At 51.5% G+C, this 69,634-nt stretch overlaps 4 protein-coding genes across 7 annotated transcripts in view; 2 read left to right on the forward strand and 2 right to left on the reverse strand.

The window, feature by feature from the left end:
* The first annotated feature begins 22,839 nt into the window (after positions 1-22,839).
* Fam240a (family with sequence similarity 240 member A) lies at positions 22,840-24,462 on the forward strand. Its single transcript, XM_052189771.1, has 2 exons — positions 22,840-22,988; positions 24,372-24,462. The coding sequence occupies exons 1-2, from the start codon at positions 22,846-22,848 to the stop codon at positions 24,460-24,462; spliced, it is 234 nt and encodes a 77-aa protein (XP_052045731.1). The 5' UTR covers positions 22,840-22,845.
* Positions 24,463-31,546: 7,084 nt separating this feature from the next.
* Positions 31,547-51,275, reverse strand: Als2cl (ALS2 C-terminal like). Of its 4 annotated transcripts, none has more exons than XM_052187106.1 (26): positions 51,183-51,275; positions 47,477-47,605; positions 46,478-46,676; positions 46,084-46,149; positions 45,592-45,736; positions 44,990-45,121; positions 44,183-44,302; positions 42,992-43,050; positions 42,786-42,852; positions 42,257-42,459; positions 41,600-41,665; positions 41,148-41,246; positions 40,900-41,058; positions 40,446-40,554; positions 39,254-39,331; positions 38,513-38,643; positions 37,325-37,498; positions 37,124-37,220; positions 36,785-36,942; positions 36,163-36,228; positions 35,602-35,775; positions 34,758-34,800; positions 33,655-33,716; positions 33,351-33,500; positions 33,027-33,123; positions 31,547-32,696 (listed from the first exon to the last, which is right to left on the reverse strand). In XM_052187106.1, the coding sequence occupies exons 2-26, from the start codon at positions 47,577-47,579 to the stop codon at positions 32,628-32,630; spliced, it is 2,826 nt and encodes a 941-aa protein (XP_052043066.1). In that variant the 5' UTR covers positions 47,580-47,605; positions 51,183-51,275; the 3' UTR covers positions 31,547-32,627. The 4 variants fall into 4 exon arrangements, with proteins under 4 accessions (XP_052043066.1, XP_052043067.1, XP_052043065.1 ...); XM_052187107.1 differs by having other exon boundaries at positions 47,477-47,602; positions 51,183-51,256; XM_052187105.1 differs by lacking the exon at positions 51,183-51,275 and adding an exon at positions 50,548-51,019.
* Positions 51,276-57,961: 6,686 nt separating this feature from the next.
* Positions 57,962-66,331, forward strand: Tmie (transmembrane inner ear). The gene is made up of 4 exons (XM_052189271.1): positions 57,962-58,301; positions 61,588-61,705; positions 64,812-64,961; positions 65,450-66,331. Exons 1-4 carry the CDS (start codon positions 58,206-58,208, stop codon positions 65,545-65,547), a joined length of 462 nt encoding a protein of 153 aa, XP_052045231.1. The 5' UTR covers positions 57,962-58,205; the 3' UTR covers positions 65,548-66,331.
* A 1,340-nt stretch (positions 66,332-67,671) lies between these two features.
* Positions 67,672-69,634, reverse strand: part of Prss50 (serine protease 50) — a 5,110-nt gene continuing 3,147 nt past the window's right edge. Inside the window, exons 3-6 of the mRNA XM_052189272.1 lie at positions 69,437-69,599; positions 68,725-69,008; positions 68,283-68,449; positions 67,672-67,908 (exon numbers count right to left, since the gene is read on the reverse strand). Coding sequence (XP_052045232.1) covers positions 67,672-67,908; positions 68,283-68,449; positions 68,725-69,008; positions 69,437-69,599 — 851 coding nt within the window. The remainder of the gene's footprint in view (positions 67,909-68,282; positions 68,450-68,724; positions 69,009-69,436; positions 69,600-69,634) is intronic.

Genomic DNA, 69,634 nt, shown 5'->3' on the forward strand with positions numbered 1-69,634 from the left:
CCCCGTGGAACAGTAGAAAGGACTGTTGTCAATCACAGGAAGGCCTGTGCGCTCAGCCTCGGGAAAGCCTTTCCTACTTTGGGCAGCTTTCCCCCAAAACAGCAGCTAAGTAAAGGCTGGGAATGCCATGGAGGCCCATGCAAACCCTTCAGTTGTCACAGAAGCGACGTTACCAGGTCTGGGGATATAGCTCAGTTGGTAGAGCACTAGGGTGGCATGCAGAAAACCTTCTTAGTGACACATACCCATAATCCCAGCACTCAAGTGGTAGAGGCAGGAAGATCAGAAGTTCAAGGGTATTCTTAGCTACAACACCAAATTCAAAGCCAGTCCAGGCTACCAGAGTCCCTGCCCAAGAAAACAACAACATTGCTAAGCAGGTAAGATCTACTGAAGAGACATATTGCCTCCTTTCTGCCCAGGTTTATCCCTGGTGGGTTTTGAACTTACCTATGAAGGATCTTAGCATAGCCAAGAGTCAGCTGCTGCATCTCGGCAGCAAATGAAAACATCCCCCTCTAATGAGGGGCCTTCCCAGTCCCACTACAAAAGCCAGAGATAGCCCTTCCTGGACTCTGCTGCATCCGCAGACTGGGCTGGACCTCTGTGGCCAGTATCACATGAGCTCAGCTTGCGTTCAGTCTAGAGACTCAGTTCTTGCTTACAAACGACTCAGTGTCATCGGTGAGTTGCTGGTTGAGCCGGGTTGCCACCTTCCCGGAATCCACTCTTGATGGTTAGCGTTCTGGGTGCAGGGCTGCCTCACTGGCTGTGTTTTGCTTGGCCTATTTGATGGAGAGTTTTTTGAGCCTGGTTGTCATGTCCCATGGGGCAGTCCTCTTTCCCTACTATTTATTTCTCTTTCCCTGCTGCCTTCACATCTAAAAACTGTTCTTTGTAGCCAAGAGCATCCGCTGTGCTGAATGCAAATGTTTCAAATCCAACTGGCCCCTGGCAGTCTCTTGAATTTTCCTTCATCGTTTTGGGACAACCCATGGTAACAAATTGTAGCTGAATAAACCCTCTATTTCTAGGAAGGAAGGGCAACGGCAGGGATGTGCCCGTTATAACAGGCACGTTGCCATCGGCCAGTGTCCCCTCTGGGACAGGAGCTCTGCTAGCAGCCAAAGCGGCTTTATTTCCAAATGGCTTTTTTGGTGGGCATGTCAAAAGACTGTGGCATCTGCTCCCACCCCTGTCTCCAAGGACTGTGTCAGCTACCTAGCCTTTTGCAGTCGGGCAGACTCCGAGAAGAGAGTCCTTGGAACCCTGAGGTCTCTATGGCCAAAGAATTGAGTACAAGTGACTAGAAACCAACAGGGCATCCATCACAAAACTCTGCACTGCCTCTGTGGCTCCCATCTGAAGACACAGGAGACAGAGGACACAGGAGCTGCAAGCCACGACACACTCCTCCACTGAAGCCGGCAGGTCAAGCACCAAGAGAGATTCAGCCACACCTTTTCTCCTTGGAGAAATGGCTGATGGCAGGGTGGGTCTAGGGCATGAACGAGGAAACTGGAGCATCTCCTGCGGAAATAAGAAACTGTTCAATGGAAATACATCAAAGGACCCAGAGAAGGGAGCCAGTGTGAGTGCCTCTTACAGGCCACACCCGGGACACGTTGAACCTCAGGACGAAAGGTGATGGTAATTATAACTCACCAAGCAAAGTAGTGCTCATAATAACTAGCTAGCTATTCAGAGAGAGAGAGAAAAAGAGAGAGGCAGAGGAGAGAGAGAGAGTATTGATAGAAGAAACTCTTTTGTACTATACGGTATCACCTAATAGGAGCTGGCTAGACAGCTCAGTCCCATGTAGAAATAAGTACACGAGTGTAGATCCCATGTATAAGAGCTGGCCTTGCTGACACCCACACACCCGTAATCCCAGTGCCTGCAGAGGCAGAGACAGGAAGGGCCTGCAGTCCGCTAGCCAGCTGGTCTTGACCACAGTGAGCTCAGGTTCAGCGAGAGAGCCTTCCTGAAAACACACAGTAGAGAGCAGGGTACGGTGGTACACGCCTTACACCCAGCACTCAGGAGGCAGAGGCTAATGGATCTCTGTGAATTTGAGGCCAGTCTGGTCTACAGAGGCAGTCCCAGGCCAGCCAAGGCTACACAGAGATATGCTGTCTCAAAAAAAAAAATCACCAAAACAAACAAACAAACAAAAAACAAGAGGTGGCAGGTTTAATAAGGCCCAATTGAAATACTTGCTTAGTCTCTCAAGATCACCCTGCCAAGTACTTAGTAGAGGCTGAAGTGGCAACTTTTCCATAGAAACTGTCAGGTGCTCACGTGTCATTTCATCAGAACCAGAACAAATGGCTGTCTTGTACCCCACTGTGATGCTTAGCTTCTGTTAACTTCATACAAACTAGAGTCACCTGAGAAGAGGGACCCTCAGTTGAGGAATTACCTCCATTATACTGACCTGTGAGCATCTGGGGGACATTCTCTTGCTTGCTGACTGATGTGTGGTGGCCCAGGCCACTGTAGATGATGCTGTCTCCTGAAGGTGACCCTGGATCATATAAGAAATCAACCTGAACAGGCCATGCAGAGCAGGCCAGTAAGGAGCTCCCTTCTGTGGTTTCTGCTTCAGTTCTTGCCTTCAGGTTCCTGCTTTGAGATTCTGCCCTGACTTCCCTCAGTGATGGCGACTGTCTGAAAGCATTAGATGAAAAAACCCAGAACCTCCCACCCCCAGTGCTAAGATATCAGAGCCAGAACAATGTGCCTCCATGGTACTGATAGCCAAAGTCCCCCACCAACCTGATTCTGACCGTGAGGATACAACAAGCGTGAGCGGTTTGAGAAGCACTCTAAAACCACTGGCCTGAAGCCTTTGAAATGTCAGTGTCATGAGTGAAAAAGGAAGGAAGGAGAAGGGACAGGAGGAGAGAGAGAGGGAAGGAAGGGAGAGGACTTCTCTTAAGTGTGAACTTATTTCAAATCAAAAATGATTGTCGAATGCCCGCCGATGAAGTGCAACGGGTCCGATGATGTAATCACAGGACAAGGGTTACGGAGGTAACCAGTAACTTTTGGCTTGGATTTGAGACCAGCTCCACAGGAGAAAATTCATGCCTGATACTGCAAACCTGATCAAAGTCCATGACTCAAGAGCTCATTGGCTCTGGGATGTACTGGTAGAAGACGTCCAATATCTCCAATACTGTTGTCTTGATAGATGGACATGCTATCAAACTGTCTTTTTAATATTTGTTTATACCCACAGCTCTGTGCTGCCCTCAACCTTGGCCAGAGGAAGTTCTTTCTGCAGTTGCCAGCAGTTAATGCAAAGACTCATATCTGGTTAAAGTGAGACCCTGTCTCCAAAATGTTCTTCTTTAGGAAAAAAGAAAAAGACACTAACTAGGCTCAGTGTAGGCACCCTGGAGGAGGGTTTGCAGCTTCCTAAAATCTTCAGCACATGCTTACAACTGTGACCCAGCGACTGGTGTCCTCAAGGGTTGACACACTCACAGAGACCTGACTTGAACGTCCCCTGTGGCTCTATTGGTAATAGCTCTGAACCAGAAACATCCAGAATGCATTTCCATGAGTGGATGGTTAAACCATGGTGAGCTCACCATGCAGTACAGTCAGCGCTGAGAAAGTCGGCTGCCCAAGGAATGATGCTGAGGGCCAACCTCAGAAGACCACATGCTGTGTGACTCCAGTTATGCAGCCTTCTTGAAATGGCAAAAGTGCAGACAAAGGAGAAGGCATGGTTGCCAGGCATGCTGGGAAGAGCACATGGAACCAGTAAGACCTGAAGAGGAAGCCGCTCTGTGTGTGACGCCAGTGTCACCGTTCTGGCCTTGACAAAGCACTCTTGTTAGTTATGTGTGGTGTTGGAGCTGGGGAAGCTGAGGAAGAGTATGTTCCGGCCTTCTGAGCCTTTCTTCCTTCGCCACTCACTTCCTGTGAATCTACTCCCAAAAGAAAAACTTCAGAAAACAAGTCCAGGACAGAGCCTGTGTGTGCTCCCAGCTCTCCCTGCCTGAGACCCCACTCCAAGGGATATCCTGTGTGGAGTCTGGCCTTGAGCTGTTGTCTTTCCTTATCTTGTCTGGTACCCTTCAAAGCTCTCCATGAAGTCTCAATCCCTTTCCTTGGGCATGCTATCATCAGGGACAGGTAGCATAAAAAGGTACAAGAGCAGAGACACAGAAATCTGTTATGGCTTCTAAAAGGAGGTCAATTTTAAGTACTGGACTCTATTAGGTTAAAGACCCCAGTCTGGAGCTGGAGAGTTGGCTCAATGGTTAAGAACACTGACTGCTCTTCCAGAGGTCATGAGTTCAATTCCCAGGAACCACATGGTGGCTCACAACCATCTGTAATGGGATCTGATGCCCTCTTCTGGTGTGTCTGAAGACAGCTACGAGCTATGGTGTATGGTATAAATGTGTGTATGTGTGTGTGTGTGTGTGTGTGTGTGTGTGTGTGTGTGTGTGTGTAATAAATAAATAATCCTTTAAAAGACAGTCTGTTACTATTGATAAAGTCTTGGGGAAGAAATGCATCTCCATTTCTTTGTCTATATCATGGGTTTGGTGATAGTTCTCAGATCGAAAGAGAACTGTATCTGGAGTCAATAAATTTTAGTTATTATCTACAACAATAGTAAAAAGCAGTGAACTATTATTATTATAGCTGTCTGATCTTTGCACAGATTTACTATGCCTATTTTCAAATGTCATTATTTTTTAAGTAGCATTCTTTTTTAAATTATTTTTTACAAGTATGAGAGTATTGTCTGGATGAGTGTCTGTGTACTACATATGTTCAGTGCCCATAGAGGCCAGAAGAGGTCATTGGATCCCCTGAAACTGGAGTTACACTTGCAGGTACTGGGAATCAAACCCAGAGCAGCCAGAAGAGCAGCCAGTGCTCTTTTCTGCCGAAACAGCTCTCACTAATCCCAAATTTTATTAAATTTATTTCTTTGTATGTGTGTGTACCTGTGTGGATGCACACATCACAGCATACATGTGGAGGCCAAAAGACAACTTGCAGGAGTCAGTTCTCGCTGTCTATCATGTGGGTCACAGGGACTGAACTCGGGCTGTCAGTCTTCAAGACAACGAGCCCCTTTCCACACTGAACTATCTCACTGGCTTCACTGTGTCCGTTGTACAGAGAAGCAGTGGACAGTCATTATTATAGCTGTAGAACTAATTAATGTGGTTTACCTATTGACAGGAGAAAAATAGAAAAGTACAGATAGGTTCTTTTCAGAGAGGTCTCTTTTAAGAGCAGAAATCTCACCAGAAAAAGGAGAGGGGATGGGGCTAGGGAGGAATCCAAACAGAAAGCAGAACTAAAGAATAGACGAATAGCTTATATTCCCAGAAAACAATATGTAAAAGAACACCTTAACTGCATTAAACCATGAAAGAAATTAATTTTCACACTACACATGAATTCCTAAGACTTCGTGTCTCCTGTCCTAAGCCTTGGGACTTGTCATTCTGAAGCCTAGCGATGGGCTTGACCACACGGACCCGTCTTCCTTTAGGATCTGCCAGTTTCTGTCACACGGTAGCTCTCACTGTGGCCTCTGTACAACGCTTCCATCCCAGAAGGCGTGTGGCGGCACAGCCAAATGCGGGGGGAGACAAGACGGCTCCAAACATGTGTATGTAATTTTTGTTATGGAATTTTGATTTTTTATATGGCATTTATTTTTATTTCAACTGTCTCTAGCCCAGGATGGTCCAAAATATGCTACATTGCTGAAGATTACCTTGCACTTCTGATCCCCCTGCCTCCACCTCCCAGGTCCTGAGATGACGGGATGTCCCACCAGGCCTTGGCTTGCATGCTGCTGGGAATGGCGCGCAGGCTTCCTGTGAGCTAGGCAAGGACTTTCTCCTGAGCTATAGCAACATCCCTGGGTTTTGTTGTTTGTTTGTTTCTATCAATGTCTCACTCTGTAGTCCAGGCTGGCCTCAAAATCTTAGCAGTCCTCCTGCCTCAGTAACTGGAGAGCTGGGATTACAGATACAAGTGCCCCCCCCCCAAAAGCCTGGCTCTGCTTGGTGGGGGGGGGGGAGGAGGGAAGGGAGATCTCAAGCAGTTCCCATCCTAAAATCTCCATATCAGCCAGAGACTTCTGAGTTCAAGGCAGTGGGGGAATGACGAAGAAAATCTGCTCCAGCTCCTAAGCGCTCCAGGCTGGACACCTTCTGTGTCCTAAGTGCTCCAGGCTGGACGTGTCCTGTGTCCTAAGTGCTCCAGGCTGGACACCTTCTGTGTCCTAAGCGCTCCAGGCTGGACGTGTCCTGTGTCCTAAGTGCTCCAGGCTGGACACCTTCTGTGTCCTAAGTGCTCCAGGCTGGACGTGTCCTGTGTCCTAAGTGCTCCAGGCTGGACGTGTCCTGTGTCCTAAGTGCTCCAGGCTGGACGTGTCCTGTGTCCTAAGTGCTCCAGGCTGGACGTGTCCTGCGTCCCAAGTGCTCCAGGCTGGACGTGTCCTGTGTCACCTCCTGTTTAGGTCTTTTCTAGAATGAATCCCACAAGCAGGAAAGTGGACTACATTTTTCTGTCCAGGACACTGCCAGGGAGGGGCTCCTGCTGCAGAGGGGTCAAGGCCTAGGCTGCAGCATAGCGCATGCTCCCTCTCTCTCTGAAGGCATCCTTGTCACTCAGGAAGGACTAGCGTCCCCACTAGCAAAGAGCTTGAGCCAAGTGGAGCAATTTGAAGTGAAGCTGAAAAAGTGACAAATACACATTTTTTTCAAAACAAAAGCCACAAACATGGGTGGAGGCGTGCTAAATCAGGCAAACAGTCTGCCCTGTCATTACCCGGGCCCCTCCTAGGCTGTGAGATTTGTAACTGCTCTTTCAAGTTCCCGGCCAGCAATATGAACAGAACTGTGTAAGAGCAGAAAGTGCCTTGCCCTAAGTATCTCTTACTTCTCCCAATGCAAACGGAAGCCCCAAAGCATGGAGAATAGACAGGTCCAGGCAAGCAACTCTGGGTACAGACACACACACATATACACACACACACATCACACACACATACACACACATCACACAGACATACACACACACACATACACATCACACATACACATACACACATACACACACACATACACACACACATCACACAGACACACACACACATACACATCACACATACACATACACACATACACACACACATCACACAGATACACACACATCACACAGACACACACACACATACACACACATGACACAGGCACACACACACATATACACACACATCACACAGACACACACACAGACACACACACATACACACACATCACACAGACACACACACACATACACACACATCACACAGACACACACACATATACACACATTACACATACACACACACATCACACAGACACACACACACAGACACACACACACATACACACACACACACATGCATCCCCACATCCACTCCACATACATATATTTAAAAAAAATATTTAAAGTAAACTGTACTGTGCTTTATTCTGATTGTGAAGACCTTTGTAGAACTTTCCATCTATGAAAGAAACTTTGAATATAAGATGAAGAGTGGGAGATTGAGGAAATGTTGATCTAAAACTCAATAAATCTGGGACAATCATAAATGCATCCTTCTTAAAGTAAACTCAGAATGGAGGCTGTGACACCCCACGCTGGTGGGTCAAGTGGCTTTTTTCCAATGTCTTATGAGCTCAGGGAAGGAACAACAATCACATTAGCTTTATAGACATGTGTTTAGACAGCTTGCTAACGGCTTCGTTGGATTTGAAGATTCTGATAGCCATCCAACGGCAGCCAGCATGAGCCTTTCCCAGGAATCTTCCACCTTATTTTTTTTTTTTGCTACTTATATTATGTTTTGTATGTAAGAATGTTTTGTTTGCATGTGCTATGTGCATCCTACGCATGCCTAGCATCTGTAGAAGTCAGAAGAGGACTTTGGTCCCCTAGATCTTAAATTATAGATGTTTGTGAGCCACCATGCAGTAGGACCCAGGTCCTCTTCAAGAACAATTACTACTTTTAACCAGTGAGCCACCTCTCCAAGTCCCAATTTTCCAACTGAAAAATGTTCAGTTTCACTGTGGATTTTCTTTCTTTCTTTTTTTTTTTTTAGACAACGAGAGTGCAGAGCAGTATGACGCTACACTTTTTTTTTTAAAGATTTATTTATTGTTATATGTAAGTACACTGTTGCTGTCTTCAGACACCCCCGAAGAGGGCATCAGATCTCATTATGGATGGTTGTGAGCCACCATGTGGTTGCTGGGATTTGAACTCAGGACCTTTGGAAAAGCAGTCAGTGCTCTTAACCGCTGAGCCATCTCTCTAGCCCCCACTGTGGATTTTCATAAAGGGAATAGGTGTTCCAAATCCCAGCTGGGCACAAAGGTACTCCCCAGAGGTCCTCCCCTGCTCCCCGGAAGTGCTCCCTGAAGTCCCTCCTGTGCAGGAGGCTGAGACAGGAGATCACTTGCACCCAGGAGTTATAGTCTAACCTGAACACCATAGCGACTCAGTTTCAAGAAAGGAAACAAACAGAAAAGCCAGGATTCGCATTTTATACCTGCCATCCTAGCACTTGGAAGACTGAGGCAGAAAGGTTGGCTTGAGGCTAGCCCAGCCTCTGGGGTGAGCTCCGGGGGAACCTGGCCTGCAGAGAGAGACCCTCTTTCAAAACAAGACCCAAGGGTGGTGAATGGAACGAGAATGGCTTCCATAAGTGCATAGATTCGAACGCCCTGCGACCAGGGAGTGAAACTATTTGGGAAGGATTAGGAGCTGTGGTCTTATTGAAAGAAGTGTGTCATTGGGTGTCATTTGCTTTGAGGTTTCAAAAGCTCATGCTGGTCTCAGTCAGTCAGTCAGTCTGTCTGTCTGTCTGTCTGTGACTTTCTCCAGCTGTCTACAGATCAGGACGTAAAGCTTTCAGCTAGTTCTGGTACCATGCCTGTGTGCTCCCTGCTATGGTGATCGTGGGCTAACCCTCTGAAGCTGTAAGCGAGCCCCCACTATCTCATGAGAGTTGCCTTGGTCATGGTGTCTCTCACAGCAGTAGAACAGTAACCAGAGCAGCAAGAGTACACACTAAGACTGTGTCTCAAAACACACGTCAACTTCAAATTCACACTCCACAAACATTTCACTACCATTTCATCCTATCCTTTTGTTTGTATGAGATGTTCATTATCATCAGAACAACAAATGGCTGGAGAGATGGGTTAGTCTAAGATCAAGAGCACGGGCTACTCTTCCAGAGGACCCGGGTTCAATCCCCAGCACCTTTATGGCAGCTCACAACTGTCTGTAGCCCCATTCCAGGGGATCTGACATCAATGCATGCTGCATGTAATAATTAAAAACAATCCAAGCTATGGCCAGCTTGGTACCAGCCGGAGGTCTCAGTCTGTTCCCAGCCTGGTACATAGCCCAGGACAGGGACCACATGTTTCCCCTAGACAACGCCTCTTCCACCAATGCTGGCTCTGCCTCTCCAGAGCTCTGAGAGAGCTCTCTTGGTCCCTGAGGGCAGTTGCGTGTGTGCTCATGACAGGCCACGCTCTGCCGTGGTTACCTTTGCCCTCGAGTTCAGTCCTTGCCCAATCTTCCCGTCCCAAAGCCTGGCCGGATTCCGCCTCAGCAATGTTCTTTCTCTCGGCCCACCTGAGTCCCTAAAAAATGGAAACACCAGGCAATCTTAGTTTTGAATCAACAGGTAACACAACCACTTGGCATGGAATCTATCATCCTAAACCCATCAACTAGTCTATGTTAGAAATCTTCCAGTGGCGGGTTCTAACACCAGATCCAACAGCCCCCATCTACATTTTGCCTGCTTCACTCCCCCCTCTCTGTCCAAAAAGGGGCATTCCTTTTCCCTGCGTTCCCTCTTCCTCTCTCAGACCCAGAAGGCCTGCCTCCTCCTTTTCCAATGATTGGCTTCATGTCATCTTTATTATATAATCAATTAATTAGGGAAAAGTTCTGCTACAAATGCACATGAAATAAAAAAACTAAATAAAGTATTTTTAAAAGTCTTCCTTGGGGCTGGAGAGATGGCTCAGTGGTTAAGGGCACTGACTGCTCTTCCGAAGGTCCTGAGTTCAAATCCCAGCAACCACATGGTGGCTCACAACCATCCATAACAAGATCTGACTCCCTTTTCTGGAGTGTCTGAAGACAGCTACAGTGTACTTAATACAATAAATAAATAAACCGGGCGGTGGTGGTTCACACCTGTAATCCCAGCACTCTGGGAGGCAGAGGAAGAGGCAGGCGGATTTCTGAGTTCAAGGCCAGCCTTAGCCTGGTCTACAGCGTGAGTTCCAGGACAGCCAGGGCTACACAGAGAAACCCTGTCTCGAAAAAACCAAATCAAAAACAAGAAAAAAAAACCACACACACACACACAAAACCAAAAACAAAAAAAACAAAAAAACAAAAAAAACAATAAATAAATCTTTAAAAAAAAGTCTTCCTTTAAGAAGAAGGGGGCTGGGTGGTGCCCAGCACTCTGGAAGGCAGAGGCAGGCAGATTTCTGAGTTCGAGGCCAGCCTGGTCTACAGAGTGAGTTCCAGGACAGCCAGGACTATATAGAGAAACCAAATCCAACCCCCCCCCCAAAAAAAAAAAGAAGGAGGAGGAGGAGGAGGAGGAGGAGGAGGAGGAGGAGGAGGAGGAGGAGGAGGAGGTTGTTTTGTTTTGTTTTGCTTTGATTTTTCGAGACAGGGTTCTCTGTTTTGGCACTCCATGATAATTGGTGCCACCGTGTACAGAGCCACATTGGGGTGTCATGCCACTTGGTAGGAACTCGACGTGGATAAAGGTGAACTTCTTCTCCCAGCCTTTGTTGAGCGGGGATTCGTGTGCTAGTCAGGATCCTGCTTCACCTAGGGTGGAGCCCTCAGAGAGATGGTGAAGTTCATTGTTCCTCCAGGTCTACGAATTCCAGAATTAAGCAGGTGACCAGCCCAGCTGCCTGAGCAGTGGAGCCAACACCCAAGACAGCCAGACCACTTCCCGGGAACTCATCCGAGTCTGTGGGGAGGGGCTTGCCCAAACTCTTAAATTGTCAGACATTGAACTTGGGCCTCGATCAGCAATTGGGTTGTCCTGGCCTCCATTCTTTTTGCTGCCCCCCATGTATCCCCAGCTTCTCTTCCAGGGACCCAGTCTGCAGAGCTGCGGGCAGCTACACCACCGCTGTCACACCTTCATAAGCATGTTTAGAAACACAGTCACCATTTGATGACAATCCAAGCTGTGTTTTTCCTCAGACAAGAATACCTAAGATATTCAACTCAAACACACAAGCAGTGTGCCTCTTGGAAAGGCATGAAGAAGGACTGGGGTAGGATGGCTCAGAGGTCACAAGTGTTCGCTGCTCCTGTGCAGAAGCTGAGTTCAGGTCCCAGCATCTATGCCAAGTTCAGTACACCAGGGGTTACGAGGTCCTTTTCTGGCCTCCGAGGCTCTGGCAGTATTCACTCACACAGACCCATACACATCAATAAAAATAAAAGCCACGAAGAACAATTTCGACCAAGAGGCCCTTCTTTCTTTGGCTCATTTGACTGGGAGACAACCATCGGTGGCCAGTCCTGCTCACAGTGGGGGACAATTACGCAGATCTTGAAGTGTCATCACCCACAGTCCACGGATTAAGGGCTTTCAAAGAACACCATGGCTCTGTAAGTCATCCTGTAAGGTGACCCCAAACCGTAGCTCAGCATGACAGCCTGAGCTCCTGTACCCCTAGATTGGAGGCAGCTTTGCCTGCCACTCTGAGGATTCCTGTTCACACATAATCCACACCATGTTCTGAACATCAGCTCCACATCCAGCCAAGTCATGGCCTCTGCAGGCCTGCCAGGGCTGAAGCTCGCTTGGTGGGCAGTGGGATCAGGGAATGGGGACTATTTTTCATCAGGAATAAGGCCACCTTGTCATCTCGGCGCTCTGCTGCTAATTGGTTACCTGTAACCTTGACAGGCCCAGGCGTTCTTGTAAGTCTCCCACTTGGTATATAAAGGGCAGAGACCCCGAGGGTTCAGAACCAGGCAGTGACCTCAGCCGCAGAGTCGAGCCGAGGGAGGAGGAGGAGGGCTGTGGCATTTGCTGGCTCTCTACCATATCAGGCGGCAGCAGACTCATCTCAGAGGTAAAAGATGCCAAATGTGAGGGAGCCTCGGATGGAGGTTAGTTTGACGCTTTGAGGAGGAAGGGAAGAGGGTAGACCCCTGTAAGCCTGGTGCTTTCAGCGGCTGGATCAAGTTTAGGTCTTCATAGCAAGCATATTTAGGTCTTCGTAGCTTCAGGATTGAGGGTAGCCTATAGTTTTGACAGGAAACTCAGGGCTGGAATTCACCTTTTCCTCTAAATCTCCCTTCTTGAATTGGCTTACCAGGGACCTAGTTGTATTGATTGTTTGATTCATTGGTTGATTGATTGATTGATTTTAACTTAAGCCAGGTATGGTGGCACATGCTTTTAATCTCAGCACTAGAGAGGCTGAGATAGGTGAGTCTCTTAGGAGTTTGAGACTATGGGCTGGAGAGAGAGCTGGCTGCTTTTCCCGTGGACCTGAATTCAATTCCCAGCACTCACATGGCAGCTCCCAACTGCCTATAACTCCAGCTCCAGGGGATCCAGCAGACACACATGTAGGCAAAACACTAATGTACAGAAAATAAAAATAAATTACTAAAGAAAAAATAGTTTGAGACTAGCCTGGTCTACGTGGTGAATTCCAGCCTAGCCATGACAGCATATTGAGACTGGTCACATACTGATGGAGAGACACCAAAATTCCAGACAACAAACGTCTCTTCACACTCACTTAGAGACACGTCTCGGGCTTCTCAACAGGCTGGTGTCAGAGCTGGCCCTCACTGTACGTCACCCTGAAGTAAGCGTCTTCAAAGGCAAAATGGGACGGTACCATGTGGGATGAGGTTAAAGACAGATAATGTGGGTCTTGAACAATCGAGGCCGTTGTACCAACTCCCGAGTGTCAGGAATGCTGCTGGCCCAAGGGACAAAGGGTAGATGCACTCGGTGCGGGTTCCATAGCAGTAAAAGGTCTTTGACACTTCCATGAGCAAATCTGGTACAGAGAACAAAAATGAAAATTTTAACTTAAAACATTTCCTGTTTTTTATTTTCTTTCATTTCACCTATTTTATTATTTTACTTTATTTTAGAGAAGCAGAGTCTCCCTGAGTACAGTTCTGCCTACCCTAGAACTTGTTGCAAGTCTCCTGCCTCAGCCTTTCCAGTACTGGGATTGCTCTAATTTTTTGTTTTTATATTAGCACACAGTAGGTTGTACTACTTATACTTGGTTTATAAGCTCATTTCTATGAATTTTACTCTACATATGTGTAGCGTATCTCAACCCCCCCCACATACACACATACACACATATACAAACATACATATATATATACACATACACACATACACATATACACACATGCACATACATACACACACAAACACACATACACGCATACATATACACACATACACATACATACACACACACACACACACACATGCACACACCACTCCCAATCAGGATACAAGATAACTTTATTACTCCATACTTCTAACCCTAGCACTCAGGAGGTAGGAGCAAGCAGATCTCTGTGAGTTAGAGGCCAGTCTGGTCTAGACCCTGGCAGCCAGGACTACATAAACCCTGTCTCGAAATAAAATTCCTAATATATTCCAGATAAAGTTTCTTTGTCAGGGGTCCAATTTGTAAATATTTTCTCTATTTCTAGCGCGCCTTTTCCTTCTCTTAATGTCCATTACACAGTGAAAGGTTTTCACTCTGGTGAGCAGTTTTTGTTTTTTCTTTTGAGGGTTGTATTTTTGGTGTCATGTCTCAGATCCCTGTCAAAACCCAAACTATGAGGGAAAAAAAAAAAACCCTTCCCTATATTTTGCCTTAAAAGTTATATTTAGATATATAATCTGCTTTGGGTTAATTTTTGGGCAGGATGGGGTCTATATTGAGGTCTGTTTTTCTTCTCATATTGATGTTTGATTTTTTTTTTAAAAAAAGATTTATTTTATTATTTATATGAGCACACTGTAGCTGTCTTCAGACACTCCAGAAGAAGGCATTGATCCCATTACAGATGGTTGTGAGCCACCATATGGTTGCTGGGAATTGAACTCAGGTCCTCTGGAAGAGCAGTCAGTGTTCTTAACCACTAATTGATCCCTCCAGTCCCAATGTCTGATTATTCTAATACTATTTATTGGGACATAATCCTTCCTTATCAGGTGGCCTGCTGCTGGACTCTGCTTCGTGCCCTGTCTTAGAACTTCAGTTTATCAGTACCACCTGGCTCCACGGTGTGGCTTTCAGTAGGACGGGTGCTCCTCCAGCCTTCCCTTCTCCCACACTCCTTGATTGCCTGGACTCCTTTACCTTTGGCAGATAAATCTCAGTGTCAGCTCGTCTGTATCCGTTTTTAAAACCTACTCTGGATTTTTATTTGACATCATAATACGTGTATAAATTAGATTGGGGAGACTGATATATTTACTGTACGAGTCACAAACCTTGTGTAGCTCTCATTCTACAGAAGGTTTCTGTCATTCCACCACTCATCAGCCTTAAGCAAACATGCATGTGTTCTATTAGATTAATAGTAAGTGTTTTATGTAGTGGCGCAGAATTATTGCAAATGCTATTGAGATTTAAACTTTAGTTTCAGATTGTTAATTGTTAGCATGGGTTGGTTTGGAGGCATAGATATGCCCTTCATCCTTGCTAAATTCATTGATTAGTTCTGGGAATTTATAAATTACATTTATTTGTCTGTTTGTTTGTTTATTATTTACTGGGACAGATGGTCATGTCATAGTGTACATTGTGACAACTTGTGAAAGTCAGTTCTGTTCCTCCACCACGTGGAACCATTGCGTTCAATTCATTAGGCTTGAAAGAGCCGTCTGGACCCCTGCCACCACCCCATCTGTTAAAGGCAAAGTCTCTTGTAGCTTAGGCTAGCTCTGAGCTTGTAGTTGAAGGTGGCCTTGAACTTCTGATCTTCTGGCTTCTGTCTCCCAAGTGCTGGAATTGCAGCATGAACCAAAGTACCCAGTCTTATTCCTTGCTGAGAACTGAACCTGGAGTTTCAAGCACGCTAGGCAAGCATTCTACCCACAGGCTACATCCCTGGCCCCTCCAGGGAAAATGTGAGTGGTTTATTCCATATGTACTCGAAAAGAGTCCCTGTCCTGCTTCGACCTAGTCAGGTGACACTCACTTTTTTTTTGTATCCATGATTTCCTCTGGATCGATTTCTTTGATTATCCAGAGCAGAGAAATGTCCCCACCACACCCAGGTGTGTCTGTTTTCTTGCCAAGCTCTGCCAGGGTTTATCGTGTGTCCTGAAGATCCAGCTGCTTTCAGCCCTCTGGCCTTTTCCACGCTCAGCACAGGGTCCGGATGTGGGTTCCTTTGGATTCAATCTCTAAAGATGGAGGGTTCATGGAGGTGTTTTTGTTTTGTCTTTGTCCAGATTGGGGGAGTTTAGCTTTTATTTGTTCAAATATAATTTCCTGGGCTTCGCTCTTTATCCCCTCTAATTCTTTAGTTCTAATTATCTGAATTCCCCTTTCCAGTCCCTAAGGCTAAAATCTGAGCCTGAGGTGGCCAGGTTTTGCTGGGGGAAAAAAAAAAAAAATGGCCAGAGGGTCAGCTCCTCCCTGCGAGGCTGCAGCGCCCTCTACTGGAGATCAGGTGTTTCGACGTCAAAGCATCGGGAGCGTTAGGCCTCGAGCTCTGTTTCTGGGTTTCAGCGGCTCTTGAGTCTAAACTGAGGACCACAGCAAACAAACGGAAAGTTTAGCAGCGCTCACTAATCTCGCAATTCTAGTCTTTCCCCAGAAGCCTCCTCCGGCTACGTGCAGTTCAGAATCTCACAGGGCAGTTCACGGTTTGTGTCCACTCCTTATTAGCATGTTTCTTTGGAGAACTGTGGGGTTTCTGTCCAGGTTTGTCAGGGACTGGAACCTGTCTATTTAGTACAAGTCATTATTATAAAGAGAAATCCAAGGAATGAAAAGATGGTGCAGACATCTTGTTGCTCAAGTATGAGGATTGGAATTCCAATTCCAACACCGATGGTAAAGACCAGGGTGATTCCATGCAGGCCCGTAACTGAGACAGGAGCTTGCTGGCTGGCTGTGTAGACAAAACATGAGCTCCAGGGACAGGGAGGGAACCTGCTCCAAAGGAACAAGACAGAGAGTGGCAAAGGGGGATCCTCTATTGTCAGGCCTTTGTGAGTATGGATGCATCTCACACTCACACACACACACACACACACACACACACCACACACACCACACAAACACACCACACAAGCACAGACACACACATCACACATACACAGACAGGTACCATACACACATACCACATACACATACTGCACCACACGGACACATACACAGACACACACACACACACCATACACATACACCCAGATACCACACATAGCATACACTCAGGTTACAGATATATACACACACAGACACACATACCACACACATACACAGACACATATACACACCCCACATACACAGTACACAGACACACACAGAGACAACACACACACATCACACACACTGTACACAGGCATGCGCACACATACCACACAGACACACACACAGAACATACATACATAGACACACACACACCACACACATACATAGACACACACACACCACACACGCAAACACACAGACACTACACACATACTTGTACACACCACACATACATACAGACACAATACACACAAATACACACATACACACACTAATACACAGTGCAAGAAGGAAGATGGGGAGGTTACAAGAACTTGCTGTAGGACCTGGGTTCAATTCCCAGCACCCACACTGGGTGACTCACAGCTGCCTGAAACCCCAGTTCCAGGATATCCAACCCACTCCCCTGGCCTTCTTGAACACTCTATGTATGTGGTGTGCATATATACACAGATAAACACTCACACACACAAAATAAAAATAAATCCTTAAAAAGATAATAGTAATAACAATAAGAATCTGGAAAGTGGCTAAACACTTTTAGAAATTTGAAAAGTAATCTTATTAAAAAGTTGCTCTTAGGGGCTGGAGAGAGGGCTCAGCGGTTAAGAGCACTGACTGCTCTTCCAAAGGTTCTGAGTTCAAATCCCAGCCACCACATGGTGGCTCACAGTCATCCGTAATGAGATCGGATGTCCTCTTCTGGGGTGTCTAAAGACAGCTAGAGTGTACTTACATATAATAAATAAATAAATCTTTAAAAAAAAAGTTGCTCTTAGGGCTGGAGAGATGGCTCAGCGGTTAAGAGCACTGACTGCTTTTCTGAAGGTCCTGAATTCAAATCCCAGCAACCACATGGTGGTTCACCACCATCTGTAATGAGATCTGACGCCCTCTGCTGGAGTGTCTGAAGACAGCTACAGTGTACTTACATATAACAATAAATAAATCTTTGGGCCGGTGGGAAGGGGGCTGGAGCAAGCTGAGTTCAATTCCCAACAACCACATGAAGGCTCACAACCATCTGAACAGCTACAGTGTACTCATATGCATAAAATAAATAAAAAATAAATCTTTTTGTTTTTTAAAAAGTTGCTCTTAGGAAATGCTGGCCATGCGGGAAGCTCCCTCTTGGTATGCATGGTGTACTGTGAAACAATGAGGCATTCTAGCCAAGAGTCATAAGAATGGCCAGTATAAGCCAAAACTCTTAAAAAAAAAAACCCTCTCAGATTCCTGCATTTGGTCTTAATGCTCTAGGTAACACGAGACGCTGTTGGCATGGCACCGGGCTCGCAGGCGACAAATGTTCCCTTCTTTCATTTGACTCCCGGAGCATGTGTCAGCTCCTCATTCAGAATAGATGCCTCACAGATGTGATCGGTTCAAGTTTTGTATAACTGAATTAATGCTATGGCTAAAGCATTGATTAATCCGGGGGAGTGGCGCCGTGGTGACTGGGAGCCGGAGAGCGAGCAGAATTAACGTCTACGGGCACAGTCTGGCCCGTAGTGTCCTCTGTCGACAGACAGGGGGATCATTTCTTTCTCTAGAACAGTCCCCAGTGCTCCCAAAGAGCCTTCCGATTATTAACGCCTCTACATCACCCTTCTGCAAAGAGAAGCAGTTGGTCTCTTTGTAAAGGCAAGGAAACTAAAACAAACACAGGAAATGCATGCCTGTGACAGAATGTTCTGGCCTTCGAGATGAGATGCTAACCCCGAGGCACCCCCTCCCATCCCCGTGGGTGAAGGCAGTAGGGCAGGAGTGAGTCTGTACACCAAAAGACATAAGAAACATGTCTCCACCTTGATACAGCCTTAACTTGAGTGTAAGGCTCAAAATTCATCCATTTTAGTATACAGGTTGATAAATGTAAACAATTGTATTAGGCTACCCAACCAGAATTATAAACAAGAATACAGCACATTTTTACAACACTACAAAGTAGCCCAGACCTTCTGCTGTAATTCTCAGCTCCAAGACCAACCAGTAGATGGTCTTGGAGCTGTGGCTGTGGCCGTGGCTGTGGTTCAGCAGAGACTCTGAGGAGACCACTTCCCTCCCAGGTTATTCGTGCCTGACAGCCAATATGCATGTCCCACCACCGGAAGCACACACAGGCCCTCAGACCAGATGTGGACTCACTTTGTCTGAACTCCCACCTCAACAGCTGACAGAGAGGTGTCTTTGTCTGTGATAAGAATCCCCTGCCCTCTCCACTGTAGCCTAAGTCAGTGCAGGGTGGAGACACTGTCTCATCCCAGCATCAGCTGTTCCAATGAAGCAAATGGGAGTATTAGATATTTTTAATTGTCTTTACTTTCTTGCTTTCATATTGTCCTGTTTTGTAAAGATTTGTTTGTTTATTATATGTAAGTACACTATAGCTGTCTTCAGACACTCCAGAAGAGGGCGTCAGATCTCATTACAGATGGCTGTGAGCCACCATGTGATTGCTGGGAATTGAAGTCAGGACCTTAGGAAGATCAGTCAGTGCTCTTAACCACTGAGCCATCTCTCCAGCCCAAAAGTGTGTTTCTAAAGTTGTCATGTTTTTTAATTTTACTTATTATGAATGTTTTTGCTTGTATGTTTGTTTACCACATGTGTGCCCAGTGCCTGTGAGGTCAGAAGAGAGCATCAGATCTTCTGGAACTGGAGCTGGAGAAGGTTGTGAATCACCCTGTGGGTGCTGGGAACTGAGCTGAGGACCTCCTTCGCAAGAGCAGCCGCCGCTCTGAGAGGTGGAGCCATTTCTCCAGCCCCTGATTTTCTTGAGGCTACAAAGTTAGCAACAGCAACAGCTCTAGTCCCTCTCCTAGTGACACTGAGAAGGAAAACAGATTAAGGGGTTGAGGAAGGTGAAAGTGAGGGGCACTAATAACAGTGATCTTCAGGGGCGTGGCACACACCTCAGCATGAAGACAACAGGCGGGAGTCAGCTCTCTCCTTCCACCACTGTGGGGCAAGGAATCCAGCTCAGGACTGGCGGCAGGAGCGTCAAACTCTGAGCCGCCCCACTGCCTGGGGCTTTCCTGTTTCTTCACACACACCTATGGAATACCTCTGGGTCTATGGAACCTTTCAAGGACAGAGGGACAAAATGGCTTCCCTGATGCGCCTCTGTTGGTATTGCTTAACCTAGAAACAATGGTTGCTCTGTCACCAAAGCATTACATGGCTGTGAGCAGACCAGGCCTAATGAGAATCAGTCACAGACCCAGGAAACCAGACAGCACTGTGTACAAACAAAGAAAATGGACTCTGTCCTGAGATGTCATTATATTCCTCCAGCTTTGATGATCCTCCACCAGAGAACAGGCAGAAAGTCTGAGGTCTGAGGCTCTAGTCCTAACCCTGGGAATGCTGAGTGGGTTCAGAAGTTCGAGACTAGCCAGGGCAATATAGTAAGATGCTTATAGCAATAAAATAAAATAAAATAAAATAAAATAAAATAAAATAAAATAAAATAAAAAACACCAACCAACCAACCAAACAAACAAACAAAAAGTCAGGGATTGCATTAGTCTGTAATCCCAATACTCAAGAGGTAGGAACGAGAGAATCAAAAGTTCAAAGTTTCCCTCGGCTATGTAGGGAGTTCCAGCTTAGCCCGAGCTATAGGCTCTTGTCTTTAAAAAAATATATATATATATTCAAAATTCAGAACTTTCTGAGTGCTGATGCATTGGCACAGTGGAAGATTCCACATCATGAAACTGTTTCATGCATGAAATTCTCTAAAAATGTCTAAAACTGCATCCTGCCATGTGCATGAGGCATGCACCCAGATGAATTTCATGTTTAAAACGGGGAAAACATTCCATTATGCATATGTAAATATTAAAAAAAAAACTTTAACCATTTCTAGTCTCAAGGGTTTTGGATAAGATATTCAGCTTGTAAATGTATTCAAAACTTTATAAGTTGCAATGTGCTTTAAATCTGTGGCCAAACTGAACTTAAAACAAATATTGAAGAAGTGGGCCCCATGCTTTTTTTTTTTAAGGCTAAGTCTCACTATGTAGCTCTGGTTAGCTTGGAGCTTGCTATATAGACCAGGCTAGCCTTAAACTCACAGAAGCCCATCTGTCTTTGCCTTTTGAGCACTAGACTTAAAGAAATGTACATACTATTATGTCTGTAATATACAAGAATATTTTAAAATGTTAAATTGAATTTTAAAATGTTTTAATATAAAATATTTAATTAAAGAATATTTTAAAGATTTTACTTTGTTTGTTTTGGCTTCTCAAGACAGGGTTTCTCTGTGTAGCCCTGGCTGCCCTGGAACTCACTCTGTAGACCAGACTGGCCTCGAACTCAGCAGTCTCCCTGCCTCTGCCTCCCAAGTGCTGGGATTAAAGGTGTGCAACAACCACCAGCTGGCAAGATTTTTTTTTAAGATTTATTTATTATTATATGTAAGTACACTGTAGCTGTCTTCAGACACACCAGAAGAGGGCTTATCTCACTGAGGATGGTTGTGAGCCACCATGTGGTTGCTGGGTATTGAACTCAGGACCTTTGGAAGAGCAGTCAGTGCTCTCAACCACTGAGCTGTCTCTCCAGACCGCAAGATTTTTTAAAAAACCGTTTTTAATTGGTGTCTGTGTGAATGTTTGTGTGTACATGAGTACAGATGTATCAGGTGTCAGTCGCCTGGAGGTGGAGTTACAGGCGGTTGTGAGTTATCCAGCATGCGTGGTGGGAACTGGACTGGGATCCTCTGGAAGAACAGTAACTGTCCTCGACAGCTGAGCCATGTTTCCAGCCTTCAGAGAACTGTTGTAACAAGCTGGGGACATCGGCTCAGTGAAGACAGAGGTCTGGAGAGAACATCTGTTTTCAAGCTCCTCTCGCTTACCCCACCCACTTTCATGGTCACTGAGTGTGAGAGAATCATGGGCCTGATCTTTAGAAGTCCTGGTGGGCCTTCATCAGTCCCCGCTGTGACATCAGCGCCCACCCTCGTCTCCATCTCTACTGCTGGGTTTGCTTTCCAGGTTCTCCCCTCTGGCTTTCCCCAGTGGTACCCAGGCCCAGGGCACAGCAGGGAAGCCTTCATTGATAAGACTTTTCTTCGCTGACCCCCGAGGCTGACCACTCTGGACCCCGTGAGAATCAGTGCACACACACTGCAGCATCCCCGCCTCTCCTCCTGTGGCCGAGGCTGATCCCAGGCTGCCTGCAGCAGTGTGGTCCTCCTCCCCTGGACCCACTGTCGCCCGTCCAGTCTACCCGCCCCCCAGCACGCCTTGCACAGAGATGGCCTGGGCACTCCTGATTTCGTCCACACACATATGAGCAGACCTTCTCACGGCCCTTAAAATAAGATCCAGATCCTCTCTGGCTGAGCCACGGCTTTCCCTCCAGATTGGCGTCTCCTGTGCATGCCTTTTTGGGGAACTCCAGCAAACAAAGCAGCTGCTGCCCCTTCTTAGTTCAGATGGGGTCTTTTTGTGCAGCCCTAACTGGGCTGGTACTGTCCATGTAGCCCGGACTGGCTTTAACCACACTCCCCATCTTAGCTCTGTCTTGTATGCTGGACTTACTGAGCTCTGGAAGTTGAACAGTTTGTGTGTGTGTGTGTGTGTGTGTGTGTGTTTTAAAACGTGACCTCAGCATTGCAGAGGCAGAACTGAGTGGATCTTTATGACTTTGAGGACAGCATAATCTACACAGCAAATTCCAGGCCACCCAGAGCCACACAGTGATACCACTGTCTCTTTCTCTTTTTTTAGAAGTGAAAATCAAGGCCATCTAGCAGGAATGGTGCCCATGTGTGCCCATAGAGACTGAAAACACCTTGGTGTTGGGTGTATCAAACCCTGAGACCATTCCTTGTCACACACCCCTTGAGCAGAAGGCTTAAACCTTTCAGAAGTATGGAACTTGTCAGGTTATCACTTGAGATGACACAGGTGGTTTCTGTCACCGCTCACTGAGTCACTGCCTAGCTCATGTGGGTGCCCCAAACCCACGGCGCACATGCGTGTGCTCACTGCTAAGGAGTGGTTCTCCTGCCCAGGTACAATCTGCTCTCCATGCTTGGACCTTCTGTCTTCAGTTCTTACCGTGTGTTGACAGGGATGCCCTCTCTGAGGAGGCTGGCTGCCTCCTGTTCTGTGGCTGGCCAGGGTCAAAAGAAAACTGCAGTCTATTCAAACGGATCCTGTATCCTGCAGAATCCAAAGATCATGCTCAGAAGGGCTTTAACGTCTCCTTTCTTTTCCAGGGGATGAACAATCAGTATGTCCGTCGAGAGGTCTTCTGTAGGAACACCTGTCATGAGCTCAAGAGGTTCTGGGAAAGGGAGATCGGCAAGCAGACGTGCTACAGAGAGTCGGAGGAGCACCGCCTAGGAAGGAGCGCACTGAGAAAGTACTCACACGTGTCTGTTCTAGCACGTTTCAAAAGGATTTATGTACTTTTATGTTTTCTGTGTTGTCTTGCCTGTATGTCTGTGTAGCATGTGCGTGCAGTGTCCTGGAGGCCAGGAGGAGGTGTTGGATTCTCTGGAACTGGAGTAATAGACTGCTGTTAGCTGCCGTGTACATGCCCACAAACACCCGTAACTAACTCCAGGGAATCCAACACCTCTGCTGTCTTTGAGTGCCTGTACTTACACACACACACACACACATGTCCTCGTGAGCAGGAATGATGTACACACACTATTTGAAATAATAAAAATAAGTCTTAAACTGTAAGATGGAGGTACTGGAGATGGCTCTGAGGGAAGTCTGGGTAACATGAAACTGATTAAAAGAAAAGAAGGAAGAAGGGGAAGGGAGGAAGAGGAGAAGGGAGGGAGGAAGAGGAGAAGGGAGGGAGGGAGGAAGAGGAGAAGGGAGGGAGGGAGGAAGAAAAGGGGAAAAAGCAGCAGCTATAAAACGGAGGGAGGAAAAGATGGCTCACTTGGTCAAACATTTGCCACACAAGCATAAAACCTGAGTTCGATCCTTAGCCCCAAACATTAAAATATTCACATACAGCAGTGCCCGCCCACAACCCATGTGTTTGGGAGACAGAGGCAGGAGGATGACTAAATCATTGGCCAGCTCCAGTTTAGTGAGAGATCCCTGTGTCAAAAAATAAAGTAGGGGGCTGGAGAGATGGCTCAGCGGTTGAGAGCACTGATTGCTCTTCCAGAGGTCCTGAGTTCAAATCCCAGCAACCACATGGTGGCTCACAACCATCCATAATGAGATCTGACACTGCCCTCTTCTGGTGTGTCTGAACACAGCTACAGTGTACTTAGATATAATAATAAATAAATCTTTTTTAAAAAAATTAAAAAAAAATAAAGTAGGGCTGGAAAGACAGCTTAGAAAGAGAGAGATCCTCTTCCGGAGAGTCCAGGTTCAATTCCCAGCACACACGTGTGGCTCACAACTCTCTGTAATTCCAGTTCCACGGGGATCCAAGTTTTTCTTCTGGTCTCTGAGACACCAGGCATGCACGTGGTACACAGATATGCATGCAGACAAAATATCCATATGTATTTTTTTAAATTTAAAAATAAGGTAAGCTACAACAAAGTTTGACACCGAACATTGATTTCTGGCTTCCGAGTGCGCCTCACCCGCATCCCCACCCCCACCCCATGCTTACATATATGTCTACACACGGAAAACCCCAATCAGAAAGTGACTCTGCTCCTTTTCACTCTGGTAAATAAACATGCATATACATTTGATTTGCAAGAATGGTTTCTGGGAGGACGCTCCCCACAGCCCCATCTGTGCGCATTTCTATTTCCAGACTCAGGGAAGAATGGAAGCAGAGGCTGGAGACCAAGCTGAGGCTGCGGAACAACCCGGACGAGGCTGAGAAGCAGACAAACGTCGGCTGAGAGCTCCCCGCATGCCTGACCGAAGCGCCGAGGTCACTCGGTTAGAAGCCAGCTAAGCCCAAGTCCCTCTGCTCGCACGTCCTTCCCCGAGGCCCCGCCCCGAGGCAGCAACTTCCTCTCTGCACGGAGGCCAGGCTAGGATTCCCAACGCCTCTGAATGTGAGCTTGTTTAGTATCAAGGCCTCAGACTCGGTGTTTGTTTTCACATCATTTCCCTCTCGTTTTAAAATCTTTTAAAGTCTGTGCATACCAGAAGGGATTCCGATCTTCCTGGTCTTGCTTTAAGCACCGCATAGTATTTCTGCCCCACCATTTCAACCAAGAAAAATAACTACGTGAAGTGAAATCTTCCCTCTGAAGAGCAGAGCAGAGAGCCTGTCTACAGAAACAGCAGCACCAGTAGTCCCCACATAAGACTTGCAAAGAACCCGCCTCTGTGTGAATTGAATTGGCCTTCAGAAGCCATGTCCATCAATAAATTATGGAGGTAATTTTAATAAACTCAGTCGTTTGCTAGTCCTTGAGCACCCTCTCCACCGCACATACTTAGCTGGATCTCTAGAGTTTGCGCTGGATAACTTCCATCTGTTAGCTCAACCAAGCAGATGTCAGGCCACACCAAGGGTATTTAGCACACAGATGCTGGACTTTGAAATAACACTGTCACTCCATCACTTAGGTCCAGAAGGATAATGGTCACCATGGTAACAGGGTCTGGGAACTTTTTTTTTCTTTTTTTTTCACAGAGAAAGAGAGCAGAGAGATTCATGATTGTTGTGCATGACACCTGTAAGTCTTTAAACAAGAGGGTAATTCAACGGGTAAACAGAAAAGTAATTCCCCTGTCATATATGCATGTATTATTATTATTATTATCATCATTATCATTTCCTATACTTTAAAAATATTTACTTTCATTTAAAATTATGTGTATGCATGTGTATATGCGGTGGTTGGTGCATGTGTTTCTGTGTGTGTGTGTGTGTGTGTGTGTGTGTGTATGTATCTAAGGGGTTGTGTGCATATGTGTCTGGCAGGGGCTGGCATGTGTATCTTTTGGGGTGTGTGTATGTATTTGTGTGGGATATGTGTGCGTGTGTGTAGGGGTGTACATGTGTGTCTATGTAAGGGTATGCATGTGTGTCTTTGGGAGTGTGTGCATGTGTGTCTGTGTGGGGCCTGTGATGCCTGTCAAGTCTTTGGGAGCTGGAGTGACAGGTGGATGTGACCATCCCTCTGTGGGTTCTGGGAACTAGTCTCAGGTCCTCAGCAAGGGCAATATTAACTTTTTTTAAATTTTTATTTATTTATTTATTTATTTATTTATTTATTTATTTATTTATTTATTTGGTTTTTTGAGACAGGGTCTCTCTGTGTAGCCCTGGCTGTCCTGGAACTCACTCTGTAGACCAGGCTGGCCTCGAACTCAGAAATCCGCCTGCCTCTGCCTCCCAATTGCTGGGATTAAAGGCGTGTGCCACCACCGCCTGGCCCGAACTCATTTTCCATGTTCTAATTTACAATGAATTAATTTAAAAGGTAGGCCCATCAGTGATGTGAACAGAGCTGAACATAACTGAATAGGTTAACAAGCTTCCAATAGTGGCAATTTGGGGAATTATAAGAGGACAACAAACTTATTCCTACACTTAATATCAAATTGTGGGCTACCTTATTATTTGTTCCTCTGTTTCTCCAAAAGGGATTTTCCAGAAGCCTGCCCACTCCCAGTCTCAACTCCCAGTGACCCGGTCACCACCTCGTTATCTCAGTAAACAATGTTTTACTCACCCAGTTACTCTGGCTAAAATCCACCCACCCCAATTTTCTCCCTCTCCCATACATCTGTCCCGTCTAAGCCACTCAAGGTCCTGTAGTCAGCTTTGGGCCAGCGACATGGCTTGGCCGGAGAAGGTCATGAGCTCCTGATGACCTGAGCTCAACCCTGGAACCCATAGAGGGAGAAAGAGCTGCTCCTGAAACTTGTCCTCTGACCACCACACATGTGCCACGGCGACACATCTGCCCAATATACTCAAATACGTACAACTCCCTACACACACACACACACACACACACACACACACGAGACCCACATACACGAATGATAATAAATGAGTTTCAAATGTCAGCTTCACTTCTTAAGACTTTAAGGTTTAGACTCTAAACTACTATCCCTTGATTCAAATGCTTCCAAAAGTTTAACACACTTAAATTTATCGTCTTCCTCGAGGCTAAGCGGTCCACACCTGTAATCCCAGGCAGTGGAGGCAAGATGGTCAGTCATTTAAGAACATGCTGACAGCTTGGGGTCAGCCTGGGATACATGAATTCTGTTTCCATTTTTTTTTATAAAAGTAATAAAAGTTCCTCAACTTTAGCCTAAATACTGCTAAAGTTATAAGAAAACTCAGTCCCCCATACTTGAAGTTTTACTCATGGGAAGGCAGATTGGTCCAGCCTTTATGAAAATTCCTTTAAAAAAACCCTAAAAAACAGAGACCCTGCAAACAACTCAATTATACTACTCCAGGATATACACCTGAAAAATTCTAAGTCACCACACCATAGAGATACCTGAACATGCAATTATTACAAGACTATTCCCCATATCCAAATCATGGAAGCAATCTAGTGTCCATTAGCCTATGCATGGATAAAGGACATATGTTATAGATACACAATGGAATTTTATGCAGCCACGAAGAACAAAATTATGCTGTTTGCAACAAAATGGTTGGGAAGCTGGAGAGATAGATGGCTGAGCAGCTAAGAGCACTTGCTGCTCCTGAAGAGGGCGCACTTCACACACATGCTGACTCACAACCATTTGTAACTTTAGTTCCAGGGGACCCAAGACCCTCTTCTGACATCTGTGGGCGCCAGACGTGCACATGGTACACAGACATCCAGGCAAAACACGCATAGACATCAACTTAAATAATACTTTTTTAAAAAACTTATGTTGTTTGCTAGAAATATGGATGCGACCAGAGACCATTACATTACTGGGGGTGAGGGGAGGGGCAGGGTACAGACTGAAAAAAAGAAATATATATGCTTTCTCTCACATGGACTTTAGTTTGTATATAAACTCCCATCTTTATATCTTTGTTCTGTTTTTCTGTCTCTTTCTGTGTGTCTCTACTTCTGTCTCTCTCTGTATCTCTGTCTCTATGTCTCTCCCTGCTTTTGTCTGTCTGTACTCTTTGTCTCTTTCTGTCTCTTCTTCTGTGTGTGTCTCTCTGTCTCTCTCTTTCTCTCTGACTGTCTCTCTGTCTGTCTCTCTGACTGTCTCTCTGTCTGTCTGTCTCTCTGTTTCTGTGTCTCTGTCTGTGTCTCTGTCTGTGTCTCTGTCTCTCTCTGTCTCTGTCTCTCTCTCTCTCTCTCTCTCTCTCTCTCTCTCTCTCTCTCTCTGTGTGTGTGTGTGTGTGTGGTGTGTACCTAACACATAAATGGCTCATTTAAGCTGTAAATACAGCCCTGGGGTGTAAATTAGCCTGTGTCAATCCTGGCCCATCAATGTGGTCTCCTCCTCACAGGGATCTGAACAGTTCTAGCTGTTGCTGCTGGAAACCTTGATACCCTGGAGACGAGCTGTAGATGCTTCCTTCTGTTTCCTGTGTGCAAAAGTAATTAAATTAACGCGCCTAGTGGATGTGAGAGCAAGCTTCTGGAGTCACTGAGCAATACAGTGGGGAAGGGACATGGAGGGAAGGTCGCAGCTACCTGGTTTTTGTATGGAACGAGAGAGACAAATTGAGAAGTCCTGGGATATGAGAGGCCCACGACATAGGGTTTTGAGGCTGAATATGGGTCACACAGCATCTGGAACAGCCCCTAGGGATGGGAACAGCGTTCACGCGATGAGACACAAGGCCGATCTGTTGGACAAATAAGTGGACGGTTTGCATACAACACAGCACTATGTTTTATGAGAGCCGCCTTCATAATATCCCCATTCAGACCAGGCTGAGGGGCTGAGCACCACCACGTGTTTCCTCTCTCTTAGCAGAGAACCAGCTCAGCACTGAGTTAGTCAGCACGGAGCAGGCTTCAGAAGTCCTTTTGTAAGGTCCCTTCCTAAGCAGGAATGCCTTCCTAACTCTCCAAATATTTCCATGGAATGGGGGAGATCATAGGGTGGGGCTTCTAGAGCCTTCCCACCGTGTGTCCGCTCCAGCAGCACCCACCTGAACCCAGAGTCACATGTGTCCAGCCACATTGGTAATTTTTTCTGGAAGCCATAGGCTGTCTTGAGGGCAGCTCTCAAATTCAGGCTGATTCACCAAGAGGTTGGAACGGCTGAGATGCTAAACGGGAGATGTGTTGTGGGGTAACTCACAGTCTCAACAGCATGGAAGCGCTAGCAGGAAGGATGAGGGGTGAGCTGTGGGGTAAGAACTGAAATCATAGAGAAGGAATTGTTCTAATGAGATGCAGTTAGGAAGCAGTGTCCAGTGGGACTTGAAATGGTAGAGATGTGCTTCCAGAGATAATCTGCATCTTTTGAAGTTACTGATCAAACAAACACCCTTGGAATAATCACCTGGAACAAGGGCAGTCTTACCCTTGGTGGCTCTCTTCTCTCCTTCCTTCCAACCCTGTCCTTAGATGACCATGAGAGGCCTGGATCATGGCAGTTTGTAGTCATGAAGACCTTGTCTTAGAAGGCAGGCTTGGGAGAGCAACAGGCCAAGGATCTGGGACAGAGGTAGCAGAACTGCTGTCTTCCCACCAGTGGTCCTCGCTCCCATGTAGACCTGAACTCAGGGCTACACACACCCAATACTTTCTCCGAACCGGGTTTCCAACCCCAGGCTGTTGCCCTGTGGCCTCAGAGCATACAGGTGCAGAGAGCACCCAGCTCCTAGAAATAAAGGAAATGTCCCTTGCTCATTTGTAGATGAGATCCTTTTGTGACAACAGATCAAGGGAAGATGCCACCACCTCAGTGAATAGATAGGACAAGACTCACCCATCCCCATCACTAGCAACTTCCTCCAGGGGCACCACAGACTTGACTAGCTCTGTCTCCACACCACCCAGTGAAACCGCAGTGTTGTTTCAAACCTGGGGGCTGAGGGAGGCAGCTGGCCTCACAGCCTTGTCACTCGGTTCCCCTTTGCTCAGACTGTGACTTCTCCCCTCGCTAAGAGAAGCTACACCCTTCTCCTCTCTAGGAGAAGCTATACCCTTCTCTCCTCTCTAGGAGAAGCTACACCTTTCTCTCCTCTCTAGGAAAAGCTACACCCTTCTCTCCTCTCTAGGAGAAGCTACACCTTTCTCTCCTCTCTAGGAGAAGCTACACCCTTGGCCTGCTTCTGCCCTGATTCCTTCCATTCAGCCCTGGAATGAGGGACCACGTTCTCTCTCTCAGAAAACCTGGGCATTGGCAGGCCAGACTCGTCCTGTCTTCTCCTATGAACAAAGAATCTAAATATTATTTCCAGTCTCCTCTGCTTTGCCTACCCCTCACCTCTCCTCAGAGCCATGGAAACCAGCTCTGATTTCCAGTGAAATTCCACTGGGACATGGTTTGGAATCCTTGGCATCCTCTTACCCTGCCCTCTCTCGTTGACGGTGTACCACTCTATGGTAGGAACAAGGTTCTTGAAGACTCAGCCTGCCCTTTGCCGGGGAGGACAGGGGAGAATCTTGGCTGTCCTAGTCACTACCTCCTCCCAGGGGATTTGATCCACATTTTGCACTAACTCCATCCAATGAAAACCTGTAAAGTCAAAACACACACACTTTACAGGATTCAGGCAAGGGAAGAGGCAGGGGCAGTGAACACTAGGGGAGCAGGCTCTTGCAAGAAATACTGTGGAATCCGAAAACCTGCAGGACACAAAGGAAGGGCGAGTGTCAGGGGGTAGAGGAAAGAACTCTAGAACTACTAATATAGGTAGCAAGTTGTCTTAGTTTGGGTTTCCATTACTGGGAAGAGGCACCATGACCAAGACAACACTTATAAAGGAAAACATTTAATTGAGGCTATTTACAATTTTAGAGGTTTTAGTCCATTATCATGGTGGGAAACACAGCAGTACGCAGGTGGATATGGTGCTGGGAAGAAGCTGACAGTTCTACATCTTAATCTGCAGGTAGCAGAGCAGGCTGTGCTCCGCAGTGGGCGGAGCTTCACATTTATGTGAGGTCAAAGCCCGCCTTCACAGGGACACACTTCATCCAACAAGGCCACACCTGCTCCAGCAAGGCCACACCTCCTAATAGTGCCATTCTCTGGCCAACCTTTCAAACAGGAGTCTACGGAGACCATACCTATTCAAACCACCACATTCCATTCCCTGGCCCCCATAGGCTTATAGCCATAACAAATGCAAAAATGTTTTGGTGTTCAGGATTGGGCCAAAACCCAGCGCATGAAGCCCACAGATTCTCTAGCAAAGGTGCCCAGAGACCAGATCACAGCTGAGTGATAAAGGGACACGGGATGCCCAGACTTACACAGTCCTGGCAAACAGACTTTGTGGACCCTTCAACCTCTCTGGAGTGCCCCTGGGCAGGGCGCGAACTACACACCTTTTATAGAAAGAACACAGTTCCCACTTCCAGAGTGAAGCAAGCTCTGTATTCTCACTATGACTGCTTCTGAACAGGGGTCTGGTCCCTCTTGAAACTAAGAATTCCATCTGTGGGCAGCTATCGGGGCAAGATGAGCATCACGTGCTCCTAGTCACCCACAGGCAGGAGATGCCCTGAAGAGACAAAATGGGGTGGGCCGAGGAACTTCAAGATGGCTCACCAGCAAAGTATTTGTTGTATAAGCCTGAGGACCTGACATCCACCCCTGGGGCCCACTTTAAATAGCTGGGCATAAAGCTGCGCAGCTGTGCCTCAGACCCGGGGAGGCAGAGACAAGAGAGTCCCTTTGGCTTGCTGGGGAGCCAGTCTAGGTAAATCAGTGAGCCCCAGGTTCAAGGACAGACCGCTTCAAAAAAGTAAGGTAGAGAACAGTCGAGAACAATACCTGAGGTTAGCTATTGCCTTTGTATGTGCAAACACACACATGCTAACATGCACATGCCAACACACACATGAATACACATGTACACACATAAAGATGAAAAACGGGTTTATTAAAAACCCTGAATAAATAAGTAGACTGTAATTGTGGCCATCACCCAGAAACGTAAGGAGGGGAAAAAACCATATTATGAGGCAGGAGGGGGAATGAAAAGGCCCAGCAAAGATGTTGGAGACTAGCTGTGTCTCATCTCTCAGTCTTGCCTCCTGACTCCCGGCCTACGTTCTGTGAGGCGGAGTCATATCCAGCCTGATGATTCTCTTATTTCTTGGCTCTACCTGCTGGATCTAGGCAGTTATGGTATTGATGATAACAACCGTGAACTCCTCAGACTGCCCCCTTACATGAATCATATGTCATAAACCAGGAGGTGCTCTAGTCTGTCGGGGCATTAGCAAGCCTTGGATATCCCGGCTCGCTCCCACAGAGAGGTCAGAAAGTGTCTCAGGTATGTCTGCTGGCAAGCCAGGCCAGGTGACCGACTGCCGGTGTTTATATTCCGTGCCTTTGCAAAGCGTGGGGCCTGCCAAGGGCAACTGGGCAGCTCGGCATGCACCTGAGGTTTTCCTGCCCCAGGAAAAGCCAGCCTGAGCCTGAATCCCAGCTGACCAGGAGGAAACAGGTTCCCTCATGGGAAAGAGAACTGAGCAGACAGAGGCATCTGCAGCTTGGGACAGGAGGAGAGAAAAAGGAATGAGATGAACTCTGACGTGAGAATTTCCATTTCAGTCCAAAGAACTGAATGAAGCCAGATCTTGGGAAGGGCTGCCGTAAACTGGTCAGGAAGAATGATGGAGACCATCATGCAGCATGCAGCCTGGGACTGATGACTAACAGTAAGGACTGAGGCCCAGTGCAGCCAGGGTTCCTCACCCGAGATGGTGCTAATTCTGAGGAAAGGCTTATCAGAGCCCAGACCTGAGGCCAAAAGAGCCATAAGCTCTGGGATCACACTGCTGCAGTTGGTGTGTCCCTGTAGGAAGAACACCAACTCCTTTGAGAACCATCTCTCCAACCTGCCTCGATCCAGGCACTGGGGAGAAGGCGGGTAGCGCTTGCTTTGCAAAAGTCCACGGCAGGCACTTGGTCCAGAGTGGCTGGGTCACCAGAGTTCTCAAGCGTCCCTGTGGCTGAGCAGACGGTGCCCTGTCATGTCTTCCTTCTTGATGTGCTCATAAGAGGACTGGGGAGAGAGAGAGAGAGACACGCAGCTGGTACATTGGTGCCTGCTGGTAGATCTGCTCCCAACGGCGCGCATGGTTCTAAGCTCTGAAAGGCACCGCCCCACCTCCTTGTGTACACACAGCCCCGGTTCTGCAGGCAAACAGCCTTCCCTCTGCACACTGCTTGGAGCTGCAGCCTGGAGGGCTGAGGCTCACCTGCTCTGGGACAAGCGCTAGCCCTGTGAGGGCCCTTCCCATAGAGACACGCAAGGCAGGGATTTGAGCTTTTCCCACCATGGTGTCTGCAGCAGGGAAGGGATTTCCTTGGGTTCTTAGCCCTGGTCCCTCACCTCTAAAGCTGTGAGCAGGAAGCCATGGAGACCTCCAGTGTGGGCAGGGTCCATCATGTCGCGCATGAAGTGGATCTCAGCTCCCAGATGCTGGATTCTAGAGAAAATACCATGGCAACCAAGGAGAGCAGAGTGGGGAGGTCAGGGACAGACACACTCCACAGCTGGGCGGAGCAGTTCCCCCCACCCCCGCCTAGAGAGCTAGACCACTCTGAAATGGCCCCCGGCTGTATCCCAGGCTCCTTTCTGGGCTTCGACTCCCTCCCTACTCTGTCCGGTGTTTGGTGCAGACAACGTGGGAAGGGGTCCCCAGTCCCCACTCACTGAGCTCGGGACACCACGTAGATAAGCAGCGGCAACAGGTCATCCATGGGCAGTTTGTATTCGCGGCCCAGCGCCCGTGACACTGTGGCCTCAATTTCCCCGTAGGTCTTCTCAAGCACCTTCAGCTTCCCTGGAGCGTTCATTGTGGTGCTGTAAGCAGGGTGTAACTCCTGGTCAAGGCCTCGGGGCTCAGTGTTGGGAGGAGGAAGAGGAGGGACAGCACGCGCTCGCGCGCGCGCACACACACACACACACACACCCGCCCTAGGCCCTTCCATGCACTCCCACTAGGGCAGACACTCACACGATCTTCTGCAGACACTCAGTGGCCGACAGGAAACAGTTGTTCTGGACCAGAGAATATCTCTGTAACGGTGAGGAGCAAACAGGGACCCAGCTTGACACGCTCTGTCCTCGGGGTCCCTTGCCACTCACACCTGTGCCACCACTGACTTAATTACATCCCCGCCCCGATGGCTAAGAGACCCAGGACAAACCCACAGCTCCACTGAGAGCTTCATGGAGGAATTAGGCTCCAAGGGGTCGAGAGGACCAAGAGGGACAGATTATTTGATGACACGCAATTCCAAAAGCTGGTATCATGGTCTCCAGCCCCAAGGGCTTGTTGAAACCCAGGTTCCTGAGCTGACTTCTTGCTTTCTGACTCTATGGTTATACGGTAGGACTGTGCATGCATTAGGGTTAGGGTTAATGGGCTCAGTGGTAGAATTTTCACCTAGCATTGCAAAAGCGGTGGGGTCAAGAATGTGTCTCCCTAGGAGCACACAGATGCTCCTGAGACAGTGGGTGGGCTCATATGCCCTTGACCATGGCTGTCTCCTGTGGCTCTTTTTACACAGGAGAAAACTGAGACTCAGAGCTCAGGAACCCAAGCCACTACCACAGCCTGGAGAAGGGTAGAGCCTGCTGTGGAGCCTGGTGACATGGGAGTCACTTGAGACAGGAAGGAAGTCTGGGGTCTCTCCTCCCTCTCTGGCCTCTCCACAGGCAGTGGAGACTCAGAAGCTCCAGAACCACAGGCTCCTCCTCCCAGGACCACAGGCCCATCCTCCTCCTCCCAGGACCACAGGCCCCTCCTCCGCCCAAGACCACAGGCCCATCCTCCTCCTCCCAGGACCACAGGCCCCTCCTCCCAGGACCACAAGCCCCTCCTCCCAGGACCACAGGCTCCTCCTCCCAGGACCACAGGCCCCGCCTCCTCCCAAGACCACAGGCCCATCCTCCTCCCAGGACCACAGGCCCCTCCTCCCAGGGCCACAAGCTCCTCCTCCCAGGACCACAGGCCCCTCCTCCCAGGGCCACAAGCTCCTCCTCCCAGGACCACAGGCCCCTCCTCCCAGGACCACAGGCTCCTCCTCCCAGGCAAGCGGAACACAGCCCTCTCACCTGATCGCTTGTCAGCTTGAGGTCCTTGAGGGGCCACAGATGCCTGAAATTGGAGACATGAGGTGCGATGCTTTGCTAGTCTGAGCTCGGAGGACCTGTTGCTGTGTCCCCCAGGAAGGGCTAAGCATAAGCAGGGGCAAGGGAATGGGGTCACTGTGGCATTCTCGGGGGGGGGGGGTATACACTCAGCCTGAGGCCAGGAAAGCCATTGGGTCCTGGAGGAAGAGCTCTTCCACGGCTGTGTGACAAAGGAACACTAGGTTCTGGAGAAGAATGGGGCCTGAGAATGCCGAGATCCCAGCAGGGACAACCAAGCACTTGTGACATGCATGCGTCAGAGGGGCACTAAGGAAAAAGGGGGTATTAGAGGCAGTGGGGGTGGGGGAGGGCAGGGGATGCACTAGATGCGGGATGCAAACACCTGTCTGACCTGATCCCAGAGCAGCCCTCAGTTTCCCCTTCAAGACCCTTCCTCCCCTACTCTCAGTCCAAGTCCAATGGTGGGTCTGGAGGCAGGCCCAGTCAACGCTGGCTAGCACTCAGGGTAGGACACCGAGGACTGTGGGAACTAAGGGATAGGAAAGGCCAGCTCTCTCTTGGGGGGAGGGTGGAAGAATTGAGCCAGAGGGCAATAAATCTGAAGTGGCTGGTGTGGAGCTCTGGCAAAGTCTGGGGTGGGGAGTTGTGGGGGGCGGAGGACAAAGGTTTTCTCCTTGCTGGGATGATTGGGCACCCAGACCCAGTCACATCCCCAGCACTCTGTGGCGTTTGTATAGATGAGCACGCCTCGCAGTTGGGGTTGGGCAGGACCCTTGGCTGAGCCGGCAGGGAGGGGCAAGCTCACTCCTGCACGTCCAGGAACTCCAGCAGATTGGCGTCGGAGAACAGGCTGAGGTTGTTGATGCCCCCACTGTACAGTCCATCCTCTCTCTCATGGAGAAGCAGGTACAGTGTGAAGAGCTCTGAGTAGAATTTGGGCAGGATGAGAGGCAGCAGCACCTCGTGCACATGCAGGTCCCTGGGAGGCCAGAAGGGGTGGAGACGCTGCTGTCAGGGCCACCGCTGCGCTGCTGGCAGAACTGGAGTCTGTCCCGGGGACAGTTAACTCCTGCTCTGTGTGACTTAGTCTCCCCCCCACACACACACCTCAGTGTCAAGGTGCACAGGAGGTTGGAAGCCTCTGGCAACGGCTCCCCCCTCTGTGCAACTCAAGCATGAGGCAAAGATGTATCTAGCGCACCGTGGCACGGCTCCTGGGCGCCTCCCAGGACCAAGGTCGTATGTCACTGTGTTGCATAAATGGTCAATGCACCATGCTTGGTGGAGAGCAAACATGCCCAGCGCTTTCCTAAGAAGCCTTGCCACCCAGAGGGAGGCCCCAGGTACAAAGGCCCTTGCCAGGTACCTTGTCTCCATGCTCTCCTCCTCCAGGGTCTGGCCCTGGTGCTGTAGGGCAACCTTCAGCAGACCCCTGCAAACCAGTGAGAGGGGAGTGATGTGGCTGCTGCCCACGGAATCAGGACTCCACCCTCCCAGCCTCCCAAAAGTGAGGGCAGGTGGTCCCATCTCCCAGAACTGCCTGGCTAGATCTGGATTGGATGTTTGCAGAGTCTAGCCTCTCCTGCCACTGGGGGTCGAAGGCTGGAGCTACAGTGAGTGTTGGGCTGTCCTGGCACTCTGGTGGCAGCTGAAGCTCCTATCTGTAATGCTCATGGGACCTAAGTTCTACCTGGGACAGGATAGACAGAGCTTGAAATCCAGGGTCACACTCAGCCTACAGCAAAGGTAGGGTATCTATAGGATCAGGGGGTGTGTCAGGGACCAGACAGGAATTGGCCCCTGGCCAGGAGCTATCAGAGGCCCTTGCTGCCATCTCTTACACCTCTGGCCACCACTGACTCACTGACCAACCTCTGAGCCTGTACCAAACAAGATGTGGGTTAGAGCCATCGGACAGAGCCAAGGCTTGGAAAGGGCCATCCTGGGCTAGTCCCTAGGGAGTGGTCATGACCCTGGGACAGGCTCACCTGTAGGCAGCCCAAAGTTCGCAGGCATGTTGCTTCACCTCCTCCTTGGCCATCTCCTGCAGGTGTTTGTTGGACCCCATGCCTGAGTATGTGGCCTTTAAGGTCAGCATCAGGGTGCAGAATAACTTCCCCAGGGGGTGTCGGGAATTGCCCAGAGCCTGGACCCATGAGACCCAACAGGGATGCTTAGAGCCAGGGTCTGGAGTGCAGTAAGCCCAGACCAGCCTCCCGGACAGGTACACCGAGGCCCTCTGAGAACCAGGAACCCCATAGGGCTGTCCCCACCAGTTAGCACCATGCTGCGAGACACAGGAGGCCTCCCCATGCCTGGGCCCTCACCTTCTCAAGGTACTGCTTCAGGGCCTCGGGCTCGCGGTATTTCAGCAGCTCCTTTAGGATATCTTCCATGCTGCCCACGCAGTCCTCAGGATGGCTCCTGGAGCACCATGCACAGTGTCCCTTACCCATCCCCGAGTGAGTACCCACCCCCAGGAGCCTCCCTAACCCTCTCTGACCTGCACGGACATCTAGAGGGCTCACCTCTCATCACACACGTACTCCTGGGACTTGTGTAGCTTCTTGGAGCTCTGCCCGGGGAAGCCCAGGAGGGCTTCCTGCATTTCCCCAGGACAGCCTAAACGCACGAAGTCCCGGAAGGGGCTGTAGACTCCCTGCCAGCGGTTCTCCACAGGGAAGGCACCCAGTCCCAGCTGTCTGTGGTTGGGAACAGTGAGAGATGCGGATGATGGAGCCAGAGCCAGCAAACCCTCAGCACGGCGCTAAGAGCATTGGTGGGATCAGCCTGGCCCCAGGAATGGGGCAGGACGCAGAATACAGACAGCTGACCTCCAAGGAAAGAGAAGAGGACAAGGCGGAGAGAGGATCATCGCATTCCGAGACGGAGAAGAGACAGGTACGTAGTTCTGGAGCCTAAATCCAGTCTGTCTTGAATCAAGACAGACCAGTGCCCAGAAGTCCAGGCTCTCCTTGCTTTTTCCTCTGTCCTGCCCTCTCCCATAGCCTCCCTGTGGTGGATCCTGCCTTGCTGACAGGCTGAATGAGACTAGACTGTACGTCTCACAAGAAAACCATACTCTGCTGTCACCTCACAGGTATCCCACACCTGCACCCTGCCAGGCTGGGGCAGACCTCTTCAGGACCACTCTCCTCTCCCAGCTCCTGCTGTCAGAGAGAAGTAGCATGCAGGGACAGTAGGCCAACGAGTCCCCTGTGCCCCTCTCCAACCTCTGAAATGCAACCGGGGACCGTTTGCTTTAATTCTCACTTTGACCCATCCAGATTCTCAACAAGTATGGCAAGAGTCAGTCACCTGAACTGAGTTTTCCAGAGGGGTGTTCTGTTCCTATAGGAAAATACTCTGTCTGACAAACTGCTGCTAGAAGTAGGGGAATTTTACTTACCAAGTTGTTTCTTGGCTACCAGGGAGCTCAGAGACCGACCAAAGGGCACTATAACTCTATCTATAACTATATATTTATCTCTTTCTTTTAAGACCAACTCACAATCTTTCTAGAAAAAAAAAAGAAGAAAACCTAAAACCAGGGTCAAATAAGACTCACAATCCTATTTTTCGACCAGTACGGCAGCCTATGCACCCAGCCCTAGACTTCAATAGCCTCCGGCTGGAACTCTGGTAATAAGGCCTTCGCTGAGCCCCAAGGCCTTGGGCGGGAAAGATACACACTGCCAATTAGGTTGGGCTCTCACCTCTTGCCTGGACTGCTTGAGTCAGGTGGGTGGGCAGCCCTGTCCAGCACGCCCTGTACACGCAGTCCTTGATCTGTCCCATTGCTGAAAGAACCTTCCAAGGTGAAGCCACTGGGGAAGGTGACCTTGCCCTGAGGGCAGAGAGGAGAGAAGAAAAAAATGTCTGTGTGACCAGCCAGCCAGCTGTCCAGGCAAGTGTTGTCAATACTGGGCCTGCTTGGGTGGGTCAGATGGGAACATGTGACCATGTGTTCCTCCTGTCTATTCAAGGTGCTGGAATATTCTAGAAGTCTTGCCCACCTCTGCTGTGAGGCTAGGTGGCTTGGTCCAGCGGCAATTCCTTACTATGGCATCAGACCTGCCTGTCCGTCTGCATCCAAAATTATCCTCAGATTTCCAAAGGCCCAGCAGGAACACAGTTACCTTTTGCTATGTCAATTCCAGCAGGGACACAGAAAGAATGGTGACTCTTGAACAGCTGTCCAAGACTCGGGTGGGGATGTTTCTCCAAGAACACAGCACAGACACAACCAGACTGTGCCCTCTGGACAGGAGGTAAATCCTCCAGTGCCTGTCACCTTACTCTGTTAAGCCAGTACTACATGCTGCATGGCAGGGAGACTGAGCCCTTGGACACCACAGAGGCGGGAGGGGCATCCTCCTGCTGCCCTTCCTCTACCGTCAGCCCTGGCTTTGAACCTGGGACTTATGGGGTAGGGTGACAAGCGGATGCCTGCTCACCTTGCCTAGGAGCCTCAGGTCCCTGGTAAAAGTGCCTTCGTACAGAGAGTCATCGTCACATAGCAGGATGCCTGGGCCCTAGACAGGAAGGAAGAGAACAGGTGTGTGTGTGTGTGTGTGTGTGTGTGTGTGAGAGAGAGAGAGAGAGAGAGAGAGAGAGAAGGAGGAGAAAGGGAGGAGAGAGAGAGGGAGGAGAGAGAGAGAAGGAGGAGAGAGAGATGGAGGAGAGAGAGAGGGAGGAGAGAGAGAGGGAGGAGAGAGAGAGGGAGGAGAGAGAGAGAGAGGGGGGGGGGAGGAGAGAGAGAGGGAGAGACCGGACAGAAAGCAGAAAGCCAGGGCGGGTAGATACTGACCCACAGAACCGAGAACCCCCCAAGCCTTGGCCCCGCCCTCCCCAGAAGGGTTCCACCCTGTGATTCCCACCCCTTGTTTTCCCCAGTTAGCCTTAGGACTTGGCTCGTCCCCCTGGGCAGTCTACCCAGGAAGCCCCTGGATGCTCAGGAAGGGCTGGCTTCCCTGCTGCTGCCCTGGGTCCTCAGAGCCAATCAAGCACCTGCCGGGAAGCTGACTGACAAGTTCATGTTCAGCTTGCCCCTGACGTGCTGTGGGCCTACCCTTGCCTTGCCTACCCCGTTTCTTTCAGGTCTCCTCTGGTTCTTCCCAGAACCAAGTGGAGTCTAAACAAACAAGCCGTAAAACCAGGGACAGAGCCAGGTACAGCTGTTGCCCAGAGCCCCACCACATATCAAGTCCCTGGCTAGTAGAGAGGCAAGAGGTAGCCCAGGCTAGCGGGAGTTGGATTTGATCTCAGTCTGGACCGGATGTGACTGTGATGTTGGGCAGGTTCTCTCATGTGTGCCATCAATAAATGGGTGTCATTTATATGCTAAGGACAGACAAGGGCATCAATCTCAGGAGTCACTCGAAGATTCCAGAAGATGGTGAAGCCAGGGCCAGTGAGGGGTCCATGGACGCCACTGGCTGTCCCCTGGCACACCTGACTCTTACTAGCGCGCATGTGTTCAATAAGCATCACTGACTTGAGTTGCAAAAGAGGGAGAAGAGAGGCTAGAAGCGGCCTGGATCGTGCCAAAGCCAGAGTAAATGATGGCAGAGCTGGGCATCTCTTGTTACCCACCCAGCTTGGCTTTAATTCACCTACAGAGTGCCCAAGGCAGGGGCTACTACTCACGGCCATCTTGTCCTCGTGGAATGTGCCCTGATAGATGCCCGCCTGGGTGATCATGACTCCCGGACCGTGACGCTGGTCAGCCTTCCACATGCCAATGTAGCGTTCACCGCTAAGGAGAGAGGGAACGTGAGAGAGGAGGCCCAGGACGGCTCCCTTGTGCCTTCCGCGTCCTCTGCTGGTGGGGGAGGGGGGCAGACAGATTGCACTAGAAAATGAACCCCAAAGGGAAGAGAACATGGCAGAGAAGGGAGTGTCACCCTTAGGGGAAGGCATGCTGGGTGGAGCCCCCTAGAGGTGGCAGTAAGAAGCATCGACGGAGGGATGGAGGGAAGCCCCACAGAGACAGGTGACAGGTGTGCAGGACAGAACAAGACAAAGAAGCTGAAGGGGTGCACAGGTGACAGAGAGGGGCTGTGGCTTGAGCCATCCGGACCTCTGGCTTCTCTCTACTCACCTGTTCCTCTCCTCAATGCCGTAGCCACTCCTCTGGCCTCTCTCCCAGTGGCCCGTGTACGTAAAGGGCTGGGGGGCCTGCGGGGCACTGTGGAGGATGCCAAATCCGTGCCGCAGACCGGCCTGAAAATAGCCCTCGTATACCTTGCCAGTGCCGTACCTGGAGAGACGCACCTCAAGGAGCTCAGTTCTGGGGACACACCCCCGCTCCCCCCACCCCCTTCCCCCTGCAGGCCAAAGGTCACTTACTCACAGATGCCGTACTCACACATCTTGCCTTCCCGCCAGTGGCACTTGTAACAGTCAAACTTGTCCTCAGAGGCCTGGGGCACCAGGCGGACGCCAAAGCTAAGCGGGTGGTTGGGTGGGGTTGGATGTGAGTAACCAGGCTGCTTGCCTGATCACGTCCCTCTACACTACACACTTGTCCTTGTCTTCAAGGAGTCCCCCAGTAGATCTCAGAGTCCCGGTTTCCCTTACAAAAGGTCCTGGGGACACCCCTCCCCCACCACGGGAAGGAAGGCTGAGACCCACGTCCCTATTTCCGCCAGGTGCTCCGTCTGCATCTATGTGGGGAAAGGAGCTGGGCCATCCCACCACCCATTTGAGGCTTGGGAATTTGGGGGAGCCACCGGGTCACAGCTTCTCGGTGAGGCACAGCTGGATGCCTCACAAGGCAGCACCTGCCCAGCCAGCCTTACCCATGCTCCAGGCCCTGGCAGAAATCCCCAGAGTGGTTCTGACCATTGCGCCACTTCAGGGTTCCTCTGGAACACAGGAAGTCCACGGCATCAGGCCGCCAGGCCCATCCCCAGACAGCTGCATCCCCAGAGCCCTCAACATCCCTCCCTTTCTCTACTCTAGCTTCTTCCCACTAGACTTTCTGTTCGCCTAGTCCTCCCGTGAGCACGGAGATACCTCACAGAAAGTGCCCCCATTTCCTGGTACGGCTGTACAAGCAGCCTTGTGGGGCACCGGGGTACCCTTAATTCTTCCCATGGGGAGAACCCTGGAAACATTTGCATTCTCCTTTCCACTTGAACCACAGGAGTTGCAGAACATAACGTCAAGCTTTAAAAAACTCCTAGCTGGGGCTGGAGAGATGGCTCAGTGGTTAAGAGCACTGACTGCTCTTCCGAAGGTCCCGAGTTCAAATCCCAGCAACCACATGGTGGCTCACAACCATCCTCAGTGAGACAGAGTCCCTCTTCTGGTGTGTCTGAAGACAGCTACAGTGTACGCACATATAATAACAAATAAATCTTAAAAAAAAAAGTCCTAGTCAATGGGATTTCTAGCAAGATCCTTCTTTCTGATGGCGTGCTGGAAGTGCTTAGCTCACAGCGGTGGCGACTCACCTGCCGTGGGGCTTGGCGCGACACCACTCGCCCTCATAGGTAGCCTGGCAGAGACGGCCCTCACGGCGGAAAGTGTAAGCACAGGTCACCTGGCGACATTCAGGAGGCACAGACAGCTTCCGGTCTGATCCCAGCACAGGGAAGTCCTTCTTGCCACATAGGGCCTGGCACACAGCCTGGGTCACCTTCCACTGCCACTCATCCTGGTGGGTGGGAGAGGAAGGCAGGGGACATGTCATCGCTGCTGCAGGTATGGCCTAAAGAGGCCTCCCAGGGTACTGAGTCCCTTCCCTTCAACCCTGTCCTCAGGCACACTGCCCTCCTGAGGCACGGTAGCAGACGGGAGATCCTTTGAGCAGCCCAGAGACTAGACAACCCAGAGGCTACACAGGGCCTCCACTCCAACATAACCCCATTCCTCTAACACCCTGATACCCACGCCCAGGCACACCCCTGACCCGCCTGTAGGATCAGCACTCTGCCCTCCGCTGGCTTCTGATTTCACGCCCCCCACCACTCGTGCATTCACCTGGCTCTGGTGGTCTCTGGTGCAAAAGGAGAACTCGTCCTCAGGAGTGAGGATATGGAGCACATGCCTAGGCAGACAGGAGTAATCGAGCAGTGAGCCCCGTTTCTGTCCAGGAAGTGGGGCGCACATGGGAGCCTGGAGATGTGAGCGGATGTCACGGGGCACAGAGAGGACAAGTCTGGGGCACCCGCAGAGAAGCCACTCACTTGTCCTGGCCAGGATCCACCCACACCAACTTCAGGTCGAAAGTGTGGACGTTGTGGCCCTGGAAGGAGAGGCACAGGTGCTGTCCAGAGCTGCATTTACAGAGTCACTTGCCCTGAAGCCTCCAGACGCCAGCCGCAGAGCCCGGGCCTTCCACAGAGGCCTGCAGCTCCTCCTTCTTCTCTCACCCTAGGACCTGGACAGGCCTCCCTCACCCCATGTGGGTTGCCAGGGTTTTCTAGAAACACAGCTGTCCCCTGGCAGCCTCAGCTGCAAACCTCCAAGGTCCCTCTTGTTGGGGATGGAGGCCTGGGGACCGAGGCCTGGAGGCCGCAGAGCCTGAGGCGCACAGGCTCACGCACTGCCTCCGAATTCTCTGCGCTCTGAGCATCAGCTGCTCAGGCGCCATGCCCTCCTCAGTTTGCTTCACCTTTGCTCAAGTTTATCCTCCTACCAGAGAGGCTGCCCTGCCCTGAGCCTGGTGGGAAGTCCCTTTCTCTGCAAGGTTATCATCTCCCATTTGGCTCAAGCAGGCTGCTCACTTGACCCGGAAGTGGAAGGGGCTCAAGGCCAAGCCTGAGAATAGAGGAGTCTATAGGTCATAGCAGAGACAAATAAGTCCTAAGGAAACAACAGCTGAGGCTAAAACAAAAACGAACCCTTCCTCCCTTTTCCGCTCCCTTATTCCCTCCCTCCCGCCCTCCCTCCCTCTCTTCTTTCCTCTCCCCTCTCTCCCTCTCTCCTTCCTCTCTTCTTCCCTCTCCCCCTCCTCCCTCTCTCCCTCTCTCCCCCTTATTTCCTCTTCCCCTCCCTCCTTCTCTCCCTCCCTCCCTTCCCCTTCCCTCTTTCCCTCAAGTTATTGTTTTGTCAGGCATTTTGTAGCAGCAACAAGGAAAGGAACTCAGACAAGCAGGGAAGGGCTGGAAACCTCTGGTAGACAAACTGCAGCAGCAGGAGAGGGGGTTCCAGACACAATCAGAACAAGCCCCAAGCCGGGCTGCCTTCCGGGCTGAGGCGGGGCTGTGAGCACCACAGTGCCAGGGGAGCTTGGCCAAGGCCACTGGCTATGGGACAGACCCCGAAGCCTCGTACAGCTTCCTCTTGACTCCCAGTCCCAGTGCTTGGCTCTGATCCTTTCCCGTTCAGTGTCTAATCTGACCCCAGAAGCCCCACCTCATGGCCCCCCTCCTAACCTGCAGCAGGACAAGGGCATCATCGAAGAGCAGCACGCGCTCAGCCCGCATCGGGGAGACCACCACGGGGATGTCCTGGCTGTCCTGCAAGAGTCGGTGAGTAGGGACGCAGAGCACACCCTGGTGGGGTAAAGAGGGAGACAAGAAGGTGTCCGTCTGTCCGTCCATCCATCCGTCCGTCCGTCCGTCCGTCCGTCCGTCCGTCCGTGTGTGTGTGTGTGTGTGTGTGTGTGTGTGTGTGTGTGTGTGTCTTTCTCTCTCTCTCTCTCTCTCTCTCTCTCTCTCTCTTTCACACACACACACACACACACACACACACACACACACACACACACACACGCTGATGTGCCAAGATGCAGGGGGTAGGGAGGGGTAGAATCACCCCTGATCCAGTCCGAAAGATCAGCTTGGTTTCTTTCTCTGTTCTTTCCCGGGTGGGTTCCATACTGCCCCCATCACAGCCAGCAGGTTCCTGATACCCTCACCTGGTATGCTACACCCTCTGTCCCCCACGGTTATTCTGGCCTGCTCTACTCCTGGCCCAAGCCCACTGTGTCTTCTGGGGACTCTCATTCCTGCAGGGGCATTACATGCTGTGCCAGACAGTGACGGGCACGCCTAACTGGTGACACCCCCCAGAAAAGTCAGTTCTGCTGCCCGAGCCGATGGCTAAGGGTGACTGACAGCCACCAGTCCTCCTTCCAGATGGGGAAACTGAGCCACAGAGCTGCTCAGACCACTCAGCACAGCCTCACACCCAATAGGGAACAACCCCCTTCCCTGACAGTCCCAAAGCCCCAGACTCACCCTCAGCCGGCTGCTGAGTGTTTGCCACAGGGCCTGTGTGGCCTGCGCTTGGTCCAAGGCCTGCCTCATGAAGGACTGCAGGTTTTTAAACAGGGTAACTGCACGCATCACCAGCTCCTGGGCTGGATGGTTCTGTTGGGAGGACAGGGAAGGAGGGAGGGTCTGACGGACTTGGAAACAGCCCCCATCCCGGTGACGGCCACGAGGGTCCCGGCCTAGCCTCAGCCAGTCAGGCCTAAATATAAACCACAGCCCAGCTCACTCTCTTCTCTCTGACAACTCTTCTGGGCACAGGAAGGGAGCACGAAGGTGCTTCCAGATGGCTATTTCAATGACACCATAGTGTGGCCCTGGGACATATGTCCTCGCACTGAGTCAAGAATTCTATGTCTGTTCTTTGGGTGTCAAGTGTATCATCAAGGGAGAGTGGTTTGCCCAAGATTACCGAGGGCAGATTCACGGCCCCAGAGCCCCTCCCCAGGGAAGGGCAGTGTTCTCTCAGGGCCCCTCCCTATGGAGTAACTTGGTTCCCTGAGCCTGAGCCCTGATTCTCCTCTTCCCCACACCCCCACCTCCATCCCTGGATTGCTTTTGGTACCCACCTCATCAAGGGTGTCCCTGAGGCTCTGGAGGAGGAGGGCGTATTTCTGCACGTGGTCAGCGAGCGGCTGGTGGAGGTCCTGGTACTGGGAGCTCGCAGGGGACAGCAGCTGCCACACTGCCTTGTACTGACTCCTCCAGAACTCGCTGCATTTACAAACCTCTCCTACATTACCACATACTACAAACCCCTCCCCCATTCCAAGCTTTTGTCCACCTGTAGCTCCCCCCCCCCCCCCCCCGCCCTGTTGTAACCATTCTCCCAGTTTCCAGACCAGGACACCAACCCTGTACTCCATTAACCCAGAAAAAGGCTGAGCTCTCTTCCTGAGAGCTTTGCGTCCTTACCTCAGAGGAGATAGGGACGGTAACTGCAGACACTCAAGTGGGGGGTGAAAAGCACCCACCCTGCTGCTTTGCGGCAGGCTTTCCCGACTCCCCGTCCCCAGACACTCACGCCCACGCAGGGGCTACTGTGGTAGCTCCAAGCTCACCTCTTCTTCCCTGAGACCTTCTGAAAGTCTTGCACCACCACACAGTCAGTATAGGACTTGATGTACCTACGAGCAACCCAGGATCACCTTGAAGGCCCAGCTCCCAGTGCATGCTCAGCCCCTCCCCTCTTGGGGGATCCCAGATCCCACCCACTGAGCAACCAGAATCCTGATGGTCCAGGCAACTGCTTGACACCCTCAAGCCGTGACCCAACAGTTTTATCTCATAGGCCTGGTTCAGGTCTGAGCCTATACACCTGCTGCCAAACCAATACCTTAGCCCACAGGAGACCCACTCCAGCTGACCCTTAGGACCAAATAGCAGAGATGGCACTCTGGCACTGTGGCCAATCAACAGACTGCCCTGACATGGGGCGGGCATGGGGCATCTTACTCCACGTGGGTTTGTAAGACGAGGTCAGCATCTCTCAGTAACAGAACGGCCTCCAGATCCAAGGAAGATGGGTGATACAGCCTCTGCCGCAGCGAAAGCAGGCTCTGCTCTGTCACGTCCCACAACCGCTGGGCACTGTCATGCAGCTGCTGCAGAAGCCGAAGGCACTCTTTGCCACAGGGATCTGAGGGTTCCGGGTCTGTGGAAAGCAAAGCCACCCTGAGCTGGCCTTGCTGGGTGGTCCTGTAGCTCTGGGCTGCTCAGGACTGCACTAGTACCCCCACAGAGCTCCTGGGGGGGGGCAGGGCATGCTGGGGTAAAGGGCTGAACCCGGAGTAATTAGGGTTGTATGCGTGCCTCCTTCTTTTTTCAGATTTTGTTTTTTTGAGACAGGGTTTCTCTGTATAGCCCTGGCTGTCCTGGAACTCACTCTGTAGACCAGGCTGGTCTCGAACTCAGAAATCCACCTGCCTCTGCCTCCCAGAGTGCTGGGATTACAGGCGTGCGCCACCACCGCCCGGCTGTGTGTCTCCTTCTTAACAGGACGACCCTAATCATTTTGGGGAACCAAGACTCCTAGCTCCTCTGAGTCTCTGCCTCTTCTCTTCAGACCCAGATACAGAACATGAAGTCTTCAAGGTCACTCCCAGCCATCTGAGAGATTCACAAACAGGTTGTGAGAGAGGAACACACCTGCCCAAGGTCATCCCAAGGGAGACCCCCCCAGGTGGAAAGCCTTATGTGTCCTGCCTTCTAATCGGGGCTTTCCAAAGTATCCCAAGGAGCTCTGTGTGGGAACAGGGAGTGAGGCAAGTGGGACACATAGACCTGTGGTCCTCAGAAGCCATTTGGGAAAGCAACAGCCATCAGAAGATGGCATTGCCAGCACTTCCACTTGAGTTTGAGAAGGCTGTCTCAGAATGTCTGACAAGGGAGAAATCGTTTCCCCCTCGAGGCCCTCCTGTGCTCTTTTCCTTCCCCACAGAGGCCTACACTCACCAGCTGAGAGCAGAGGCTTCAGGATAAGACTGATGATTCGATCAAGAGTCGTTGAGAAGACCTCCTCCAGCCGGAGCAGGTCGGCCTCCTCAGAGGTACACATAGCCAGGGTATGGGACACTCGACCTACTGGGTAGGAAGGACACAGGTCACAGCCCAGAGAACATGGCAGGGGCACAAATATCCTCCCTAGTTCCCAGAGGTACGGCCCAGAACCATCCGCATCAGAGTCAATCAGTGAGCCTAGCTTCCCACAGAGAGGAGGCCTATTCCGGCTACTGACACTGTCCTGCTCTCTGACGGAGGGGGGTGGGGAGGTGGGGGGTGGGGTTGGGGCTCTGGAGAGAATAAAAGCTGAAAACTACCAAGGGAAGCCTCTCTTCCCACCCAAAAGCTTGTGTTCTTCCGGCTCAGTTTTGGCCTGCTCAGATACTACGTGAATCCAGGCACGTAGCGGGGTAACTACCTCGTCGTTCTTTGTCCTGGACATCTTTCCACTGAGAGGGGAAAGGCCCCACTCAGGAACTCTGTAATCTTTGGGGCAAGGGACTCACATGCTATCAGAAGAGCTAAACAATACTCTGATATCCAGGCTCAGGGTCCTTGTCACTAAATAAGAGCTCAGTAAACCAGGAGAGATCTGATACAACAGCAGTTTGGAATCCTCCCGGTGACGCCACAGGGGAGACAAGAGACCAGCAGAGCGCAGTAGGGCACATCCCGCACTGGGGAGGCAGAGGCAGCAGGATTTTGCTATGGACTTGAGGGCAGCCTGGGCTAAGACTATGACCTTGTCAGAAAGGAAGGTAGAAAGAGAAGGAGTGAGGGAAGGGAGGGAGAGACAGAGGGAGGGAGAGAGGGAGGGAGGGAAGGGAGGGAGGGAGGGAGGGAGGGAGGGAGGGAGGGAGGGAGGGAAGGAAGGAGGAAAAGCAGCAGGGAGAAGACAGCACAGAAGCAGGAGAAGTAAAAGAAGGACTCATTGGAGTGCCTGCCCCGCCCGTGAGGATAGCCCGCCTTCATGGGCCATTGGACAAGCCTGATTTTCCTCAGTCAACCTTGAAGATCATGGAGAGTTTCAGAACAAGGCAGTAGAAGATTCAACATTAGACTCAGCAAGACAAACCTGGTGACAGGTGACAGATGGGGCCAAGCAGTGAGAAAACTCAGCATGGACAGGAGCCCGGCTCCTCTCTGTCTATCCCCCCAACCCCCGGCCAGACTGAGCAGTTTGGGTGGGTCCCACTCAGGAGCAGGGTCACTGGGTTAGGTCAGATGGAGCCTTGAACTGTTCTGCCCTAACTGAGGGATCTTCTAAGCCAGCATCAACGCAGCAGCCTCCTGACACGAGGTAGGGGGAGTGAGGACATGTCTGAACCTATCCCACTGTCTTCGGCGCTGTCTTTGGCCCTGCTCAGGCAGAGCCTCCCAAAGCTGTCTCCCTTTGGCACGGATGTTCATCTGCCCGAATGGCTGACCTAAGAGAGACGCCTCAGGGTGGAGTTAAAGAATCTTCACTCTGCTTTGTCCTGACACTCTGAAAACTTTTGAAATTAAGCAGACTGGGGTGGGTCAGAAGTCATCAGGGTGGCCAAGGATGGGCAGGTAGACCCCAGCAAATGTTAAGGGGGGCTCAATCTTCCTGAAGGCACCCCAAATGTCACAGGAGCATCACAGGTCCCTGGCAGAACCTAGGACTCAGGAGCATCAGCTCCAGGACAGAGCAGGGCGGGGACCTCAGAACTCTGGCTCAGACATTCCTGCCCCACCTTTCCTGCTGCTGCTCTGCTGCGTGGGGAGAAGGAGAGGCAGGAAAAGGAAACTGCTAGAAGCCAAAGCAGCAGCAGCCATCTTTGCTGATAGTAAACGTAGTGCCTCCCTTCCCCCCAGACCCACACAAGCAGAGGGTGGAAGGGGAGACTCGGGAGCCTCTGGCACAGTTTCCACTGACCATGAGAGCATAGCTGAGGGACCTAGACCTCCCTGACCCTCAACCGTGTTTCCAGACATCAATAGAATGGAAAGTCTATTTCTGTCACCTTGAGCTACCCTCACACACGTCACCTGCTGTCCACAAGAGACCCATCTCAGCCTATGACGTCCCAGCTTACCCGTCCCTGGTCCTCTCTGAAACAGAGATCTAACTAGATCAAGACATTTCAAACTCTTGGGGTTGCCCCCTCAAAAGAATGAACGGTAGACAGACGCTTTTTCTGGCATGGAACCTGGTCCTTGGGTTCCGCATCCCCAAACATCCCAGAGCAGAGACTGGACCTGGGTAGATCCAACAGACCCAAGTTAGCAGCCACGAACTCTATAGTAGCACCTTTTAGGTCTGTGGTCCCAGAAGGATTTCCACCCCCAGGAAATCACATCGCCCTGAGGAAAGGGCAGACATCAAGCATAGAAGGTCAGGTAGCCTGGGAAGGCTGTGCCTGGACTCTGATATAGAAGCCTCCCAGCTAGGAGCTCTGGGCTCCTCTAGAAGTGGTGTTGCGAGTATAACAGGCCAGACACGTGTTTGAGTAGCAGCAAGAGTATTCTCCTCTCTCGCCCTGGGCACAGCACCATCCCATACCCCTCTGGGCAACAGCGTGGCCCTCCTCATGGTCTCCATCCTGCCAACTCCAGGGTCCTTAGTGGCAGGCTGTGCCAAAGGTGAATTTGAGGCATGGAAAGTCCAAGAGGGTCTGGAGATACTACCTGCGGATCAGGCGGATCAGGCGCAGAGCTCAGACCCAGGCCCCTGACTCCCAGCCCCAAGTGGCTCAGGGGTGCTGGGTGACTCACTGAGGTAAGCAAGTGCATTCCCGGCAGGGCCCAGCCTCCCTCCTCATCCCCGGGTAGACTTGATGCTCACAAACAGGCAGGGTGAGGCCAAAAAGTTAAGTTGGGTGCACAGGTGACACAGCTACTGTTCTTGTGGCCATCTAAACAGTAGCTGGACCTCTCCTCTGCGTTCCTGGCCTCCGTCCACAGCAGATCGATCCCAAGCAGGGTCACTGGGGCTTTCCCTACCCTCCCCCAGTCCTGGCCCCTCAGGCCCCTAAGCCGCACCCTAGCATGGCACTCACTCTGGTATTTCCTGGTCTGGAGTGGCATGGACCTTATTTCTGCTGTGGAGACCTTTTCCTGGGCTATGCTGGAGGCCCAACTAATCAACCTACACGCCCGGTGGGCAGTGGGGAAAGTGTCTGCTCCAGACAAGTGCACAGAACTGTCACACCGGCCCTCCAGCCTTCAGCCCCGGTCTCTGCCTCTCCCTGGGTCCGAGCTTCTTGCCCTACATGCATCCCAGTCTCTGCTTTAGCTTCCCCTTCCTCGGCCTGCCATGCGGCCAGTCAGTCCCGGGAGTTGCCCAAACTACGCTGCTCCAACATTCAGATATCCGTCTTGGCTCCTCCGAGGCAGGCCACACCACCTTCTCGCCTTCTCTGTCAGTCCTTCCGCCCTGACCAGCCAGGTCACCTGCTCCTGGCAGCCTCTCTCCCTCTGCGCGCTACCCCTGCACCCGGGTTCTGGCCTGCGCTCGCACTCTGCACGTCTGCAGGGGGTTGGACCCCGCCCTGCGTTTAAATCGGGATCGGGAGGAGGAAGCTGAGACGGAAGATGGAGGGCTCGTGACCATGGCAGCGGGAGGAGGCGAGAGCCCCCACCCGCCGCAGAGCTCGTGGGGCGGCGGACCCCGCCCACCGACGCGCGCCCTTACCTGCGCCGTGCGCCGCTGAGCCCCGAGTGGCCGCTGCGCCGCTCCGCGCCGGGCCACCCTCCCTCTCCGCGCCCCGCCCCGAGGTGTTGCCGGCGCGGGGGCGTCTCCGAGTAGGCGGGGCGCGGCCTCGGAATGTCCCCGAGCCAACAACTCTCTCCCAGTACCTCTCCCGCCGGACTGCGAAAGCTCTATTCCGGTCCGCGAGCTTCCCATGATCGCACCCTGGCTGTCTTTTCGCCTCTTATCTCCTTCTCCCGGTCCGAGGACCGCAGGCAGTGCCTGAGCCACCCCGATTTTCTTACCCACCCACTCAGCCCACGCTGTAGCTCTGAGACCTTGCCGACCCCAATTGGGTCACCGGGCTCCCCACCCTTATCCCCGCACACCCGCGAAGGAGCCCTGGGTAGATTCGGGAAACTTGTTGCTTAGAGCAGTCGGCCATGATGACCAGCGGCCCCTTGAACTGGGCATGCTTCGGTAGCAGCTACTGCTCTGTGTGACCTTGAAGTAGGCCCCCTGCATTCATTCCGGGTACAGCCTGAAGCTGTCCAGTTTCCTGTGCCAAAGCCTTCGACCTTGGAAAGAGCAGCGCAGTTCCAAACCAAACTCTTGGAAGGAGGAGGGACCATGGTTCAAACCTGTAACAATGAGCCCTGCTGTCCGGCTGCCGGGCTCGCGTTTGGCCAGCGAGCAAGTCACCCCTCCACCTGCAGCGGCCCCGGCCCCTAGGAGCTGACTAGTCTGGCTGAGCACAGAGAGAGGCCTGGGGAAGAGACAGCTGGGAAAGAGAGCAAGGAGAGTCCACCTGCCCCCTACCCAAGTTTTGGACAGCCTCCCTGCATTCTGCTGGAGAGAAGAGAGACTTGTAAGAGTCTCTGAGAAGGGGCCTGCCAAACTCAGCAACCCTGGCTCGCCCGGGTTGCTTTTTGGTGAGCATTTAAGGTCGGCCAATATGCCCTACAATGGCAAGCTCTGCGTTTGTTGTCCACTAACCGGTTCCACCACGGTTGGTAACTCTCAGTCACCCCCTACCCCAATCTTGGTCTCCGTCGTTAAGGACCCTCCCCCAGTCTCTTCCCTCCCCACTTGGCCACTTGGCCAAGACATCTCCTTTCTTCCTTCCTTCCTTCCTTCCTTCCTTCCTTCCTTCCTTCCTTCCTTCCTTCCTTTCTTCCTTTCTTTTTTCCTTTTAAATATTTTTAAGGTAAATGTATTACATACAGGTTCTCTTTTTTTGCATGTATGATGTGTGTGTGTGTGTGTGAGAGAGAGAGAGAGAGAGAGAGACATATTTGGCTGTGTTTATTTTTGAGACTCACTGGCCTTCACCTAACTACACAGACTAAACTGACTGGCCAGCGAGTCCCTGCCTGTCCCTGCTTCCCGGGTGCCGGGATTACAAGCATACACCACCACACCCGGACTTTTAATGTGGGCTGTGGGGATCATGCCTACATGCAAGTGTGGAACTGACTGAGCTGACACCTCAGCCCCAGCTCTGCTGCTTTCAATACTCTTTCCCGCGTGCCCTGCCCCCACCCAGGGAGCCCCATTCCCGGAGATGCCCACTTCTCTAATCCTGCCCCTGCCTGCCTGCCTCTTTTTGGTAGGCAGGGCAGGCCGTGAGCTGGAAGGGTTTGGTTTTGTGCCAGATGCCTGAGTCAGCCCTTTCCTTCTCTCGGCCTCAGTTTCTTCATCTGCACAAGTGTCTTGGGGGGGGGGGCAGTGCTGTCTAGGCTCTCGACAGGAAGGAAGAAAGCGGTGTCCCAGCATCCTTCGTGAGATGTGACTCCTGGTCGGGGGCTGGTTACTGAGCCCTGGGCTTGCTCACCCACTCGGCATCCCCACTCCCTGTTTTATTATCTGCCACCACGAGGCAAGGCCTATCCAGCATCTCTTCCAGTTAGTCCTTGACTGAGGACCGGATTCTGCACCCCGCCCCTGGTAGTACCCAAAGGACAGGATCTACTGACTCCCTCACCCTTGCCCTTGGCATCACAGGGCTCCTGTTTCAGATCCTCACAGATTTGCACATGGCATGCGCATACGTGCAGTTCCCCATGTGAGACGTGGGGCAGGATATGCACTCAGCTGGGTCACCTGGGTCCTCCACCACCGGAAAGGCGGGGCCCTTGGGCTACGCATCTCCATGGTGGTAGGTCCACTGATGGACGCTTGTGCATCCATGTACAAGGACATAGACTGACGGCACACAGACACACACGGAGATGCATGCGGAATGCAAGGCACTCCCCTACACACCAGTGTCTTAGTACATAAGGCCGAGTTCATGCACATACAGGTCTGACCCAGGCTGGGCTCAGCCCTGAGCTATTCTGGGTCGGGCTTACGGCCAACAAGTTCAGGGAAAGCCAGCTCCCAGCACACCCAGCTGCCGCGTCACTGGCCCCCGGCTATCTAACCCCCACCCCCACCTCAGGCTAAGTCCATGGTGGCCTGGATCCCAGCCTGGCTCTGTGACCAGGATGGTGGAGGGTTCTCCAAAGCTAAGCCTTGAGTCCCATTGTATCAAGCTCTAGGAAAGAACTGTCCACGGGGTCTCCCTACCCATAGCTTCCAACCCAGAGGCCCTGGAGGCTGTCTTTGGTCCCCACAGGAAATCCATCAGATATAAAAACAGTACAGTGCGGACAAGTACATCTGCCACCACACGGAAAGGGATGCTCTCTTCCAGGGAGCCAGAACTTGCCCACTCCAGCCTTGACGGGCCCACCTGGCAGGGCGCAGGGGCATGCTGAGGGGACCTGGTAAAAAGCCGCACAATGCCAGGGAGTGTCAGAGCCCTGAATTGGAGGCAGGAGACTGAGTTGAGAGTTGCAATTTCTGAGGACTGAGGCCAAACACAGCTCCTCCCCGGGATTCCTTCCTCACTAGAAAACAGGATAGATCTGGCAAGATGGCTCAGCCAGAAAGGGCAAACAGGAAAGTGCTAGACAGCCTGACGACCAGAGTTCAGTCTGGGAAACCTATATGCAACTACAAAGAGAGAAACTATTCCACAAAGTTGGTCTCTGGTCTCTACATGCATGACATGGCTCTCGGTACACACACACAGATACATAGACACACAGACACACACACACACACACACACACAGATACATAGACACACAGACACAGACACACACACACAGACACACACAGATACATAGACACACAGACACACACACACAGATACATAGACACACATACACACACAGACACACACACACAGACACACAGACACAGACATACATACACACACAGACACACCACACACACAGACACATCACACACACAGACACACACACACAGAGATACACACACACACACAGAGATACACACTAATAAATTAAGGGCTGTAGGGCATGGTGGCACCTGACTTTGACCTAGCACTCTGGAGGCAGAAGCAGGTAGACCTCTTTGAGTTCAAGACCAGCCTGGTCCACACAGCAAGCTCCAGGCCAGTCAGTGTCACATAGTTTTTCCTCAAAGGAAAAAAAGAAAAAAGAAAGGAAGGGAAAATGGAGGAGACAAAGTCAACAAAGGTCAGCATTCTGACCATGATGCATGTAAGGTTCATTTTCACTGGAAAACTGAAATGTCCTAAATTTCTAACCATAGAGCACTGGCTGACTGAGGTCTACAGCTTCGCTTTCACCCCACAGAGCCTTCAACAGTGGCAATAAAGTGAAGACTAACATTCAGTGACGGCCTGACGTGGACCTGTCTTACAGACAAGGACTGATGGTGAGGTAACCAGCTGTGGGCCAGAGTTCACAGCCGTCAGCATCGTTAAGGTTTTGGTGGGGTTTGTTTTGGTTTGGTTTTGGTTTTGGTTTTTTATTTTTTGTTTCTTTTTGAGACAGGTCTCATGGAACCCAGGCTGGATTTGAACTCCTGATCCTCTATCCACCTTCCAAATGCTGAGTTTAAGCTTTAACAACTACAGATGTTATATTTTTTAAAAATGCAATGAATTTATAAGAGAAGTAATTTGAAAGCTTAATTAAATTCTCTTACATTAACTACGTTTTTTAGATTTTGAATAACATCCCACTTTCCCCAACTTTTCCAACTTCAGAGGGGGGAAAACAAAAAAATAAATAAGTAAGTTTTCAAATGCTGGTGGGTTTTGTTTGTTTGTTTGTTTTTGTTTTTTGTTTTTTGTTTTGTCTTGCTTTGTAGCCCTGGCTGCCCAGAACTCACTGTGTAGACCAGGCTGACCTCAAACCCACAGTGATCCTCTGTCTCTACTCCTATGTGCTAGGGTTATAATCGCATGGCTTTTAGCGTCAATTATCAGATGGTATGTCTTATAAGTTCATAGCTTTTTTTTAATTTTATTTTTGGTTTTTTTCGAGACAGGGTTTCTCTGTGTAGCCTTGGCTGTCCTGGAACTCACTCTGTAGACAAGGCTGGCCTCGAACTCAGAAATCTGCCTGCCTCTGCCTCCCAGAGTGCTGGGATTACAGGCGTGTACCACCACCGCCCTGCTAGTTCATAGATAGCTTTTATACTTCATTGGTTGTTGACACTTAAGACTACTATACTAACACTCTTCAGATACCCTGCTATTCCAAATTGGATTTTGAAGCCTATAAGACAGTATGGCAGTATTATGTGCCCACATACGTGTGTGTGTGTGTGTGTGTGTGTGTGTGAGAGTGTGTGTGATAGGAGAAGGAATCTAGGGAATGTGCATTGGACAAAAAGATTTGGATTCAAAGGCCAGTGAGATGTCACAGGGACTCATCAACTCTGTTAAAGGCCCTGTCTGAAGTCAGCCTGAGCAGCACAGTGAGACCTAATCAAGACATGAGAGAGAGAGAGAGAGAGAGAGAGAGAGAGAGAGAGAGAGAGAGAGAGAGAGAAAGAGAGAGAGAGACCCTGTAGGGATATAGTGTGTGTAGTGTGTGTGCTTCTCTCTCTTCTCCTCCCTCTCCTTGCATTTATTTTTATTTATTTTTGCAGTGCTGGTGACTGAATACAGGCAAGCCCTCTACCACGGAGCCACAAGTCCAGCTTGCCCTACTTTTTGGGGGGCAAACAAGACAACATACTTTAATTTTTTAAATGGATTTATTTTATGCGTATGAATGTTCTGCCTGTAGACTTCAGGAGAAAATGTCTGGGACTGGAGTTGAGAGCCACCCCGTGGATGCTGGGAATCAAACTCCAGACCTGGTCAAGAGCAACAAAGGCTCCTAACCGCTGAGCCTCTTCCAAGACAAGGGGCTTTGAACATCCACATCCGCACCCTCCCTGGGCTGAGCAGCAGTCCCATGTGTCCTGCTAAGGTGAGTGGGCTTTCAAAGCCCACAGTCACTATATCCTCCCTTTTCCCCACCATTACCCTGTGATAGCCTCTGGCTCCTTATTCCCCAGGCTAGCACTCAAAGGCAGCTGAGGGTTCACTTGGGCAAAGTTCAGTCCTGCCTCTCTAAGCCAATGGTCTGACAGTGGTTATCCCTGCCTCCCTCACCCGCCCCCACCCCCTGCAACCCTCCCCCACCCCTGCCATCTGAGTGGCTTTCAGTAGCCTGGCCAGGCCTAGCCTGTGGCTGGAGCTTGGGGAAGCAGGAGGCAGAGACCTGCTGCTGCTGCTGCTGCTGCTGCTGCTGCTGCTGCTGCTGCTGCTTTAGTTAGAGAAGCATTCCAACTGAATGGGGGAGAGTGTGGTGGGAAGGGCTTATCCTGTCATGTTGTTTTGGGCTTTTATTCTGTTTCTTGCTTGCTTTGGATGGAGCAACCCCTAGGTTTTGCCAGCTACTGTTGGGACTGGCTTCGATGCGCACCCCAGGCCTACAGTCCTTTTCAAACAGCAGCTGTTTCCCTGGCTGCCCTGTCACCTGCAGTCCCCGAAGGGTACCTGGCCTCTGTCCGTTCTATCTTATCCATCAGTGGCACATCCAGGATAGAGCCCTGTGAGACCCAGTAGGATGGGCCTGGCTGAGGAGTGCCCCCTTCACACAGCCTGGCCTGGCCTCCACATCTCTCACATCTTGGTGACAGAAAGATGCTGGCCTGCTTCTCCTAGCACTTGGGGAGCGGGCGGCTGATAGAGGAAGGAGGGAAGGAGTGGGAATGTGAGGTGGAGAATGAATAGGAGTTCCTACCCTTCTCTGAGGCCGCAGCCCCTCCCCTGGGTCTCCACAGCTGCTCGGACACTTCATCCCTGGGCACAAAATGCTCCCACGGGGTTAGGCCCACAGTGCAGTGTAGAGGACCAACTTCAAGGACTTGCTAGAGTCAAGGCCCAGGCTATATTGCAGGATATTTAACAGGGCCAGAAACTGATCCTCCAGGGATACCTGACCTCACCCTGTGGAGCAGAAGTGTCTTCCACAACTCCAATGTATGGCCAGCTCAAACTATACTCTCCCTGCTCCTCCATACCCTCCCCCCTCCTTCTGCTTTGGTGTCCAGGGTGACCAGAGCTGCCTCTGGGCAAGAAGCCAGCCCAGAAAGTCCAGGATATCCCTCAGTGCCTGTCACCATGGCAACATGCCCGCTCTGCCCCCTCCCAAGTCTAGTACCATTTTTCCCCCAAACTCAGGACGTCAGAATGGGAAGGGCTTCCTAGATCATCCGATTTCAGCCCCTCCCCTGTCCCAAGTGGAGAAACTGAGGCCCAAGGGAGAAGGAACAGGGTGGGGAGTGGGGGGGGTATATGTTGGTCAAGGACCTACCCCTAAACATTTCCCTCCCTCCCTCCCTGCTCCCCCTACCTCAGTGTCCTTGGGGTGGGGTGGGAGGTCTAAAAGTCTGATTGCCTAGGCAGGGTGCCACCCACACCTACCCTCACCCCAGCAGTGATGGCGCAGGTGGCATCCCAGGAACCTGACACCCAAGATGAATAAATGATGCGGACTCAACCGGCCGCAGCCAGAACTCTCCGCGGGTCGCTGCCACCACCACCGTCACCGCCTGCGGGTGGCCAGGGGCAGTCTCCTGGTAGCTCTGTGCATCAGGCCCCTGGCCTCTCCGGATCTGCAGCGGGGCGCGCGGCAAGCGAGAGAACATGGCCGGGAGGCCGTGTGGCTCGGGGCGGCTCTGGGCGCTGGGCGGCGCCGCGCTGGGGGCTTGCCTGGCCGGTGTCGCCACGCAGCTGGTAGAGGTGAGGCACCGATCATGGAGGGCGCTCGGGATGCCGGCACCGTCGAGGCAGGGGCCGGCGGGTGCGGGGAGCTGACTGTGCCTTCATGTCGCTTGGTGGGGTGCGTGGACCCTTGTTGCCCTTCACGCTTAGAGTCACTGGTCTGATGGCGGCGGCGGAGCACAGCCTCGGACTTCAGGGACGCAGGGTCCATGTGTGCAGGAGGGATACAGCTTCGCCATCCGGTCTTTGTTTTCCTAGAGGATGGGGAGAGGGGAGCTGGCCTTTCTCTACACACATCTCCCTACCTTAGGGACCCGGCGGGGGGCTGGACAGTCCAACGAGGTCCTAGTGATTACTGGAACTGTGGAAGATTTCTGAGCAGACATACTGCCCACAGTTCCTCTTTGGGAGAGAATAATGAGGAAAGGTCGCAGACCGGGTGGGCTGAGAGGGTTCAGACCAGAGAGGAGGTGGGGAAGGTGGGTGGGTGGGGCATGCTGTCCAGGAGCCCGGCTGAGGCCACCTGTAGCCCTTCCAATAGGAGGCAGCAGGACAGACTCAGAAGTCAGGAGCTGGAGGCAAAGGGGCAGGAGGACAGAGTGGAGGCCTGGGAGGCCGTTGCTAAGGGACAGACAGGGTGGGATAGAAGACAGAGCCAGTCACGCTCAGGTTCTGAGGGGACAGAGCTTTGAATTGGTGAGTCTGAGGGCGACACTCCATGATACAGACACCTATACCCCTGTGTAGTGTGTCCCTTCTGCAACTGACCAGGGGTGTGGAAGAGGCTGTTCTAGTCAGGTATCATCAGCGCCCTGTAAGGGAAGCCAGGCTGGCTCGGCCCCATGGGGCAGGTGAGGGCCTCTAGCCAGCTGCCCTGAGGCCCCTGCACAGAAACTAAGCTGTCTTCAGAGCAAAGGCTGCGGCAACAAAGTCAGTCCTGAGGCAAGGAGTCCTCCCCTCTGAGGAGTTCATCTTCCCCCAGCACAGGAGAGGAAATCACATTTGGAGGCCATCTGCCTACAGCCCAGGCAAGGCCTTTCTTCTAGGAAGCATGGGAAATACAGACAGGGCTGGGATCCATGTCCCTTCTCAGTCCAGCCCTGCAGTGTATGTCTCCACAAGGCTGTGCCTCTGAAGCAGGCAGGACCTCCAAGTTTCAGAATCTCTCCCTTTATGGGGCCTACCTTAAGATGCCAGGTTGTAGCTGGGTGGTGGTGGCGCACACCTTTAATCCCAGCACTTGGGAGGCAGAAGCAGGCGGATCTCTGAGTTCGAGGCCAGCCTGGTCTACAGAGTGAGTTCCAGGACAGTCAGGGCTACACAGAGAAACCCTGTCTTGAAAAAAAACAAAACAAAACAAACAAACAAACAAAAGATGCCAGGTTGTTGCCCCAAGAGCCTGATCAGGATCTTCCAGTTAGACAGTCAGTCAGGTCAAAACAGTTAGACAGTCAGTCAGGTCAAAACAGTTAGACAATCAGTCAGGTCAAAACAGTTAGACAGTCAGTCAGGTCAAAACAGTTAGACAGTCAGTCAGGTCAAAACAGTTAGACAGTCAGTCAGGTCAAAACAGTTAGACAGTCAGTCAGGTCAAAACAGTTAGACAGTCAGTCAGGTCAAAACAGTTAGACAGTCAGTCAGGTCAAAACAGTTAGACAGTCAGTCAGGTCAAAACAGTTAGACAGTCAGTCAGGTCAAAACAGTTAGACAGTCAGTCAGGTCAAAACAGTTAGACAGTCAGCCAGGTCAAAACACCAGGCCTGTGAAATGAGTAACACCACTGCCGAGACCCCAACTCTGATGTTACAGTCAGGAACCTAACCACACACACATTACTCCAACCACACATATGCCCTCTGCCCATGTATGTGTGCCCACCTATCCACACATGCCATGTATCCACATACTTCCCCACCCTCACAGGGGTTTCCAGATCCACCCAAGAGATAACACTGGGTTAGTCCTATATTATCGTCGGTTTTGCTGTCACATGGGAGAGTCCCCAGAAGCAGCTGGCACTGCCCTACTCCAATTACAGGGAGAGAAACTGAGGTCCCAAGTAAAGAAGGGAGGTCCCCACCCTAGTCCCTCTTAGTGAGCAGAAAAGAGCTTAGAAGTCACGTGCCAGCCTATGGCTCAGTGAGTCTCGGCTTCCGGCATTGGTCACCCTCCCCATGGGGGTCAACAGTTAGATGAGGAAGTGCCTGGCTTCTGGAAGGTGCTATTTATGTTTATAGACCACAGTGGGGGTGTGGGAACAGGAGAGAGGCTGAGAAACAGGTGGCTTTGTTGTCTCTCAGATAGCCACAAGGGACGCTTCAAGCCCATCCTTACCTATCATTTAGGAGATGACATATTGCACAAATGCCTGGCCTCACCCCTTTCCTTGTCCCTTAGCCAAACTTTCTAACATAGACAGGATTACATCTATTGCAAGTCAAAACCAGCTTCTCTCATATTCCATAAAGCACAGCCACATTCCCATAGACACCCCGGACGAAGTCACATAACCTCGAAACACCCAGGACAGGCTGAGAATGAGACTAAGTCAGTAAAGTGTTCGCCTAGCACGCACAAAACCCAGGTTCAATCCCCAGTGCAGCATCTATAAAAACAAGCGCACCCAGGCCAAATCCATAGCTCCAAAACACCCAGATCAGCGATGGGTCTCCTTACTTTCTAGAAACGCAAGGCGGGATGCTGTATTTTAATACCCCATGGCCAGGAGCCCTTAGACCTGAAGCTTCCTTTGCCTCCTAAGCCTGTGTCCCTTTTAGTCGCACTTACACGGTGTAGCCACCTGGTGGCGCTACATTACTAGTTTTCTCGGCTTATCCTGGCAGGCCTAGGTGGCACAGTGATGCGTGCGAGAGGCAGGAGCCAGTGTGTGGATACCTGCATGTGGAGAGTCTTACCCATGTAGTCCAGCAGTAGAGCTCTATTGGGAGAGCAAAACCAGTCTACCGGGCAGCCCACCTGGCCCATGAAACAGGCCTTGCTTTGTCTCTGGCCTTGGTCCTGAGACCCCATCAGCACTGGCTAGGACAGGCTGTCCACATTCGCTCCTTTGAGCCTTGTTTCCCCAAGCGTCAACCACTCTCCGAGTCCAAGTTCCTGGTGACACGGTCTGGGACTCTGACCACTGCTTTTATTTGGAATCCTGGATTTTTTGAGGTCTAGGGTGTTGGTGGTGAATGTCGGAGCCTTTTGGGGAAATTCTAAAATGTGTGGGCTGAGTCCTTGCCGACCCCATCCGTGCCTGCTGGCCTGCACCTGGCTCACTCCTTTCTCTCTTGACCCACAGCCCAGCACGGCCCCGCCCAAGCCCAAGCCGCCCCCACTGACCAAGGAGACGGTGGTGTTCTGGGACATGCGCCTGTGGCACGTGGTGGGCATCTTTTCGCTCTTCGTGTTGTCCATCAGTGAGTAGCTGTACCTTCCCTCTCCACCCCAGCCCAGGAGGAGCACAGCCCAGCCCAGGAGGAGCACAGCCCTTCTAGCATCCCTGGCCCCTTCCGTACCCCTTGGGATCAGAGCAGCAATTCCGGGCAGTTCAAATAAGCTAGGCACGCACAAGAGGCCCACCGTGGTCTCTGGCACCTCCTCACTCACACAAAGTCCCTGTGGAGGGCTGACGGGCCAGCGGTGACCCGGAGATTTCTGCTGGACCCAGGGAAGCAGCCACATGGCAATTATGTTAATTATAGGGGACTCCAACTGAATCCAGGACATGTCATCTTTCCTATGGCTGGCCTCCTCATGCTTTTCTTGCAGTTTGGCCAATTCAGAAAGCCCACACCCAGGGGCCCCAGCAAGGCCAACCTCCGCCAGAGGCTCCCCAGACACCGAACAGATGCGGTTTCCAGACCCTGTGCCCTACCTCTTCAAGTGCCATTTTCCAGAAATGATTCATACCTGCTTTTCCTTCCTCTCCTCCAGTCTGGACTCTTACTGATGTAATGGGCTTGGAATGGACCCCTCACCTCTCTCCCATTGTGGAGTTGGTTGGGGGCAGGGTGTGTGTGACAACAAATTGAATGAAAGGCAGACCAGGTGGGACACCAGGCCACAAAGCAAGGGCAAGGAGGAGTGAACAAACCCAGCCCACTTACAACAGCCCATAGGGGAGGAGTCTACTGGGTTGTGGACCAGAGGGAGGCTGGCTGGGAAGGGTCTCTAGAGGAGACAGTGTGGGCAGAAGCTAGGAGGAAGCTGGCTTCTATGCCAGGTCTCAGATAAAACCCATGGGACATAACCAAAATATACCCCAAATGGAGGCTAAAGTGACAATTGAGTTCTGGTGGCAGCTTTCCCAAGAGATGGCCTAGAGAACTGGACGGCCACAGAGAAACCATCCAGATGGGAGCGGCTCCCAAGACATGTGATTTGTACAGGCTTCTCCTGGCACCCAAAGTGTCCTCTAGCGAGAGCACCCCCCTCCTCCTCCCCGATCTGGGGAACTAGCTGGTTGTATTCCCAGCTGAGACCTAGAGAGGAGGCAACTCAATGATCGCCACCCCCACCCCAAAGGTATGCCTGCAGCCCTAGCCACAGTATCCTGAGGGAGACCGCCCTTGTTATCAAGAGGCAGAGTTGAGGGGCAACTGGCCCCAAGGAGCCCCAGGGCAGTGAAGGGAACACCTCTGTGGTATCCCCTCACCCCCGGGGTAACAGCTAGGAACCTGAGGCCCTGCTCTCAGAGAATGGTGGCGGGGCCTGGGGCCACACCAGAAATCTACAGAGTCAAAGCAGAGAGGCCCGTGGAAGCCATCTGCAGGTAGCCATCTGGGGTAGGAAGAGGCTGGCTACACTAGGACCCCAGTGTATGGCTCCGCCCCTAACTTCATTCCCTAGAATGGGAAAGGTCCGGGATGGAAGTTCCTGCCTAGCAGGTCGGCGGTGGCTACCTTCCATAGTACAGCGTCTGGGGGTGATGGTGGGAAGCTAGCTTCTCTGCTTCCCAGACGTCTTGGACTCAGGCAGGGGAGCATTGTCCCCACCCCAGTTCCCTCATGGATTGGGGACTAGGGATGAATAAAATTCCCCTGGGGGTTGCCAGGATTCCCAGCTCTGTCCTGAACCTCAGAACTTGACTCCAAATCTTTATTCATTTTCTCTGAAGAGAAGCAAGCGAGGCAGGCTTGGATGGGGCAGGCAGTATGTGATCCTTGTCCTGGCTACCAACGGCTGCCTGATCGGCTTTTCCTGAGCTCTGGTCTCCCAGGACCTGGTACCAGCTGTGTGGAGCCTTAGCAGGCTGGGGCCCTCAGGGTACCGTTGAGGTGACTAACCAAGATGACCCAAGCCAGTGGGATTGGAGCATGAGCTTGAATCCAAAGCATCCACATAGGGGTCTGGGTAAGACCAAAGCAGAGCACTCTGGGTAACAAAAGACCATTGTCGGCTCAGGTCTAACCCCAGAGAGCCATACACTGGGGTCCTAGTGTAGCCAGCCTCTTCCTACCCCCAGCCTGTTCCTGGATGCTGATGGTTCCCAAAGGAACCCAGTCCAGCAGTGGAGGCTTTTGGACAATGTCTCCCATCCATCTGTCTGCCTGTCTGTCTGTCCATCCATCCATCCCATCCCATTGCTTCTCCCATTTTAAAGTCTGGGTGAGACAAATGGCAACGAAGCATCTGGCTCAAGGTGCACAGCTTTGGTTGGATGAGATGACCCTAGACTCCCTGGTCTGATCCGTTTCCTCAAAATAGACCCCGCTCGTCATGCCTGGGCCCTTCTGCACCTCAGCAGCCTGCCAGGAAGTTCTGTCTGGTCATATTATTTATAATAGGAACCAGCCCCACCCCCTCCCCAGAGGCTGGGGCCACAGTGGTCAGATTGTAGAAGCCATAGAAAAATAAACTCTGCCCAGCCAGCCAGGTCCTGGCAGCCCTGCCCTGCCCATTACTAGACAGGCCAGCTCCATGTTCTGCCCAGTTGACGTGGCATAGCTGCCTTTAACCAGAAAAACATCCCTGGGGTAACTCCCTCAGAAGTAAATGCCTTGGGGAGGGTCTGGGTGGCCTCACCGGTTTCTTCCCCAGCCAGGGTCCAAGCTTGACCCCAGGGATGCAGTCACACCTTTGGGTGTTTAAGGCACCTCTGTCTGTGACAAGGAGGCTAGAGAAGAAAACTGGGGTGTCTTAGGAGTACCCAGAGTAGCCTAGGTCAGAAGCACAGGGTGAAGCTAGGTAGCCCTTGGCTAGGAACAAACTTAAGACCTTCACTTTACCCTCCTCTAGTACCCAGTGTGATCAGAGATGATCAGACCAAGACTGGCTATAGAATTTGTGGGCTGCTACCGTGAAAATTGCAGGCTTCATGTCCAAGTTGCTAAGAATTTGGCGGTAAAGCATCACTTAAGCACGGGGCCATGTGCGTCTGTGTAAAGTCAGATTTCGCCACCTTAGGATTTTGCAGAGATCTCATGTGAGAGAGACATGCTTAAGTAGACCGAGTCAGGACTAGTTAGGTACCAACCTGCCTGAGACCTAACCCCAGCCAAACCTGTTCCGACATCTATACAGTCATCACACTGTGCTGCGTCTTCAACTGCCGTGTACCACGGACACGGAAGGAGATTGAGGCTCGGTACCTACAGCGAAAGGCGGCCAAGATGTACACAGACAAGCTGGAGACTGTGCCTCCCCTTAACGAACTCACAGAAATCCCTGGAGGTAAGTAGATTCCAGTCCAACTGCAGCCTGCCCTGGACCCTGCAGCCAGCCACTGCCTCAGTTGCACTATTCCAATTGAACCTGTCTCTTCCCTCTCACTGCAGCTGGTTCAGAGAAGGGACTGGGCACTGTCCCAGGGGAGCAGAGAAACTGGTCAGAGCCAGGCATCTAAAACAACGAGCCTGTTTTTTTAGCAGAAAAACTGGGGCGGGGGACCGCTGGGGAGGCGATTTAGTGGGTACGGTCTTTGCCACACAAGCATGAGGACCTGAGTTTGATGCTGACACCCACATTAAAGACAGACAGCTGTAGAAGGCACACAACGTTGACCTCTGGTCTCCACACACGTGCTTGCACTCATTGGTATGTATACGCTCGCATTCCCAAATAAGAAAGCTCTGAGGAGAAAGGGCAGGAGAGGAGAGGAGAGGTTCTGTGGCCTGTTCCTGTCTCACCACTGTGGCTTGGCCTCTTCCCCCTCCTCCCAGAGGAGAAGAAGAAAAAGAAGAAGGACAGTGTGGACACGGTGGCTATCAAGGTAGAGGAGGACGAGAAGAAAGAGGCGAAGAAGAAAGGAGAGAAGTGAGGGCGGCTCCCGGAGGTGGCAGCTGGGGCCGGCAGGCCCTGAAACACAAGTTCAGGCCGGGATCCGGGCATCAGGACTTCCTGTTCATGCATGGACTGCAGAGGCGGTGGTCCCAGGGGAAGCCAAGGCCGCGGCCGTTACCGTGGCCCAAAGGATGTAGGGACAAGACTTCACTAGTGTCCATCCTGGACGCCGTTCCTTTCACATCATCCGTCTTCTCATGGGCCACTGTCCCTCCATAGATACAGAGTGGCCTCAAACGCCTCTCCCATCCAGACAAACTTCCGTCCTATCCTTCATGCCAGGGGCAGAAGTGGTTATGAAGGAGTCAGGGAGTGGTCATTTAGGATGGCAGGATTGAGCAGGTTGCTCAAAAACACAGAGGGAGGGCTGGAGGGGGGCTTGCAACGTGAGAGATTCTCTGACATAGCTAGATAGCCGCCCCCAATAGCAAGGAAACTGACACAAGGTCGACAGTAATCTGTCCCTGGCTGCTCGGGTGGTCCCATTATCAGGAGAGTCCCTGACCTGGCAGATGCCAAGCTCTGGAAACAAGGCAGCAGTGTGACAGAGCTGAGGCGGCTGGGGGCCTGGCAGGAGGCCCAGGGCCCAAGGGCTTCTGGCTCAGGGGTAAGGTCTAAAACACAGAGGACTGCGGACAGAGCGAGAAAGCCTGGGTCTCCTCATGGGAATCAAGAAATACTTGAGACGCAGGGCATGGGACACGGACTAACTACTACAGTTGCCCTTTCTGTGGCCAGGCTCTATCGGATGATGGCAACAGTTGGCCATCTGCCTGCTGAACACAGTGTGTGCAGGTCTTCTTCTGCCATGTCCCTTACTTAAAAAAAAAAAAAAAAAAAAAAAAAAAAGCATCTCTGCTAAAAAGACAGTTGAAACGCCATTGAGGGGCTGGCTCTAGAGAGAAGAGATGTCCAAGGTGCTTCCAGCATCAAAATGAGAAGCTCTGACAGGAGCTGGGAACTGAGACCCTGGGAAGACTTTCCAGGTGGCCTTTCCTTCTAGAAAAGTGTCCTGAGGAAATCTGAAGATAAAGCTGGGTGCCTTCTCAGCCCTGGACGTCTAAAACTTCATCCTGAGATGAAGGCCCACCCCGTGCTTTGCTAGGCCCTCAAGAACTCATGTAGAAGTGGCACAATACATGATAATTGGTGCCTCAGACACGCCTCAAGTCCTCTCCCTGACCCCTGTGGCAGACTAAGAAAAAAAAAAAAAAGCCCAATGGCTGAGGAGTGGTTACAGCCACCCCGCTCCACCCCGCCCCACCAAGCGGACCGGGAGGGAAACTGAGGATCTAAGCTGAGTGCTCCTCCACTCTACCCCAGGCTCTCAACAGGCCTCTGACAGTTGGAGCCTGGTGCTGGCTGGGACGCACAGGAATCATCCTATGAGGAGAAGCATGCCACGGTGGCGTGAGGGGGCGGAGGATTCACCGAAGGCTCCATCATGGAGGTAGAGCGCCCTATCTAGGTAGACACCGTTGGCTGTCCAGGCCATGGGCTTGTCTCATGACACACCAGAAGCTTCTGTATGGCAAGGCAGTGGAAACCCAGGGAGGCTGAGGCCACTGGAGGCCACTCAGAGCAGCCGCTGGCACAGCCTGTGGGAAGTGTCTACTCTACTGGGTTGTTTGTGTTCCTCAACCTCCAGGCTCCAGACTAGTCGGTCATAGTACTCTATGGAGCTTGGGAGACAACATTCTGGAGAGTTCCAGGTACTGGCCAAAAGGCAGTCAAGACCAGGGAGAATCCAATTCCCACTCAAGTCTCACAGCAGGAACATGTCACTCTCCATCTAGGGGTCTGGGAAGGGGTTCCAACAGCCCCAGCATCAGCCTGGGTCGCCCATCCTAACCTTTCCGCTGCCCCTTCACACCCTCTGCTTTCTGTAGGAGTCACCCCAAACCTTTAGAGGCCCCCCCACTCTTCAGTATAAGTGCCTATCCCATCGGGTATTCCTGCTTCCCACTAGAGCGGGCTCAGAAAGGAGGAGACATAGGAAAAAGACGTGTTTAATCTCTGCTAGCCCCCACTCCCCGCTGGCGGAGCGCCACCCCCTCAGCAGCACTCAGGAGGAGGGGAAGGAAGGAGAGACAGGGCAGTGTCACAGAGTGCCCAGAAGGATGAGGAGCAGAAGGAAAGCCAGAAGCAAGCTCCTGGACGGGGCTGTAGGGGCCAGGGGCTCCCCGCTGAGGCGGTCCCAGATCCACGGCTGGTAGTGGGAGACCTGCAGGAAGATGGGCGGGGCCTCGCTCTTCTTGCAGCCTGGCCCCCAGCTCATCATCCCCACCAGGTACCATGTGCCATCGGAGGAGCAGACCAGGGGCTCACCAGTTGACTCCTGTAAAGGTGGGGGGGGGGGGGAGTTAAAAAGCCCAGGGAGGTAAAGCCATGGCTGAGGGGCATGATCTGACTCAGGAACCCCAGCAGGGATGCTCCCCACCAGGTTCTTCCCTTGTCCCCCCAGTATGAACAAAGCTGACAGTTCCTCCCCACAGGACACTCCATCAGCACTCACAGATCCACACCCAGCTCCCTCCCAGGCTCGTCCCCATCCTATCCAGCCCACCCCCTCGCTGGTCCCCCTCCAGCCTTTCCCAACCCCATCCCTGCTTATGTTTGTCATCCTCCCTCCCTCCCCTTTCCACAGCTGTCAGCTCTGCCTCGCACCCCGCCACCCCTTGGGACAAGTGAGCAAGGAACAGTGGTCCTCACATAGCAGAACTTCTCCCTGTTGTTGTCCGAGGCACAGATCATCTGAGGGTTGATGATCCGAACCAGAGAGGGGATTTTGGAGAACTTGTGGTAGAAATGCTCGCATTTCTTGCTGTTGAGGATAGAGACTTCCTTCTCCTGGAGGGATTGGAACTGGGGCCATATGCCTGTGGGACAGGTTCCCAGTTAGGTTTAGCCACCAGTCATCTCCTTTGCATAGTGACCACAGAAAGGTCTCCATATCTGGGCTATTTCCCCTTCACTGGGCCAGCAGGTCCCAAGGTTGTCCCCATAGAGGTGCGGAAACATAATCCACGCCCACTGGCCTCTTGGCTCTGCTAGTTCTCTTCCAAGTGCCTGCAAGGACTCTCAGGGCCAGCCACACCCAAGTCCTCTCTTCCCACAATGCACCCTAGGGATGGGAGGCGGGGCTCTGACTCACCATTAGCCTTGGGATATCCCCAGCCTGTCACTGTGCAGAGAGAGCTGTCCTCCACCACATACTCCAGGCCAGGCAGGCAGATGGGCCACACGTATTTGCTGTACTTGAGCCCCCACTTGAGTTTGAGGAGGCCAATGTCATGGGCCCGGCCAACCCAAGACCAGTACCGCCTGGGTTGGTAGCCGCTGTTTATGATAATCTGATGTACTGGCACATCGGAGCTGGTTCCTGTTGTCTGATTGATCCAGGGGCTCCCCACCCTCACTGTGTAGTTAACGTTGTTCCTATGCGAATGGGATGGGGGTGTATCCCATCAGCTCCAGGCTCCTGCCTCAGCCCCCAACCCTGCCCTCCATACCACTGTGGTCCTTTAAGCAAATCCAGGTAGGCCACCTCCTGCTTCAAGCCCCCCTGAGTCTATTCCTTAGGATAGAGTCCTGCACACATGGTGCGGTCCTCTTCGTTGTGTGGAGGAGAAAAATGGAGATTCAGAGAAATGGCCCTGACCTACTCAGGGATGTACATGTAGGGAGGAGTCTTGGGATACGGTCTCTGTTTCCCAAATCAGAATCTGAGTTTTTCCCCTATGTTTCACCTCGGTCGGTGTTAGAGTCCCTCTGTGATGACCATGGCCTGAATCTCAAGCCACCTTCCATGAGCACATGCCTTCACATGTCTTTCCGCCCCACCCTCCTAGGCCCCCCCAACTTACTGGCTCAAGCAATGGGCCACGGTCAGCACCCACTGGGAAGCGATCAGGATGCCGGCACAGACGTGTGAGTTGTTAGCCTGCACGCTCACCATCCAAGGCCACCGCCGGGTCATGGCTTCTGGGTCCCTGAGGGTAGGGTCTGGCTCGTGGGAGGAGCCACAGACTAAAGAGGAAAAAAACAGTCTGATGAAGGATGGG

This window comes from Apodemus sylvaticus, chromosome 7 (assembly GCF_947179515.1).
Source record: "Apodemus sylvaticus chromosome 7, mApoSyl1.1, whole genome shotgun sequence".
NCBI lineage: Eukaryota > Metazoa > Chordata > Mammalia > Rodentia > Muridae > Apodemus > Apodemus sylvaticus.

Excerpts from the sequence above, each read along its gene's own strand:
- Fam240a (XM_052189771.1), top strand. The coding sequence starts at position 22,846 with ATGAACAATCAGTATGTCCGTCGAGAGGTCTTCTGTAGGAACACCTGT. Across the intron at positions 22,989-24,371 it reads GGAAGGAGCGCACTGAGAAA|ACTCAGGGAAGAATGGAAGC; the intron begins GTACTCACACGT and ends TTCTATTTCCAG.
- Als2cl (XM_052187105.1), bottom strand. The coding sequence starts at position 50,575 with ATGCCACTCCAGACCAGGAAATACCAGA. Across the intron at positions 33,124-33,350 it reads TACGTGGTGTCCCGAGCTCA|AATCCAGCATCTGGGAGCTG; the intron begins GTGAGTGGGGAC and ends TATTTTCTCTAG. Across the intron at positions 32,697-33,026 it reads TCCTGCTCACAGCTTTAGAG|TCCTCTTATGAGCACATCAA; the intron begins GTGAGGGACCAG and ends CTCTCTCCCCAG.
- Tmie (XM_052189271.1), top strand. The coding sequence starts at position 58,206 with ATGGCCGGGAGGCCGTGTGGCTCGGGGCGGCTCTGGGCGCTGGGCGGC. Across the intron at positions 61,706-64,811 it reads GCTCTTCGTGTTGTCCATCA|TCATCACACTGTGCTGCGTC; the intron begins GTGAGTAGCTGT and ends ACATCTATACAG. Across the intron at positions 64,962-65,449 it reads ACTCACAGAAATCCCTGGAG|AGGAGAAGAAGAAAAAGAAG; the intron begins GTAAGTAGATTC and ends CCCTCCTCCCAG.